This window comes from Suricata suricatta, chromosome 9, assembly GCF_006229205.1.
Source record: "Suricata suricatta isolate VVHF042 chromosome 9, meerkat_22Aug2017_6uvM2_HiC, whole genome shotgun sequence".
Classification (NCBI taxonomy): Eukaryota; Metazoa; Chordata; class Mammalia; order Carnivora; family Herpestidae; genus Suricata; species Suricata suricatta.
The window spans coordinates 125395173-125467261 of NC_043708.1; the positions used below are offsets into that span (position 1 = coordinate 125395173).

Sequence of the window (72089 nt, forward strand, 5' to 3'; positions counted from 1 at the left end):
ATAAACATTTAAAAATTAAAAACAAAAACAAAACAAAACCTAACCCTGTGTGTGAAAGCATATTGTAATCTAGTCATATATGAGCAAGCCTCTCTGGGCCGCAGAAAGATCAAACATTGTTCAACAAGTTTCTACTTCTTTGTTTAAAATTTCCCAGAGGTGCAAACTCCGTTCTTCTGGGGGGAGTTAATTCAGCCACCCTCTTTCTGCCAACAAACAGTTGTTCTTTCAAGAGAAAGACAACTTCTTTATTTTCTCCTTTTGGAAATGGCCAGAGGAGTCCCATATAACGCAAGATTACAAATCTGGCACCAGGAGGTATTGGCAAGACTCAATTAAATATGCTGCTATTTGTCTCAACAAATGTTACCAGGTAAGTGGCAAAGGAGTTTGGCACACCTGTGCCAAGGGACTGCAGAAAAAGCAGCTGCCTTATTGAATATGTTGACTAAGAGGAAGCAAGGCTCTATCATGGGAAATAGATTGTGGAATAATAAAAGGTGTTTTTGTTGCGAAAGCAATTATATAAAATCTATTCCTTAAGAGAAATCCTCAACTTCTTTTCAAAAATACCAGAAAGTTGGAGTAAGTGGAATGAAATGAAGACAGAGAGAAGAAAAAATGCATTTCAAAAGCATGCAAGTGTTCTCTCAGAAACATGAAGCCCTCTGCAATGTCCAGAGTTAGAGGGAGATGATGGAGACAACTTGAAAATAACCACCAGGGAATTGGCTCACTGCCCCATGATCTGCATTTCCGAAGAGCTGGGCCTGAAGACTGAGAGTTTTATGAAATGGTTTTTGTCTTCAAGAATAACATTCATTCAAAAAATGCGCACGTGATGGGCACGTATTGATGGCAACTATGTGAGAGCCGTGGCCACAGGTTACAAATAAGATGGCTTGCTTGTCTTCCAGGATCACAGTCTACCAGGAGAGACAGACATGCAAACAGTACTTAATTAAATAAAATTTAATTAAACATACATCCCTGCTTATGTGGTTTATCTCAGTGTTTTCCTCCTGGCCTGTAAAGATCAGACTCCCAACACAAGTCTATCTGATTAAGTCTTCAGCAAATGTTTCACATTCTCCTGTGTGAAATGTATTATAGGAGGTCTTGGCAATTTTTTTTCTTTATTGTAAGGGTTAGCAAACATTTTCTGTAAAAAGGCCAGATAGTGAGTATTTTAGGATTTGGGGGCCAGATGGTCTCTGTTGCAACTATTAAACTCCAAAGTGAATGCAGACAGAGACTATATATATATATATATATATATATATATATATATATATATATATATAGGTATGGCTATATTCCTATGGTATTTCATTCCCAAAAGTAAATAGAAGCCTGGATTTGGCACATTGGCTATGATCTGCTGACCTTGCTACACTTAGGAATTGTCCTGAGGCTTACTGTGCTAAAATGGAGTTTTTTTACAAGACTGCATCTGCTAGTTTTCCCACTCAGTATCATTATCCACATTCTCCTATTTTCTGAGCCTTGGTCAGAGAAGGGGAAACAGATGAGCAGGAGGTTGCCAATGTTACTGTCCTCCACTACTTGTGTGTATAAGAAATTCGTATTGGCATTAAAATTATCACAAGACCTAGTGAAGTGCATCATATCTCCTACAACACAAGAAAGTCTGCTAGATGGCGAACAGAATAAAGTAATCTGCTGGAGACTTTTGTGGAGAACGTCCTGGTGAGTAATAGAGAAAAGAAGCAAGCCAAACAAGCAAACAATAAAAAAAAGAAGCCTAAAGGAAGAACAGAAAGAAAGAAAGGCAAAGACATACCTTAAGTGAAAATCATTGTTACCTAGTATAGGTCATATATATGGCCCTTGATAAAACACAAGAGTGGGGCACTCTTTCTTAGAAACTAAGGTCTAGGAGCTCTGAGACGATCCTTGCTGCATTGGAGATCCCTGGATATGTTTCCATACCGTGGCTGTTGTAAGTAATGCTGCAATAAAAATAAGGTGTATATATCATTTTGAATTAGTGTATTCATTTTCTTTAGGTATACAACAGAAGTGGAATGCTTGGATCATATGATATTTCTATTTTTAATATTTTGTGGAATCTCCATACTGTTACCCATGGTGGCTGCACCAATCTGCATTTCACTAACAGTGCACATGAGTTCCTTCTCCATATCTTCGCCAATACTTGCTATTTCTTGTCTTCTGGACTCTAGCCATTCTGACAGGTGTAAGGTGATACCTTGTTATGGTTTTGATTTATATTTCCCTGATGATGAGTGACGTCGAGCACCCTTTCATGTGTCTGTTGGCCATCTGGATGTCTTCTTTGGCAAAATGCTTATATAACCCTCTACCCAATTTTATTCAGATTATTTGTTGAAGAAATCCAAGTGTCCATCAATTGATGAATGGATAAAGGAGATGTGGTATATATACACAATGGAATATTATGCAGCCATGTAAAAGAATGAGATCTTGCCATTTGCAACAACAGGGATGGGCCTAGGGAGTATAGTGCTAAGTGAAATAAGTCAGGCAGACAGAGAAGGAAATACCACATGATTTAATTCATAGGTGGAATTTAAGAAACATCACAAAGAAAGTGACAACTCAAACAATGGACTTAAATAGAGAACATAAACTGGCAGTTGCTGGAGGGGAGGAGGGTAGCCAGATGGGTGAAATAGATAAAGGGATTAGGTACACTGATGGCTATGAACACTGAGTTGAATCACTATCCTGTATATCTGAAATGAATATAACACTGTCAACTAATTAATTGATTTAAAAATAATTTTAAAAATACCTTGATTATGGTCAGAACCACCAGGATGTATCCCCCGCTTCAAAAATGTGTCTTTCATTGCTCTGGGTTCTACCTTCCTTTCAAGACTGAAGTATGGAACACTTACTGTGTAGTGCTGGTCACGGCCAGCACAATTAGAGGCTTATGATGACAGGAAGTGGGGAAGTGGTGAGTCAGCCTCAGAAGTCACAGAAGCAAGCTTGGACCAAATACTTTGACAAGAAGTGGCAGGTACAATTCTCACGGCAATCCCAATGAAGAGGCAGGGAGGGACCAATAAAGACAACAGAAGAAATGAGCTCTCTGGGTTCATTCAGTAGAGTGAAGTTCATTCATTCAAAGGAAGTTGACATGTCATAAGAAAGATAACCTTTCCATCACCACAGAGCAGTGTTTGGGCTCAAAATAGAAGCACACTTTTATATGTTTTATTAGAATAAAGTCACATTTCCTCCTCCTCAACTTCACTCTGCCCTTTACAGGAAAGAAAGCACTGAAATTTGCAAGGAACCTCAGATCAAAAGTATCAGGTTAAATAGCACCCTTTATGGAAGCAGTGGAACACAACTGCGATTACACACACACACACTCACACACACACACACACACACACACACACACACACACACACACACACACACACATCATCCTCCATGTTACTCAGACACCTCCAGCATCAGGCCCCTGGTTTTCAAAGTGCTTGGAGAAAAATAGGAATCCAGGAACCCAGAATATCTACTACAAAGAACATACTTTGAACTAGCCTTGCAAATCTACCCTCTTCCTCTACCATCAGGCGTGGTGGCTCTCTGACTGGATCATATTTTATTAATAGGTCTCCCTCACGTGGACAGCCCCCCTCCTCTCTGAGGTAGAAGTATTGACAGCAAGAAATGTATTTCTCCATGAACATGTCCTTCATGTCTCAGAAGCTTAACAGGTGTGGTTCCTCATCAAATCGATTGTTAATTGTGGTAAAGACTTGGGGTAGAGGCACTGGGAGGCCTCCAAAAGAACTAAGTCATTGGAAAAATCAATTTCCACAGCTGCAACTTTGTAAAAACTCTCCAGTGAATAAGCATTCAGCTCCATTGTATTCAAGGTGAGCATTCTTTTCTTGCGGCATATCTCCTTGAGTTTCTCTGGCCTTCAAGGATAGAGCCTCTTCAACTTTGAGAATCGCCACAATCTTTAATTTTTTTCAGCCTAATGAAAAACCCAAACCCAAACCCGAGGGCTACTCAATTTCGATAGGTGAACAATTCTAGATGTTTCTTATCCTGTCCCATCCCCACCCTCCAGCCAGGCCCAACGCCCAGCGCTACAAATGAATATGTGAAGATCCTTTTCTTGGGTAGGTCTGATACCTCTTTATTTTTATCTTATTTTGAAAAAGAACGCAAGGAAAATTGCTGTCTCTCATTTTCAAATAATGCTACAAGGTTTCTGTGCATCCTTCCACCGGGAGCCAATCACGGCCTGTTAACAACAAGAAAACCAGTGATCTGGGGATGTTTAATGCCGCATGGGCTCTGGAAAAAGGAGGACTCTTTCATTTCGCATACTTTGTCTCCGCCCTGGAGCTGCCTGACATAATGGACTTTTACAAGGAGCTCTGAAGCAATTGGCAATTAAGTGGTTTGAAGGGGTGCTTCTGGGCTGCTGTGAAAGGCTTCAGGTGTGAAACGCTTGTTTTCAAGAGCGCTGAACAAAATGTATGGTTGCTTTCAGCGCCCCCTGTGTCCTTCCCGAGGAAGGGGGGGAGCCGGGGGAAGCAAGGACACTCAAGAGCAATTTGCTATTCAGCATCTGAATGCTGGACGCTCTCTCCCCCCCACAATCCTTGTGCGGCTGGTGAGGGGGGCAGATTGAGACGGCGCAAACAGCTCTCCGCACAATGGTAGATCAAGAGAGAGGCAGGGAAAATGAGGCCAGGGAGAATGGATGCCTGAATGAAGGGAAGGCGGCTTGATTGTTAATTGTGGGTAAATGTGTTGCAAGAGTGAAAAGGGTTCATGGGCTACTTTAAAGCTATACCCAAGCAATAAGTATAGAGAGTGGGGAAATAAGGAGATGGTCTTGACCCTTTTAAGGACTATAGTAGTACATCTGGCCCACTTGAAAAAGTAAATTGAGAACTGTTCAAAACGGTAGGCAAATGCATATGTGTGTTCGAATCCCATTGCCTGCAAGGGGGAAAAAAATCTGGCAAGTCCTGTTCACACGCAAGGTGCACTTTCAAATAGAGCCGATTCTTTTTGAGTATTAGTCAATAGGACAAAGATAATATGCAATAAGGGTGCTGTCAACTAGATAAATATTTAAAATATGACTTTTCCTCAAGAATACAGCCTTCTGTTCTAGGATAAAATATATTTGCACTGAAGCTAGCACAAGGGTAAAGGAAACTTCAAACAGTCTTCATGAAGGATATTGTTCCCTTAGTTCTGTTTCATGTCACTTTTCCTAGTCTGACCTTTACTTCCAACATATTGATTTTTTCCTAACCCAGCCTTGCTTTGCAGAAAAAAGGGGTATTGAGTCTTTGAGCTGCTTACATATCACTATTGTACATGCATCCTTAAAGGTGAAGGAGCCCCTTTCAGCAGATGACGAGCTGACTGACAATGTGATTAGGATTGTCTGAGTACTTTTCATTTTAAATGTAGGAGGCCACATGTATCAATCTGGGAAAAGAGACCGGAGCCGGCTCGAATCGGGTTGTCTTTTAAATGTTTCTCAAAGAGTTCTGGCTTTTCTCTGAGCAACAGCTTCTCAAATAAAGTATATACTGCATAAAACTTTGCCAATGAAGATGGGAGCTCTCTAATTTTCTGATGCTTTCTTTCCTAAACATGCAGATTTTATCTAAAACTAAATAATATCAAAGTTCTCCAGTCTGGGCTCTTCCCCTTCCTCCCCGTGATGTTCTGGTTTCCAGTGGGGGCATTTATAAAATATAATGATCTAAGCACATGCCGTGCTATTGAGGCTGAGTTTTTCACTCAACCCATTACGCCGTATAGTCAAAAATACAAAAGGACAGTAAGCAATTAAATATCGGTTCTCCCTGGCTCACCTCACCCCAAGAACGCTTTTGAAATCCTTTGAGATGTTTCAGAATTTTGGAAGTTACTTGGCAACTGCTACCCAGTCCTTTTTGTGACCAGATAAGAGACATGAGAAGAGGAAGGTAATGATTCCTCTTTCCTTTGTCCCGTTCCATTCCAGAATGGTGCTATGACCATGTCAGCACCAGGGCCACCTTGTACAGGGAATGGATTATAAATGGCACCCTTACGGTTGTGCAATGAATATTTTTATCTGAGGCCTTGTGAGAAGCCCAAGTCAAGGATTCAACACAGCATCCCTCCATCCAATGTATCATCCCAAATAAGTTAGATGAATTGCATGTTTGTATCTAAGTTTTAAAACCCATATGCTGCTGTGGCATGGTCTTGTCTAGTGTTGGAGAAGAAGAAAAAGCTAAAACCTTTCGCACCAATTCCAGACTTCAGCACAGAAGATGACTCATTTGAACCAAAAGTCTGTTAGCTCCCACCTACACCATGGGTCCAATCCCTTGTGAGATCATGAGGTCATATTTATCTACAGCCCAAACCACCTCCAAAAATCTACAATGTGGACTAACACAAACTTGACTCCAATGTCCCTTTCCCAGTAGAGAATAAGGCATCTTCCTTTTCCATGAAATACATGAGGTTATCAATGTTCTGAAGGTACCTCATCTATTAGTGTGATGTCTCCTTGGACCCATTTGCCTCAATGATTTAGCACATGTCCAAATGCTGCACAAAATCTCTAGAATCAGCATGTTTTCAGCCTCATCCCTAGGACCCATTTCTTCACCTATGAGTTGGTTTCATATCAATTGAGTTAGCATTGGCTTTTCTTCAAGGAGATAAAGTGTATGTGATATACTGAAATTAGACTGGCATCCTGCCCCAAACAGAGGTCTCTACGGTGAATGAGATAAACTCACAATCACCATCCTCAGAACTCCCCAGTAAACTCCAAAGCGAGAGTTAGATCAGGTTCACTTTGGCTCCCTCACAAATGTGCTATTGGTCTTGAGCAAGGATTTTTTTCTAAATTTGGTTTATTTATTTTGAGAAAGAGAGAGACAAAGTTGGGGGAAAGGGCGGAGAGAGAGAGAGAGAGAGAGAGAGAGAGAATGCCAAGCAGGCTCCATGCCATCAGCACAGAGCCTGATGTGGGTTTAAAACTCATGAACTGCAAGATGATGACCTGAGCCAAAATCAAGAGTCAGTCACTTAACCAACAGAGCCATTGAGGAGCCTCTTGAGCTAGAATTCCCTCTTCTTAAGTTTCAGTATTCTCCTCTATAAAACGGAAACAATAGAACCTGACACATATAAAGGATAAAGATAAAATGAGATGGTCAACTTACACAACAGTGTCTCACACATACTAAAATATCAATTGTTACCTATCAATAGTATTATTATTGAATCAAGCTATTAATATCTGTGTCTGCCTCTATCTAATTGTCATCAGAAACACAGGGCTGAGAATCATCAACAAACTCCCCTCCTCAGGTGGCACAAAGTGTCCTGATGCATTGAATCAACAGAGTGCCAAGTTCAAAAGGCAGTGCTGTCTTCCATCTTTCACAAAACTGATCGATCACGCTCCACAGCCAGCAATGTCTCCGGTTTCCCAAGGGGTGTCATCACTGTTGCTAGTTCACAGTGGGTAGGACTCTGTGCTGCTTTCTCTCTTTTTGGCCATGGAAATTCTTAAAAGATTGAGAAACATCTTCATAGTCCATGGCCATCAGTTAGAGATACCTTTTCATTATATAAATGCTCTTTCATTTTGTAAGCAATCTGCTTTATATTTAAGTTCTGCTATTCCTTTTATGTACACATTTAGTATTGAATATGAATAACTCTTTATGTTGTTTCAGCCCACTCTCAATTCCTTCTACTCTAGCAGGAAAATATCGTCAGCCTTCCCACTCACACCATGTACAGTTGTTTGGTCTGTTTCCCAAATGGATGATTTCTCAATTCATTATTTTTTCTTCCATTGTAGAAGATCATTCTTAATTTTTCTCTCCTAGGATACCTCAAAATGTGTTTATGAAAGTGTCTTGAGCAAGACTAGTCTCAATAGTTAATGCAGGGGATTTTTAAAGATGTATTGCATTGTCTGATAAGTTTGGAAAATAGAGATTCAACAAAATTAGTAGGTTTTTCTCCTTCAGTGACTTTCAGAGTCTTAATTTGGCTAACAGTAAATGTGTTCTACAGGAATATAATATATATATTGCAACATTTCCCAAATTATTTCAACATGGAGTACTTTCTTTCCCTCACTGTCTCAGAGGTCTAGTATGTCATTAAACACACTTCTAAAAATTATGTTTTTTTTGTTTTTTTAATTTTTTTAATGTTTTTTATTTATTTTTGAGAGACAGAGAGAGACAGCATGAACAGGGGAGAGTCAGAGAGAGAGGGAGACACAGAATCTGAAGCAGACTCCAGCCTCTGAGCTAGCTGTCAGCACAGATCCCAACATGGGGCTCAAACCCATGAACCATGAGATAATGACCTGAGCCAAAGCTGGATGCTTAACTGACTAAGCCACCCAAGTGCCCCTAAAATTTATGTTTTAATATCATCCATTACATGGCATCTGTCTTGTTTAGCCTCTCCCCTCATTTTTCTTCTTCTTTTTAAAGTTTGTTTATTTATTTATTTTGAGAGACAGAGAGAGAAACAGAGAGAGACAGAGAGAGCAGGAGAGAGAGAATCCCAAGCAGGGTCCATGCTGTCAGTGCAGATCCTGATGTGAGCTTGAACTCAAGAACTATTAGACCTTGACTTGAACTGAAATGAAGAGTTGGATGCTTAACCAACTGAGCTACCCAGGTGCCCCTCTCTCCTCCTTCTTCTGAGAAAGGTCCACTCTTTTTCCATCCCAAATACACTTCTCTCTATTACTCTTTAAACCTTTCAAGCACTTTTTCTCTTGGTGATCTATGATAATATGATTTTTTATTTGTCTTTTTTCTGAGAGATAGAGAGTACACGAGCAATGGAGGGGCAGAGAGAGAGAGAGAGAGAGAGAGAGAGAGAGAGAATCCTAAGCAGGCTCCATGCCAACCACAGACCCCAATGTGAGGCTTGATCCTATGACCATGATATTATAACCTGAGGCAGAATCACGAGTCAGACACTTAACTGACTAAGACACCTGGGTGTGCCTAAATGACTTCTTAATAAGAACATCTTAACATCCTCAACACAACACCTTTCTCACCAATGTTGCCTTTTGGTCAGATAATACAATTTATTTCGATGATTTTCATTAAAAATCATTGATCGTTTTATCAAAATCATTTTATTGATCAAAATATTGCAGGTTTCCTTTGCGAGAAAGTATTTCTAATTACATCAAATCGTTTTTACTATTGCCCAGAGAACCACATTTTCATCATCTGAGAATCAATTTGAAATCTGGAAAAGATGGGAAAGCAATTTTGTATGCAAAAATAGTGAATATGCCAGGCAATACTGGATGTTAAAGAACTTCTAAGCAGGTTTCCTATGAATGAGTTTAGAACTCCATGAGTTCCCACAGTTGTGTGCAAAGGTGTGTGTGTGTGTGTGTGTGTGTGTGTGTGTGTGTACCTTGTTCATTTTCCTGAGTAGTAGATCAGTATCTTTCAATAGATTCCTAAAGACATCCAGGAACCCAAGAGTTAAATCATCTAATTCAAATCTCTTATTTTACAGAGGAAGAGAAGTCAGTTCCAAAATAACTTATCTGAGGACACAGCAAGTGAGTTTTAGAAGTAGAATCTAGATCTTTGTTGTGCCCTTTAATTCCTCTGTATTGTAAGTCAGTGAACTAACAGAACACAGAAAGAGCAATAACGTTGGTGGCACATAGGCCCACCTTGTTCCGGGTGGGAAAGACCAATCCACAAGGACTTCCACTCCAAGGACACCAGAAGTCATAAGGCTGATCTTTTTCTTTTCTCCCTTTTAATTTGTCTTCTTATTTTTCCCTCTCCCCCAAACTTGGGGAAGATAGGTTTTAATCTACTTATGGTAAATGATAGATGTTGTGGAAGCATCCTTAATAGTCCCTAATAGTCCCTCCCTCATTGTCAATGAGCTATTGAAAGCACCATGTTTCTCTCATGGGAGATAAAGCATAGGCCAAATAGTCTTGGGAAACATTATAAGTGTTGCAAGGAGGAAATTGAGTTTGCCTCAAGCAAACCCAAACCAGTGAAGAAATTATGAAAGACAAGTACTAACTTCATGAGGGAAAAGCAAAGTTCATTTTGTTTATAAGTGTGTTCCAATGCTCAGCATGGGGGTTGGCACATAAGTAGCTATTCTATGAGTAAATGATGATGAATGAATATTGGCAATTTCTATCGGCAATTTCTAAATCCAATCATCTCCCCACACATTGTAGTGAGGAATTCTCCACTCTTTCATCTTCCTCAAGGATAGGAAAAATGTGCCCAAGGCAGTTAAGATACAAATCTGAAGTGAATTTTGGCTTTGTGACTTGTGAATGATTATTGAACACAGGTAAAAAAAAAAAAATGCAAGAACTGAGAGTGTTAGCTTCAATCATCTTTCACTCATTCACTCCATTAGTCTGGACCCCCTCATTTCAAGTAAGATTTAAGGGAGTTTGCCGACATGATTAGAAACCTGATTAGTCAGCACTTGAAATGTGTAGCTGGAGAGCTCTGATGAAGAAAGGAAGCTTATGGGGAAAGCAAACAGAAGAGATTTTCATCCAGGGTGTTGCAGAACAAGGCTATAGTGCAGTCTGGGAAATCTGCATTCCACCATGTCTTCAGGTGGAATAAATGTCACCTTCCTCATTGGTCCTACTTTAGACCCATTTGTCCATATTTACCTCCTCATACTTTTTTCCTCTCCTTCACTCCATCACCAGCACCTTGCAAAGTGCTGGCACTTAATAATGTCTCAGTAAAAGATGGCTTATAGAAAGGCTGGGCCAGAAATGTTAGGATCCCAGTGAAACTGTAGCCCTTGCATTTGGAGAAGTTTCTATGAACCAAAAAGGGAGGCTCAAGTCCCCAAAATGTAGAGCGTAAACCCAGCCACTTTTTGACAGCTGTTCTAGATTCAACCTTTTTTGAGACAAAATTAAAGACTTCATCTTTTTTTATTTATTTTTCATGTCCCGCCTTCCATGCTAGACCTTAATCCCCTCTAACATACTCTAGGGGAAACCAAAACTATAAATTCATTCTGGAAATTCTATTTGTTTAGGAATATTGTACACAACACCAAGCCCAAAATAGTGCCCTGAGTTGAAGCAGAAACCTCTGTGCAGAGAATTCCTCCAAGGATGTTAAGGCGCTTTCCAGGTAGATTCCTTATTTCAATGGCACACCTGTTTTTCTACCATAAAATAGCTCGTGTGTCTTTTATTTGTCTTTGTGTAGGTAATTACTAGAGTTTACAAATACTCCTTAAAATATAATTACTGTAGATTTGCCAAGAAGTCCCCCAAGCTCTATGCAACAGTTTTTGAATTGTATTACAGATGTGGAACTGTGTTGGTTTTAAAGAATTATCACTTGCCCCCACTGAAACTCAGTGACAAAACGGGAAATGTTATAAATTATGTAAAAACAAATCTTCTGAATTTACAATTTCTTTTTTCCACTTTCAACCCTCAAGCCCAAATCTTTCTATCAGTATTTCCTCATAGAAACCTGGAACCAACCATGGCCCAATTAGATCAGGCAAATGCAACTCAGTCCTTGCTACCCAGCTGATGGGTCTTGTTGTCTGTGTCAAGCTGCCATTTACCCATCCTGTCAGTGACATCTCATTTCTCTCATTATGATCTTTGGAAGTTCTATGCCCTTCCTATCTATCAAATCACCTACCTATCAAATCAAAGTAGACCGTTATTCATTACTGTTTTCACATGCATCATACAACAGGTCATGTATCCAAGAGTCAGTTTCCTCACATGTTAAATGGGCATTACAAGAATATCTTCTACATTGGTGGGGGTGGAGGGAGAGCTTCTGGAAGTAATTGATATAAAGTGCTTAGGATAAAATAGACACTCATTACCTGTAAGCTATTTGTATTATTAAGGTCCCATCATATTGATAATTTCAACATGTCCTCCCCAGCACTCAGAACTCAGCAAAAGCAAATTTCCCATTTTAATATTCATGTAAGTAGAGTTTTCCATTTACATGCTGAATATGAGATTATGAAATGGAAAGCCATTCGGAAGAGCGCATTACCAGAACCAACATTTTGAAACACCAACTCAACTATCAAAGTACTTTCACACTTGAGTTTCAGTAAAAAGGAGGAAGATGCCACCACTCCCCCAGGCCTTTGAGCTCCAGCATTAAGACTTTGAAGCCCAGTACAAAGGCGCGGCAGAGGGTGAGCGCATATACCTTCACACGTGTGGCCACACAGGAACAGACACTTTACATATCACTTACTGCTGCATATTCTTATCCCTCAAGGCAGTTAAATGTGTCAGGGAATTCTTTTTTATTATCCTTTTATTTAAATGCATAATCAGAATAGTTACCAGGGAAGAGCTGGTGAGAGAGAAAAAAAAATAGTTCTAGAGAGTAGAGTCTTCTATTGATCTAAGAGCTGCTTCATAAGCTCTGAAAGTTTTATCCTCAGTGCAAAAGTGCCCGAGTCTATTATTTGCAAATTAATAAGCTGTAAAAAGCAATGTGATCCTGGAAAAAAAATATAGTTGTACAGTTTCAAATCCTATATCCAATTCTGAGAATTCAATTCAAGAAACTTAAGAGGCATAAAACAGTTTCCAAAACTTTCTTCACATGTTGCCCTTGACCCCCTGCCCTTTCTCTTTACCTTACTCTCTGATCTCCAACCTAATGACTCCAATTTCTATCTTTCAATCTCAATCTCTCCCCCAAACTCTGATTTTTATGTCTAACTGCATCACAGGTAGAGGGCCCTGAAATACCTCAACCTATGTCTCCACTTACATGTCCTTAAATGACCAGATGCACCCAATTCCCAATGCTGGAAAACTTGTTTGTCTTAGAGATGTTCACTTTTCTTCCCTATGTATCCTACACTGACTCAACACTCACTTTTCCCTAGCAACCTTTCGACTAGGTGTAGTCAGAGGACACAATTGTTTGAATCCTAGGAAAGTCCTTGCATTCTAGCTATCGGCTTCTCTTTGTCCTTTCTCCTGCTAGAATGAAGATGTGATGGCTGGAGTTGCAGCAGTGTGTTCATGAGGCAATAAGCAAGAGAAGAAGGCCACTATCCCTGGAGTTATACTGGGCTTTATGTCATTTAGCCACTGAAACAACACCAAGGCCACCATCTAACTCTGGTCTTAATATGGGACAGGTTGACTTCTATTTATTTAAGTTTCCCAGATCCTACATTTACATAGTTACAGGTAATCTTAATTCTCCAATAACAACATCAACAGCAAAATTTTTCCTGACTTATTTTGAAAGGGTCCTGATACAGTTATTCTTGTTTTCTCCCTCTCCTTCTATAGTTTTTCCAAAGTCTGACTTCCTCCACCCTATTAACCAACTGTTGCAGTGTTTCCTTCTGCCCTCCTAAACTCTTTGGTGCAATCCCAAAGGAAAATGAGCATGAGATGGTAACAGAAAATAGGTAGAGAAAACTGGATTATACTGTACATTTCCCAAAAAATGCTGCCTGCAACTTGAAGCAGTGAGATACCAAATTTCTGCCCACCAGATGTCCAGAATGTTAAAGGCCCATAATATTCATTATTTTTAGGGAGATAGGAAATAAATCTGTGCACACATAAGAAGTGAGAACTCAAGGACTAGAATTGGGCATCAGTACTTAGCAGGCCATTGTCCCTGTGCCAATGCAACACCCCCAGTTCTGGTCATTGAAAATACTACATGGACTTCTTCCTCTTCTTGTATCCAGTGATTTCTCCAACTACCAATAGTGAGAGGACAATGAGGACCGTTAGATGAGTAAGGAATAGAAGGAAGGAGAATGAAAGCTACTGCATGTTGGTCATAGCTTTGGAGGCTCCTACTCTGTAAAATGTAACTCCTTTAGTTTTAGATTATGACAGGTTCTGGTGGTACTGGGGGTGGAGGCAGGGGCTACCTGGATGGCAGAGGCAAGAAAAATCCTTTACTCAGGAAGTAGGTATATTGAACCAACAAACAAAATCTTGCACAATATGTTAACAACTCATGCAGCTATACTGGTGGCTAATAGTTAAATACAATCTTGGTGTCCTCACCTTTTTGGAAGCCTTTATGTTCCTGCTCTTCTTCAGAATATATTGAGTGAAAAAGTGAAAAAAGAATCAGGATAACTAGTCAAGGGATAATAAGGCCAAAAAAGGTAGAAAAAAAGAAAACCAATAATGTTGATGTCAATTGTCAATCATTACCTCAACCCTTGCAATCTTCTCAGAGAATATACCCTATGAACTTCCTCAGTTTCCCAAAGGACCTTATGCACAACTGACCCAAGAAGAGCCAATCTCAAGGCCAAGTTGAACCAATCACATTTGCTCTGTCAAGAATTGAAGCTAAGAGACAACATGAGTTGAATAAAAGTTAGCATTTGCCACCAAGAGCCAACCTTTGAAGATCACTTTCTACATGCCAGATCTTCATAGAAATGATCTCATTTATTTATTGTTTTATGTTTGTTTCTTATTGAGACAGAGAGAAATAGAGCATGAGTAGGGGAGGGGCAGAGAGAGAGGGAGACACAGAATCAAAGCAGGATCCAGGCTCTGAGCTGTCAGCACAGAGCCAGATGTGGGGCTCGAACCCACAAGTGGTGAGATCATGACCTGAGCTGAAGTGGGATGCTTAACCAACTGAGCCAACCAGGCACCCCAGAAATGATCTCATTTAAACCTAGGAATTAGGTATGATTAGCATCCCCTTTTCACAAGTACGCAAAGTGAGCCTTATAGAAGTTAAGGAACTTTGCTCAAGGTCACACAGCTGCTACATGACCGAAGGGACTGAAACACAGGCAGGTTCCCTCTAGATCCTGTGCTCTTAACCACTAAACCATCCTGGACAGAAGAGGTGCTTGAGTTAGGAAAATAGACATGGCCACCCAAAGCTCCATGCCAAACACTAGTAGCAGGAACAGACAAGCCTGTCTATAAAGAAAAACAAGAAAATGGAGCAGAGACTGGGAAACACAGGCCCAAAAGGTGCCGCAGCCTCGCAGGAGAGAAGGGAGAGGCCCAGTGCACTGCACTCCAGTCCTAATGGGGCCAAAACTGGAATTATAATCTATTCAAGGTAGTTTACAGAGATTTTGCAATCTAATTCCCTCTGCTCAAGCCAGCATGACTGGTTTCATTTTCGGAATGACACGAGATCCAAGAGTGACTAACTTCAGAAAATGGCCGGATCTCCAGAACACTGTCTCTGATAGATTTTGACAGAAGCCCCATTGTATCTCCAACTCTTCCCAGGAAACCCACATATGCTGTCAGAGCGCCATCTTTCCAGGATGGCTTGAGACAAAATGAAAGAAAAAAAATTTAGGAGAAAGACTGACTAGAGGGAGGATGGAAGGGGAAATGGAGGAGGAAAAAAAGATAGGAGGAAGGAAGGAAGGAAGGAAGGAAGGCAGGCAGGCATCTGAAGTGTTTTTCTTATTCTGAATGCCAAATATGATATATAATCATAACTATTGCAACAAAAGTTTGAGGAAGAAAGGATGGAGGGAAGGAGGGAGGGAAGGAGGGAGGGAAGGAGGGAGGGAAGGAGGGAGGGAAGGAAACAAGGAAGGAAAGAAAGAAGAAAGAAAAGGAAGGAGAAAATGAAGGGAGAAAAGGAAGGAAAAAGGAAGGAAGGAAAGAAGGAAGGGGCAAGGAAGAAAGACAGGCAGGCAAGTATCAGAAGCGCTTTACTTTGAATGCCAAATGTGAGATGAACACAAAGCTGTTTGCCACAGAAGCTCAATTCTGTTCCCGGAGCTTCTGCCATTAGTTTCTAGAGAGGCCTAGAGCCTCTGCTTCACAGCAGGTCCGTGCTTAATTAGCCCTTTTGGACCCACTGCAGTTCAGCTGGATGGGCGTCCTGTTACCACTTATAGTCACCTGGAAATGGCTTTCAGAGCTGGGCCAGAGATCCCTCACCCAGGGAGCCCGGAATTGGGCTGATCAGCAGCCTTGTTCAGTCATAATGAGTATTTCTGGAAGTGCCACCTGGGGGCCCTGAACCTGCACCGCACCAGTGGCAAACCAATCAGAAGAGGATTTATTGTTGGAAAATGAGTCACCCAGCTGTGCAGCCCCCGGACCTGGGTGACAAGAGACTTTAGAGGCACCAATCCTCCACCACCTGTGATGGGAGAGTGCTGGAGAAGAAAAGGCACAAAAAGGAGAGGAGAGGACTTGCCTTCAGCTCCTGGCTCTGACCCTCACAGCCTAAGGCTGCTGAGGACCTGAAGGTAAGATGACCCCTAGCATTTCTGGCAGGTTTTTGCCTTCCCTCCCTGGCCATCTCCACATGCTGTGCACCAGCTTTCCTCTCCTAAGCTGGTGCTCCCATCAAGAGAACATGGAATGGTGTGCAACTAGAAGGACCTTGCAACATATTTTGCTTAATGGCCTTGACTTACAGAGGAGCAGAAGGAGGCCAGAGAAGCTCAATGGCTAAGTTTAGGCTAGTGGGTGGTCACCAGATGAACTTGAAGGAAGAAGGTCTCTTAAACTTTAGTCTCTCACATATTCTTCCATCATCACAGCATTGGGGTCACAAGGAGATGGATGTATGTGACAGCTTGTCAGGGACACAGGCTGGAGTAAAATTACCTTCTGTAGATTTTGGGAGGAGGGGAACTAACATACCTAACTGTCTATCTATCTATTTACCTATCTATCTGTCTATCTATCTATCTATCTATCTATCTATCTATCTATCTATCTAGTATCTATATCTATCTATCTCTATATTTTCTATCTATCCATATATCTACATATAGATAGAGACAGAGAGAAATTCATAATTGGAATTCTTTGGTACTGCTGTTCTTTTGTGCATCAATATTGTTACCACCTCCAGTGCTTGTGAGCTGTGTGAACGTGGCTGAATTATGAAACCTCTCTGAGCTTCAGTCCCACGACTGTAAAACAAACACCAGAAGAGTCGCTACCCTCCCAAAGTCACAGTGCCTGACACGGAGTAAGCTTTCAGTAAATGGCTGCTACATTGTTACCCTTGTTAATATCATTTCCAAAACAAAGTTGCCTATAAAGTAATTCTGACCTTATTACTTGCATATTTAAAATGTGTCAAAGCCCCCTTCCCTTCAGACTCAAGTCTGGGTGCCTGAAGTAGACATCTGCGGTTCTTCATGACTCAGTTTTCATGCCCATTGGCAACCTCATATTTCGGCAGTCTTGAGGGGACTCTCACTGCCTCACCCACCTCCTGCTCCTAGCCGGTCTCTGCTTCACTCCGGTGCCCTCACATGTAGGTCCTTCTGTCCAAACTTCTTTTCCTCTCTTTCTTTCCTCAGTGAATGCCTATTTACCTCTTAAAACTCTGCTTGCTTGTCACCAGCTTCCAACTTGAGGATGCCTCTACACCCTTTCTAGGCTATGCCCCCAAGATATGGCCCTGTCACACACATATACGCTGTGAGAACTGTGGCTTACCTGCCAGCCACCTGCTTAAGCTAGGACTGGAATGTGACATTTATCTGTTTCCCCAGTCCACAGCACAGCTCACTCCTCAATAAACATCTGTAGACTGAATAACTCAAATCTAATAATAGAAATAAGAATATTATATTATGCAATAACATATGCATTGAGCACAAAGCTTTGTACAGTTAAGCACTTGACAAACATATGTTAAATGAATGAATGAGTAAATAAGTGAATAATGAGAGAATATTTAGTACCTGTAACATTGAAACATTTTCATCTACTGCAAGCCAGCATTTCAAATTAAAAAAAAAAATACTACTCAACTGCAAAATTAGAGATGTGGTCAACAATTAAAAGTTTTTAACTCTTGGAGCACCTGGGTGGCTCAGTCAGTTGAGGGTCTAATTTCAGCTAAGGTCATGATCTCATGGTTCATGGGTTCGAGCCTCAAATCAGGCTCTGTGCTGACAGCTCAGCCTGGTGCTTGCTTCAGGTTCTGTGCCTCCCTCTCTCTCTGCTCCTTTCCCCACATGCACTCTGTCTCTCTTTCTCTCAATAAAAATTAAAAACAAATCTTCAACCCTGAGCCCAACAATGTCACTGGGGCAAGCTTGATGAGTCCCCGAGTTAATGAAACAATGATTGAGTTAATTTAGTTTAGGGGGGGAAAGCAAATGATTTGGTACTTTAGGAAAGGGAAACAGTATGGATTTTTACTTCTGGTGGCAATTATAGTCAGTTGGAAGGAAATCAGGGATTTGGTTAATCCTACATGTGGCAAAGACTGGCTAGAAAGCTCGTGTCTCTTTCCTGGGCAACAGGTTTGAACTACATATTCCAGACTCCTCGGGGGTTAGAAGGAGACAATGTGGCAGAGTTCTGGCCAATGAAATGAGAGCAGACGTGATGTTCATCAATTCCAGGCCTGATGTCACTTACCTGAGATCCCCCATCATGAATTTTCCTCTTCCATGGCGTTCTTGGGAGCCATGAGTTTACAATGGCAGAATTACAAGATGGAAAGAGATTTGGTTTCTGAATCACTTACATGAGGAAGATTTCCTGCCTCTCCGTCAACAACATTGGACTCTGATATGAGAAAGCAGTTATCATTTACAGCATATTAGTCTCTGGAGCCTTCAAAAATATATTTTTTGGTATGGCTCATGCTAGTATAGTACATGATATCTTGAAACACAGAGCTGCCAAATTAAAAAAAATCAATTTTATTTCATTGGTTAGACAGTCAAGAATATAATTGGCTCAATGGCTAGAAATCCATGTTAGGTCTGAAACTTTAGGTGCTGTAACTTGGAAGGCAGATCATATGTTTACTGAGTTTATGACACTAACAGAAGAAGGTGGAAAACATAATGTTAATGCTACTTGTTGTTTGATATGGCCACGTTTGGCAAGATATTTGATGGGAAAAGTGAACTCTGGAAAGTGGGGATACTTTGCAAGCCTAAGTGAAGAGGAATAGGATCCAAATATAAGGTGACTTGTGGGTTCAGAAAGACCAATAGTTTCTAGACCCTGAAGACTAAATTCTGGGATTAAGAAAGACTGAGAAGGACAGGGTCCCAGGAAGATTTCCTAGGTGAGTGTCTCAGCCATGAAGGACAGATCTGATGAAGAGTATGTCCTTCCTACTCAGGGCATCCACCAATAAATCAAGAAAGACATTTGAAAGCTAGTGTAAAAAAAGAGAACACACATGAGACACAATTTAGAAGGAACATGAGATGTGGTTGCTGGTGTGTAGAACACATACATCAGCACCTACTAAGTTTCTGCAGAAAACATGTTGCCAAAGAAAGTACAAGTCTGGCTTAGGAAAACTGGAGCTGTTTGACAGAGCTTTAAACCAACACTTAGGCCGGAAGTAGGCTAAAAACATTTTATGTTCCTCAATACCCATTTCAGATATGGCCTAAGAGAAGAGACCAGGAGAAAATTCTCTTAGGGTAGATCATAGACCACAGAGATCAGTACACAACAGAGCTACTCACAGATAGGAGGGTGAGGCCTAGGCAAGGAAGCCCCCTACCCCAAGGTGGAGGGTTCTCCCAATGTCTTCCCAGTGGGATTTCAGAGGTGCTCTAGACTAGTCATTGCTAACTATCCTTTCCCTGCTCTGCATTTTATAATGGGTGTATGGAGGAAGGGAGCAGGTCACATTTCTGTTAAATTCCCATGTCTCCAGACCATGTGAGTCTTTTCCAGACATGACTGAGAAGGCTGTGTACCACAGGGCTATCCTGAACTTTGAGCAGGATGCAGAACTGGGTGAGACTTGGATTGTCTCTCTTGGCATGAGGGTGAGCATGATCTAAGTAGGGAAGGAAGAGATAATGCTTACCAAAAATGCAGGCGAGAGAAAGTGATGCTTCAAGAAGCTTTGTGTAAAACGATGTTCACCTACCACTGACATCCCGCTTCTTCTTTACATGAACACTGCACTCTAGACAATCCGGGCTCTTTAGTGACCCCTAGAAATGCTTACCTTCCTCTGAGCAATGATCACTGCACTTCTTAAAATCCACACTAGCAGGCATCTAGCTTCCCATGTGAATTCTGTTCATCTCTCAAAGCCAAATCACCTGCAGTGATATCTTAGAAGCATTCCCAATGTCCCCTCCTCTTCTTTGCCTTTGTTAAGGCTTCATAGCAAGACCTGTCTTTCTAAATTGTTCCAGAGAACACTTTCTCCACCTTGTATAATCTCCTTCGTTATGTACTAGTATCCTCCAAATGGAGCAGTGTTACTTTTGTTTCTGGTACCCACGCAATGCCCGACACAGTGAATTACACAGTGAACTGTGTTGTGAAGGAAATCAATTCCTTGAATTGGACTCATTGTACAGATGCAACGTGGATCACTCGTGCTCTCCTGTCAACACATGGTCCTGGGTCTCCCTCCCTGCCATCATCCTAAACTGCACTCCTAAATAGTTTGTATTTAGCCTTCCAGGGCCATGTTTCGAAAAAAGTCAGTTTCAACCTCACAAACTTGCAGGACCCAAAATGGCCTCTTAAATGGGTGAGCAGACAATTAACTGTATCATAATGCGGATGCCTGATACCAAGAATTACACTGGGTGAAGTATCCCCATCTCTAATGAACACAAAACTACCTTCAGGGAAGAGAGACCTCAGCCTTCTCCTTCACCACCCAAATCTTGTTTTTATGCAATAAACTGATCAGCGCTCAACAGAAAGAAGGAAAGGCAGATGACAGGGCCTATTAAAACTTGCACCACCTTGCTTGACACAACAAGGCTAAAGAGTTATGAAATGACGTGCGCAAAGAACCTGCTTAAGGAAAGGGTCCAAAATTCTGAAAAATGACTTGTTGCCCACTAGAAAGGTCCTATAATTCATGAGCATATTTCAGCAGCTAATGCAGTCGGTGATACTCTATAATCCTTACACATTCCAGAAACCCAGCTCTCTGGAGGTCACACCTAAGGGATACACTTCAGAAAAGTTACATAAACAACTGTGAACCTTAGGCAGGGAAAATGTACACTTTGAACATGTTGAAACTCTCCATATTAAGTCAGTTTAGCACTTTGATTAAAGAGTTTAATCAATCACCATCCTAAGCTGTTTATTAATCACTTTATCAAGGAGTTGATGCATTGCCGGTTTTAATAGAATCCATTTATTTTGATTTCTACCTACTTCATCTTTCCAAAGGGCTTTGCGAATCAGCTGTGATAAAAAAGGAGAGGGAGAGGGAGAAGGAGAGAAAAAGAGCTGGTGGGAGAGGGTGGTAGCATTGAAAACCTGGCAAGAAATCTCTAACTGCACCTCAACGTACTTTATTATCAACGCCCTACAAGGACTTAGCCAATTTATTACGGGTAAAAAAAACGCTCTGGGAAGTGAATGTTTGGGTGAACCACACGGTTTAGCTCAGATAAACACAGGCCATTCGTTTGCTTTCACACCTGACACCCTCATGATATACGATCCTAATAAGATTAATCTCCACCCCCACCCCCACCCCACCCCCGCTTCCGGCCCCTCTTTGTTCCAACCTATTTGAGATCTTCCACTTTTCTCCGCGGACATTTTCCCCACCTTGGGTTACAATTTGTGGTTGGAGCTAAAGTCCTTGTTTCCTCACTACAAGGAAAACAAGATTTGTGGGAAGAAAACATTTGTTATGTGGCTTAAATTTTACTCAGAGGCTTTTCTGTTCCTTACGCCTTTAACATGAAAGGAGGCAGTCTTGGGAGGAGTCCATGCAGCCAGGCACCTCAGGTCTGAGCCCTGGATCCTCCCAACGGAGTAGGTCTTACAGCGTGCAGAATCCCGAATCCCGCTCCTATTTTCAGATAGCTGTTCTTCTCCAGCAAGGCCAGGAATTTAGGAGGGATCATGATTATCTGCATTGCTTTTTATTCTGTTCTTCTCGGTTTAATTCATAAAGGTGACAAACAGAGCACAGATGAACATTTTAACTATATATTTTCTTTATCTTCAGCTTCAAGATTCCTTAAATAGCTTCCTTCTCTGTAATTTTTCACCAAGGGGAAAATAATGTCATGGGGAACATTACCTTTGACATTAGTATCAGAGACGGGGAGAAATAAGCTGACACTTAGCATCTGTATGTATTAGTGCCTGTGTTTCATATTTCCTATATACTGTCCTGAGCCATTTTGAGAAGAGCCCTAAGCATTCCTGGGTTTTGATCTGTGGCCCTGACACACACGTGGCTATTGAGCACTGGAAAATGGACAGGTTCAAATCGAGATGAGATGTGATAGAGAATAAAGAATGCTGATGTGATATAAAACTCCACACATCACTCTCTCATAGAGACACTTCTTACTGAGGAGACCACATAAACTGTAAAAACATTTTTATACCATCTTTCACTACCATAAGAAACTATGGGAACATTGTGTTCTCCCAAAATTTATGGAGCAGATGTTAGGTGGCAGGTGTGCACAGATCCGACAGCTGCTCTTGAGGGGCTACCTTCCAGCTGAGGAGAAAGACCCAAGGAAGGAGGAGAAAGGAAGTGCCATGTGACACATAAAAGGATAAAGCAATGTGCAAGGCATTATGGGCCAGAGAATGGGAAGCCACGCCTTCTGGAGGTGGAGAGTACAGAGCTAGAGAGAGGTCAGGGGTTTTCTAGTGGAGAGTATGCCTAAGCAAGAAGTCAAATACCCATTTTAAGAATGCTTTTCTGTTTTGTTTGTTTTGTTTTTGTTTATCTTGTAAACCTGGAGAGAGAGCTGGGAGCTGGATGGAGAGCAGCGTGGAAGGGGAGCCACCCCGAGTGGAAGCACAGCTCGGGCAGAGACATGCAGGTAGGAAGGAGGCATGGAGTCTACAAGGATTGTGAGCATCAAGTAAAGGGAATGGCGGAGAACAGAGCTGGAGAGTCAGAAGGGACTTTCTCGTGGGAAGTTCTGAGTCCAAATGCCATGTGTAGGATTTGTCCCTTTAGCCTGTAGTTCAGGTGAAGCTATTGATAAATAAAGAGATGTGGTCAGAGCTGCATTTAAGACCATCACTCTGATGGGGGATACATGGGGGGTGGATAGGAGGTGGACAGACTGGACAGAGAGACTCATGGCAGCAGGCCATGGGAGGAATGATAAAGAATTATAAAGAGGCTCCAGATTCAAGGCATAGCCAAAAAGTGAGATCAGCAGAAACCAACCCTTGACTGGATGTGGGAATCCATGCAGGAAAAGCCAGACAGGACTCCTGAGGTCTTGGGCAGATAAAGGGAAAAGAGGCTTAGGGGAAGGAATGGAAGCTCAATTCTCCAGTCTGTGGACAGCCAGATTGGCTGAGCCAATTAGTAGAATGGATAGTTGTCTCCAGGTGCAGCACCAGTCTTGAACTGCAAGTGGAGATGGGGGAGTCAGTCGTACACCGGAGGTTTCTGAGGTCCCGAGGTATAAGGGAGTATTGCTCCACGCAAGAGCACCCCTCAGAGAAGGTAGATTAACAGTGTCCAGGGTAGCAGAGTTCTGGCCGGAGGACAACTAAGGTTTGGGCAGGAAGGAAGTCATTAGGTATTAGAAGGCAAGTCATAGAGCATTGGGGAGGGGTATAGTGGAGAGTTTAAAGGAAGTTCATTGGTGAAGGGGGAGAAAAGAATTTGACAGCAGCTGGAAAGGGGCCCAGGGCCTGGGGAGATCTTTTAAAATGCATGTATTTTTAGTCAGGCTAAGGGTTAAGAGAATCTTTAGGAAAAAGAGTAGGAGCCAGGAGGTGGTTTTTCCACAGACTTTGTCCTAGAAGAGAGAGAAAGGGTCAAGGTCCAAGGCACAGGTTTGACATTGGGCTTTAAACAGACCAACTCCCTACTGCTGCCTCCGAGACAGAACAAAGAGAAACAAAGGAGGATAGACTATAGATGTGTTGGTAGGTAGGACAGGAGTTCAAAAACGGTTGACCCACGAGGTGTGATTGTCCTCCTTGAAGTTGAAGACCTGGTGATACTAGGAAGGGTCTATACTGATCAATATGGGGAAGGGGCAGTAATTGATCCAAAACAAGTTGAAGAATTGGTGGGAAGTTTTGAGAGACTGGTGGAGTGGCTGTTCACAACCTTAGGCATGTGGCTCTAGGTGCAGCGAGTGCAGAACTTGGCATGGCCTGAGGTTGGCAGTTGGCTGGGAGGCTTGGTTTGAAGGTCAGTGTTGCTGAAGAATAAAAGGCGCTGGTGAACGAATGATTTAGACAGTTATCATGGGGTCCTAGCTGGGCTGGGAGGGAAGAGAAGCCTAACAGTAGCTAATGGATTGAAGAAATTAGAAGGTTAAAGGGTCAGAGCATTCCACGGCTTCTTTAGTCCACTTTCAATTCCTATGGATAGTTATTCCTACTCTAGTTTTCCACGGAGAAACTGAGACAAAGGGCTGCCTCTAAAAGAGAGTGGCATTAAGTTGTGACAATCTTGAGTTTAGGGATCATGGCATTTGCATTTTTGGATACCTTGTAAAACAAACAGGTGTTAAATAAATATGAATGAGGCAAAACCTAGGCCTGTGTCTTTGGCAGCCTCATCTGGGAGTTCACGCAGGTCACCATTACAGATAGAAGTGAAGAGAAATCTACATTGAGGTATGAAAATGCTATGATAATTAATTTTATTGCTGAAATGTCATGTGAATCAATTATTTTATACTAATACCTTAGATTTGACCTCTGCTTCTTCTAGGACTTGGCAAGGGAATTTACCCTGGTGAACCTTTCCAGAACCCACAGAAGGAAGGGGGCAATTTGTTTTTGTGGTCCCACAGTGTATGGAAATTGCTACCACAACTTCAATTACTTGTGCACTGATTAGTGTGGACAGCAGTGATTGGGTCTTACTGATCTTTGTATACCAGTAGCTCCCTCTGGCTCCTATGCACAGAGACATTCAGTAAGTCTTTATCAAACAAATGAATCAAGACTATGAAATGAAATAAATCAGGTGATTTATGAGAGCCATTCTAGCTCAGGGGTCTAGCTCTAGTGGGCTCTGATGGAGCTGTTAAATGGTTCTGTAATGGATCACAAAGGTCACATTGGTGCTCTCCAATCTGACCATCCTAACCTGTGGATCGCTGAGAAATCCCAAACACCCTCAGGGAAGTCCTAGAACAGTGGGATCAGGCTGCTTAATGACTAGAGAATGATGTTAAAACCAAAATGCTTAGGGTTCAATTCTAGTTCTGTCACTTACAACACGGCCTCAGACAAGTAAGCTATATTAGCCTTCGTTTTCTCACTTTTAATTGTGGATAGTAAGAGTATCTGCTTCCCAGAGTTATTGTAATGGTTCGATGTCTGAAATCCTATAAATCTTTCAGAATCGTGCCTAGTAATCATAAGTAGTCAAGAAAGCCAAAAATGATTCTCATTGCTATTTCCAATGCAAGTCTTCTAGAATTGGAAGTCTAGAATTTGCACTCTAGCAAACCTAAAATTGTGGGCGCCTTTAAAGACTGTTTGGGGAGAGGAGATACAGGAAGTAGACAAATCTGTTTGGAGACTGTCTCAGGAGCCTCAAAGACATATGGAAGAGACTTTTATTTGGGGGCACCAGGAACTGGCAGGGGAGAGACAGATGGGAGAGAAGTTGGGGAAAAAGGCAGAGAAGGATAAGAATAGTCAACGATGACTCTTAAGCTGTTGTTACTATGTTTTATATTTCAGGATATGGTGCTGTAAGGAGAAGCTTCTGTATGTGGTGGACTTTCCATCACACAGAATGTTTAAGCAGAAACATTTCCAGGCTCTGTAGACAGACTGTGACTTGACACATAAATTTGGGGACCACTCACCTATTTAAAGCTAGTGTTCCAAAACCTGAGAAGTGGAGAAAAAAGAGAGCTGAAGAGAAATCCTTGGGGAATCCCCAATCATAGGAAGTAGGAAGAGGGTGACAATGAAGAATCAACAGGCAGCAAGGACATGGATGTCTGAAGGGCAGGGATGTTTTTAAACTGAGGCTCAAAGGGCAAGAGTCACATGTTGAAGTCAGTTTTAAAAAGGGTGATTCATTATGGAAACTAACTTGACAATAAACTATTATAAAAAATAAATAAAATATTTTAAAAAATAAAAAAATAAAAGTCACTAATGCACTAAAAAATAAAATAAAATAAAAAGAGTGATTCGTGAGTTTTCTTTCATTCATTGTGTTATAAATACTAACCAAATTCTACATCAAGTCTAATGGTGATTTGATTCCCTCAAGGACCACCCAATTCAAACTTTATGCCTACTACCATAGTGCTAGGTGCAGTGGAGAATGCAAGACGTTTTCTCCTTTGATAGATAAAAAATGTGGCCAAATGAAAAAGAATATGAAATCATCTGCTACCAAGTGCCAGCTAGCATCAGGAGTGCTATCAAAATTCAACAGCAGATTCGTGGAATGTTTCATTTGTTCGTAAACATGGAGTGGTTTCTTGTCAAATGTCAGCTCTGTTCTGGACTCTGTGGGAGGCTGTGGGAATACCACAGTGAGGGTGGACATGGTGTGTGCACTCAGGAAACTTAGAGTGGGGGCAGGAGAGACAGTACACACATTATCTAATTAACTACTTCCAGTGAATTCCATGAAGCAGCAGGTGCTGGTGGTAAGAGTATAGAGGACAAGGATCTAGCTTTGTCTGGAGAACCTAGGCCATTTCTCCTGAGGAAGACATTCAGGCTGAGATTTGAAAAATGCAGTGGTGCAGCGCTAGGAAGAGGAAGTCAAGGAGAAAAAACCTTGATACAAGAAGGAATCTTTCTCCTTTAAAAATAAGAAATTAGGTCAATGTGGCTGATGCACAGGAAGATGGAAAAGACAGACAAAGCAGAAGAGACAGGCGAGGGCCACAGCGGGTAGTTTGGGGCCCCAATTAGGATGCAGGCTTCTGTCTAACAGGAGTGGGGAACCACTGGCCAATTGTGAACAAATATGGCTTTGACTTCAGGGTACATAGTGAATTAAAAGGTTGTTACAATTAGGCTGTTACAATGCACCTGGCAGGAGATGACAGTTGCTGGAAATACACAAATGTGAGAGATATTTAGGGAGTCAAGTCAACAGCGTTTTGACTAAGCAGAGGACCAGAAAATGGAGATAGCAATGTTGAAGCCCGGATTTTTGGTTTAAAATGAAGTTTCTCTCCTCCCCCTCTTCCCTTTTAAAATGTCTCGCATTATGCTTACAGGAAAATCTCCAGTCCCGAACATGGGCCTTCCACCCTTTCTACATGCTAGCTCCTGACTGCCTCTTCAACTTGACTTCCTATCCTTCTCATCCACTCTGCGTATCCACCACGGTGACCTCCCTGCCATCCATGAAGCACAAAAGATAGGTCCCCATCTTCAGTTCTTTGCCCGATTCCTGATGAGTTTCCACTGGTATCTTCTTCCTATTCATTCTCCTTCCATCAGAGCCTTAAGCACAAATCTGAACATGTTGTCTCCTGAATAAGCTCTAGGGATCTTGTGTACAACATGGTACCTACAGCCAACAGTAATTCATTGGACGCTTAGAAACTTTTAAGAGGGTAGAGCTCATGTTGTGTTCTTAACATAATAAAATTAAATCTCTAAAAAAGAATGAAACTCTTTTTTTTAATAGTTTATTGTCAAATTGGTTTCCATATAACACCCAGTGCTTCTCCCTACAAGTGCCCTCTTCCATTACCACCACTCCCTACCCCCTTTCCCCTCCCCCTTCAGCCCTTGGTTCGTTTTCAGTATTCAGTAGTCTCTCCTGCTTTGCATCTCTCTCTCTCCCCAACTCTCTTTCCTCCTTCCCCTCCCTATGGTCCTCTGTTAAGTTTCTCCTGTTAGACCCATGAGTGCAAATATATGGTATCTGTCCTTCGCCCCCTGACTTATTTCGCTTAGCATGACACCCTCGAGGTCCATCCATTTTGCTACAAATGGCCATATTTCCTTCTTTCTCATTGCCATGTAATACTCCATTGTATATATATACCACATCTTCTTGATCCATTCATCAGGTGATGGACATTTAGGCTCTTTCTGTGATATGGCTATTGTAGAAAATGCTGCTATGAACACTGGGGTACATGTGCTCCTATGCATCAGCACTTCTGTATCCCTTGGGTAAATGCCTAGCAGTGCTATTGCTGGGTCATAGGGGAGTTCCAGAGCGACTGCACCAGTTTACATTTCCACCACCAGTGTAGGAGGGTGCCCGAATAGCCAAGGTAATATTGAAGAAGAAAACCAAAGTGGGAGGCATCATAATCCCAGACTTTAGCCTCTACTACAAAGCTGTCATCATCAAGACAGTATGGTATTGGCACAAAAACAGACACACAGGCCAATGGAATAGAATAGAGAACCCAGAACTGGGCCCACAAATGTACGGCCAATTTAAACTCTTTATAGAAATCCATCATTGGTGCCAAATTGACGTGGAATGAAGTCCAAGTCCCTATTTAGGGTTTCTCAAAGCTACTGACTAATAAAAACTATTAGTATACAGGATTATATTAGTGCCTTTAGAGGTTTGGGGGACACACAGAGAGATGCTTGATATAAATTTATGAATATTTTCAAGTTTTGTACTATAAGTTGAAGCTAAGTTGTCATGTTATTATGTAATGTGTCCATTTTATTTAAATACAGGACATTTAAAAATGTGTTTAATGTTTATTTATTTTTGAGAGAAATCAAGCAGGACAGGGGCAGAGAGACAGGGAGACAGAATCTGCAACAGGCTCCATGAGGTCAGCTCAGAGCCTAATGTGGGGGTCAAACTCACGAACCATTTTTACATGTACGGTTCAATGGTGTTGAGTACATTTATGTTGTGTATCCATCTCCAGAACTCTTTACATCTTGCAAAACTGAAACTCTGTCCCCACTAAACAATGATTCCCCATCTCTCCCCCACAACCCCTGGTTTCCACTTTCTGTCTCCCATGAATTTGACAACTCAAGGTACTTCAAATAAATGGAATTGTATGGTATTTGTCTTTCTGTTACTATCTTACTTCACTTAGCATAACGTCTTCAAGGTTCATCCATATTGTAGTATGTGTTCAATTTTCCTTCCTTTTTAAAGCTGAATCATTTTTTATGATATATATAAACTACATTTTGATTTTCCATTAGGCCATCAATGGACATTTGGATTGTTTCCACCTTGTGACTCTGTGAATATTGCGGCTATGAGCATGAGTGTATAAATGTCTGTTTGAGTCACTTCTTTCAATGTTTTTGGATGTATATCCAGAAATGAACTTGCTGGGTTATATGGTAATACTACTTTTAATTAAAATAAAACCTGCCATATTGTTTTTCATAGTGGCCACACCATTTTACTTTCCCACCACCAGGGCACAAGCATGCCAATTTCTCCACGTCCTCTCCAATGCTTGTTATTTTTTGTGGGTTTTGCTTATTTTTTTAGAGTGGCCACCCTAATGAATATGAGTTGATATCTCTTTGTGTGTTTGATTTTTATTCCCCTAATGCTTAGTGGTGGAAAGCATCTCTTCTTGTATGGGAACACTTTTATGTTGCCCATTGAAGTGATGTTCTAAGAATTCCCAGCATCCTTCCATTTTCCCTGAGATTGAGATGTATGATCTGAGCAGACATGCAAAGCTCTCCAGCTTTGAGGCATAATCTACCTTTTCTGTTCCTTCACAGGTACCATGTTTTCTGGGATATCAGATAGAGTCCCTTTCTTATTGTGTGTTCCACATTTCCCCTCCCCTTGCACTTTGTACATAGCTTTCTTGGCCTGGAATGATTTTCTCCTTCTTTTCCACTTGTCAAAGTCTTATTCTATCTTCATGGCTAATTATAAATCCTCTCCACCCCCACACTGGTCCTGATCCAACTTCTATAAAGAGAAAAATCACCCTCATTTCTATTTTCCATAGCACTTTTTCTATTTTACTGGTATCAGGCCTGCGTCATGGTCCTCGCGAGACTCTGAGCTCTTTGAAGACTGGCTTCATCACGTTTGCAACCTCAGCAGTGAGCCCCGGGCCTGATGCATGTTTGGAGCTCCCAGATATGTCTTCCTCCTGTGAATAGAGGGAGAGAGCTTTGCAGACAGGAAGAGCATGAGTCTGACTCCATATTAGAAAGTAGAATTTACATTTTCACAGAAGTAATGGGGCTTTGCAAAAGTTTAAGAAACTGCACACAGCTGGACATTTGAATTCTTTGGAGGCTAGAAGTCTCACCAATGGGACCAGGCTTCACATAAGAAATTTTCAATAGCTCGATCAAAGCCGGGGAGTGAAGAGCGGAGGGAACAGTGGCTTACAGAAAGAGCTTACAGCTTGCCTCGCAGTGTCTTAGAAGAGTCGATAAAACTTTAAAATCAATATGCTGATGAGGTGCCAGCTAGAAACCATCACGGAATAGGCTGATGTTGTCATAGGGATCTAAGAATAACCATAGAGCACAAGTCCGCGTCCTATGCCTGATCCCTGTCCCTAGGTATCTGTATAGTATAAAATCTTTGGAAACTCAGCAGTTCAGCGGTTGTGGATGGGAAAGAAAACAAAATCCTGTTTTTACAAGTTTTATTTAAAAATAAAGGATAATTGTGGGAAAATTTTTTTTCTCCATAATATTTTATTGTCAAATTGTTTTCCATACAACACCCAGTGCTCTTCCCCTTAAGTGCCCTCCACCATCACCACCACCTCTTTTTAAAACCACAAAAAAGGCTTAGCCATATCAGAAACGATATAGAAGTGACCCCAATGAGCAGTTAAGTGTGCTCCGTTTGTGTTCCGTGAACACATTCTGGCATGACTGAGACCATGAATATACATTTTCCTATATTTCTTTATTAATGTAACAATTGTATTGCCTCATGTTGTTGAGAAAACTCTGCAAACATCACTTTTAAAGAGCCGCATAAGTTCTTTTACAATTTATTAAATATTTTTCTATTTTCAGACATTGGAATAGTTTCCAGTATTGAACTGAATACCTGTGTACATGAAACTTCTAGAAATGTTTTATGTTATATCCTTAAATACTGTGAAGTGAAGATGATTAATGCCTACCCAACAACGCTATTTTAAGAATTATGAGAGTATTTGCCAAAAGTACCTACCATGCATTTTTGTGCATCCTGAAATCTGAAGACAAATAATCTAATTTTGTTTTAATATTGATATGATAATAGAAAAGTGAGTAATGATAGGCTTGAAATCAGGGGATCAAAGTGTATTATACCAAGTATACATTACTAAATTGTCAGAAATTTTTATTTCATTACCACAAATCTTTTTTAATGTCCTTCTCTTTCTGAAATAATGTATATATATTATAATTCTAATTATATTAATTATATGTTCATATGCAGATGCACACACATGTGTATTATTGATTATATAAAACTATACTGTTGGGATTTCAGTTTAGATATTTCTGAACCATCCTACACACTGCAAAATAATAATGTAACATGTTACTAATAATCTGGAAAAAAAAAACAAATCCAAATGGCAATCGGCTGGTTTATGAAACACAGAAAAAAATTAATAATTCAAATACAAAGTGTTCTGATGACTCAGATTTAACATATTTAATAAAGTATCTTTAAAGATCATTATTTTTAACAAATAATTTTATTGTTTTATAAAATAACTTATTCAAACCTCTCTCTGAATGTCGATGTATCTTCCTGCCAGTGTCTGTAAAAGGGGTGTTTTTTAAAGGGATTTTAACCCTTTTATTCATGGTTTGGAGGACCTACATTTTTAAATTTCTTCATTCTCCATTGACTCTCTCAATCCATCATTATTTTCCTCTGTACTACACGATGGATGAAGCATGGAAATCATCTATTAGGCAGCTAGCACACCAGGGATAGAAAATGTCTGGTAGAAAAGAATATTGTCTGTTTAATTGAAATTTAGCAGCAACTAAAACACAACATCCAAGAAAGCCTTAACATTGACTGCTGATCCCCAACACTCAGCAGTAAGGGGCAGTTCGGAAAATCGAGTCACTCAGAAATTGTTTAGCCAAAGAAAGTGTCTTGAGAGGCTTCTGCTTCTGGGTTGAGGTTATGAGAATGGGAATTACCTTTACTGGAAATAAATCACATTGTTTTCTTCACAGGTGGCTCAATTTAGCTGTTTAATCTGAGAGAAATGACAGATTTAAGAGCAGAGGGAAAAACTCTTGGTTCATCAGGTTTGGAAGAGTTTGAAAGATATTTTATCTCTGTTTCAGTGTTTCCATCTGATAATCAGTTGTGTAGACTATAATTTCAGAGTAATTTGAAGCATGGAAAATAGAAAGGCTTACAAATAGGTGTGCTTTGGAGTGGCATATAGATGGTAGTGGGCTAAGGTATTTGTTTAGAAATAATATGTTTTTTTTCTGTCAGGTTTAATAACTTGCCCAAAATATATGTGTACAGATTTTCTTAGACAGTTTTCCAAAGGAAAAGGTCATGCAATTTCGATGAATGGCCACATAATGTACTCTATTTGGTCAGGACAGGAAACTAGCTGAGGTAGGAAAATAAATAGTTTAGAAAAACATGCATGCTTTCTACCTGAAAGTAATACAAATACAAATCTTTATTTTGCTGAACTTTATTATAGCTCTATAAACTGCAAATGTAAATGGGACATACATAATTCAAAAAGAAATGTAAGAACTGAAATATACTGACTTTAATGCACAAATAACCATAATGCTTAATAAAGAACAGTGAATCCATGCCCATGCTTAGAAAATCGAAGCGCAGTCAGTTCAGCATCCAACTTCCGCTCAGGTCATGGTCTTGCAGTTTGTGTGAGCCCCGCATTGAGCTCTGTGCTGACAACTCAGAGCCTGGAGCCAGCTTCCAATTCTGTGTCTCCCTCTCTCTTGCCCCTCCCCCACTTGCTCACTCTCCCCTGTCTCTCAAAAATAGATAAACCTTTAAAAAAGGAAAATCTAATAACATATTTTACAAACATGCAATGCACAAAATTATCATCACCCCCCAGAGTCATATGTTGTGGGTGCACACGTACTAAGACTTGACCTAGCAGAACACCTAAAAGTGTATTCTTTAAACTGATGTCTCTGACTCTATGACATAAAGTCTAGGAATTGACATACAGGAAAAGGCTGATGGGGGAAATGCACAGTTTGTGAAGACTGAACAGCCAGGAAATATCCTGAGAAAACACTATACTCAAGAAATAAATTTTTAGAGATGCCTGGATGTCTCAGTCTGTAGAGTATGGGACTCTTGATTTCAGGGTTCTGAGTTTGAGCCCCAAGTTGGACATGGAGCCCACGTAATTAAAATAAATAAATAAATAAATAAATAAGTAAATAACATTTTAAAATAAAAGACAAAAAAGAATAGTAAAATTAAAAAAAAAACTATTAACCGTGCTTCTAATACCTAATGACATTAAGGTATATCAGCATTGGGTAAGCTGAACTTCTGGCTGAATGTGCTTAGTCGCTGTTTTACCTTTACATTCAATTTTCACTTTATCAGATTTCATGAGAGCTGAAGGATATGACGTCACACCTGCACCCTGGTCTATCCCCAGTGTCCGTCGACCAGTTTCTACGCTCCTTGGAAAGAGGAGACTGTGCTCACGTGTGTCTGCTTGGCTTTCCTGCACAAGATTCCACAGCCTTTGTACAAAACAGGCATTCAATAGACCATTATGCAAGGTGCCATTGATTTTTTTAAAGTCGGCACTACTAGAAAGCTACCGACGTCTCTCTGCAGGATCTCAAGCAGATTGGCAATGCCTAATCGTTTCTGCACTACCTGAGATAGGCATGCCAGAGACAGGATGAGATGGTAAGGATAGAGCATTGGAGGAATGCTGGGTAAAGGGAAAGTATCAACTATGTATCCGTTTCACTCTCCTTGGTCATGGTGTCAACATTTGCTGTGTTGACTCCAACGCTGTTCTAGGCACGTGGAGATGCAGCATAAAACAAAACTCACAAGAAAAGAGTGTGTGAGGGGGTGGCCTGTGTAATCTAGTGGAGGCATGATAAACCCAATTAATTAATTAATTATTATGCCTATATTGGAAGAAGACGAATGTTTTAAAGGTAAGAGGGATGGGGAGACATTGGTTAGTGAGTTAGGGAATAAAAAGGGCCAGGTCGTGAAGACACCAAATCCAAAAAGCTTTGATGCAAGAGTTGGGTCTGGTGTGTTCAAGAAATAGTACAGGGGCACAGTGGGTGGCTCAATCAGTTGAGAGTCTGACTTTTGATTTCGGCTCAGGTCATGATCTCACAGTTTGTGGGATGGAGCCCTGTGTTGGGTTTCACGCTGACAGCATGGAGCCTGCTTGGGGTTCTCTCTCTCTTCCTCTCTCTCTGCCCTTCTCTGCTCATGCTCTCTCTCTCTTTCTCAAATTAAATAAATAAACATTAAAAAAGAAATAATACATTGATTTTCCCCTTTAATTACTCAGGTAAAAAGAAAGAGTATCAGTCCTGTGTGGGTTTCCAGTTTTTTTTCTTAAGCAAAGCAAGAAAATACAATAGTTGCTTTTGTTGAGACATGTCTGAGTTATTCCACCAGATGAGGACCAAAAAGGGCCCATGATCAGGTACTCTAAAATAAAGTAGGAGTCAGGACTCCTGTAGGCTGAAGGCACAACAGCCCTACTTGTGGGAATTTTCCATGGAAGAGATGCCAAGTCTGAACAGACCAGTAAAGGGTTAACTTCAAGATGGAAGGCTGCAGAAAAATTGTCCTAAAAGAATGGACGTCACAGAGCTAATGGAGAAATATTCATATACAAGATGTAGAGAAGTAAGCTCCTATTCCTCAGAAAATTTTGCATGTGGTAAAGGCAAATGACATGGTAAGGACTTTGTGGATAACCTCCCTTTCAATATGTCTGATTTTTTTTTATTTTTCTACCTCATGGAAAAACTAAAGCAAGGAAAGATGTAAAGAATTGGATGCACTGCTATATAAGAAGAAACTGCGCCTTCTGTCGGGTTCTTGTTTGGATCACTTCCCATCTCTTTGTTCCAATATAGATGCAGTTTCCCTTCAATAGCATTGGGAATGTAGTGAAGGGACAGAAATTTGGAGAAAGCTGAGATAATCTTAGGATGCTTCTCTGAAGATACTCTGCGGCTGCCATCTTGATAAGGAAAATGTGGGCTCACTGGAACTCCTAAATGATGATAACCTTGCAGGCTTGTCCACTGCCTGGCATAAAAGCATGTGACAAACTTTCACTGAGTTAATGGATATTAATAGATTCACATGGACTAAGGTGGAGTAGTCATTTCCACGCAGAAAAGCATTGCAGAAACAAACATAAAGAAGACTGACTCCTGGACAGTTATATAGTTCTGGATTATTCAATAGAATCTTTTGGAGATTAAAAACAACTTTGAACCCAAGCCCTTTTATGCATGGATACACATTTATGTAAATATATTCTATTAAGTACGAAGACTTCATATTTAGCACAATCTTCTTCATCCTTCTTCTACAATAGTAGATCTGTGGACAGAAAGCTATTAGCACTCATCCAAACTCTGGGTACAGAAATGTAGATAATGCATATGACCAGGGGGTTGTGAACCTTAAAACAGGACAGTTTTGAGTTGCAGTGATACGATAGTGGCATGGCCCTCGAAGCCCTGCCCCTTCACCCACAGGAAAGGCAGGTTGAATAGTTTCTGAATTTTGTTGAGTCGGGTGGGTAAGCTCAGGGATTCCTGTATGGCTCACTGTCCAGGATCCCTCAGCAAGGTCAGGAGCCCCCCTCCCCGAGTCCCCAGGGCAATGGACCAGACACTATGTATCAAAAAAATTAACATAATTTTCTGGCCACCAAATAAATCTAGATGAGCCTTAATAAAGCATGACTCTTGTTTAGGTAGAAGTATATACTGTTGATGAGAATTCGCAGAGATATTTTAATTTAATACTACTACATTACTTGTATATATCAGTTTAACTTTACCTATGCTATATTATTTTATCATCATAGTATCACTCTAAGATAGGTAAATAAAGGTTTGCTCATCAGAATAGAAGTATTGCCAGTGATTTTGCTTTTGTTTTCTCTCCTCCCTCCCTCCCTCCCTTCTTTTCTCCCTTCTCCCTTTTTCCCTCTCTCCCTTCCTTGCTTCCTTCCTTCCTTTCCTTCCTCCCTTCCTTTTCTTTTTTTGTCTCTCACTACCCCCAATACCTGTGTAGCCAATTTAAATCAGCTTTGTTAAAATGTGGTATGGTTTCTCTTTTCCTGAAAAGATGTTGTAGTTGGGACTCCCAGAGGAGGTGTTCTAGGATTGACTTGGTCGTGCTGTTGGCCAGGTGCACAGTGCTGAGTTAATTGACAATGCAACATGGAATCTGCTAACCTGTGTCACAGAGTGGCATCAAGTTAATACAATTTATCAACTTTGGTTGTTTGGAATGAAGTAACTTTCAAAGCAGATATTATGGAGAACTAAGTAGCTAATACATCTAGTGTTACTAAAGTAATGATGACCATAAGGATTTTGTATTGATTTGGCTGCTTTCAAATTCACAGAACTGTTTACAGAAAGAAACCTAGAGCTCTGTGCTATAAACTACCAGCTCAGGTAAGAGCCAATCGGCAGGCTTATTATAGTAAAAATAGCCAAAAGGAAACCCATGGAATCCCTTTCTTCATTGGAACGGTAAATCAAAAGTATCACCACCAAGGGAATTATAGGAACCTGTATTATTATCAAAGATTTGGAAATGCAGGCAAATTCCTACCATGTCCCCACTTATCCACCATTGGACTGGTGCAAAAGACCATGGCTCTTGGGGAATAACTATAGGTTTTCATAAAAGTTATAAGGTAACTGGAGCAAATCAACCTGTCTCCTAGAGCCTGACACACAGCTGTTTATCTAGCACATTTTTTCCCTCCTTATCCTGATCTGCAAGGACTACTAGCTGTCTATTTTTCACCTGTTAGGAACCACAGCACTTCCTGTCCAGGTTCACCTGTCTGGGACCTCCACTGTCCTGTTTCAAGGGAATATCGAGTCCCATGCTCTCTGATGTAACCTAGTTCACAGAGGTCATGGCTGTAGGCACATTCCACAAAATTCACACTCGTCTTCACTGATGGCAACCTCCACTGATGATGATTGCTGATTGAACCTAATGAGCAGGTAGAAGCCAGTATTCTAGATAACTGATTCAGACACATACATGCCAGAGGATAAGAAATACTTATCTAATGAAAATTTGTGAGCCTTCCACCGTTGGGAAATTTCTGGACACTCAGTGATTTGGAATACTATACAATTGTCCCTCTAAGTGAAAAACAGTTGCTATACTTCATGCCACATGGTAGGTCTCTTTGGACTATAGAGGCAAGCACACATTAGTGAGTGTGCTAATACCACACATTTATTAAGTAACCTATAAAGTGACCTGCTTTTAAAGAAAAACCCTTAAAGTGAAAGTAGTCTACAAAGGTTAGAGGAACCTACAAAATGGCTGGTTTTGAAGGAAAAACTAAGCACTTCATCATGTACTCTATAATCCAGTTTACCCTGTTAGTTAGTTCATCCTTGAGACTTACGAGAGTCTCCAGTGATCTACTTATTTAAGGCAAATAGACATGTTTTACGGAGCATCTATAAACCACAAGAGAGGAATCACAGTGCAGACCTAGAGATGTTTATTTTAAAAGGAAGAAGTCTCCCTCGAGGTCCATCCATTTTGCTACAAATGGCCAGATTTCATTTTGTCTCATTGCCATGTAGTATTACATTGTATGCATATATATATATATATATATACCACATCTTCTTGATCATACTAAGCAAAATAAGTCAGGCAGGGAAGGACAGATACTGTATGTTGTCACTCATAAGTCTAACAGGAGAAACCTAATAGGAGACCATGGGAATGGGAAATGAAGTGAGGCAAACCATGAGAGATTTTGAATGCTGAGCACAAACTGAGGGCTGAAGAGGGAGGGGGAAGCGGAAGGGGGGGTGATGGTCATAGAGCAGGGCACTTGTGGGGAAGACCACTGGGTGTTAAATGGAAACCAACTTGGTAATAAACTATATCTTTAAAAACCCATAAGAATAAAGATGCCAATCTCAAAAAAAAAAAAAAAGGAGGAGGAGGAGGAAACAGAAAAGAAAGGAAAAGAGAAAGAAAAGAAAAAAAGAAAAGAAGAAAAAGCCATGCCTTTCTGGACAGATAATTTTTTTTTGAGAAGTCCCATATTATGTTCCTGGGTTCTGATAGTATTGGAAAGCCTAATTATGAGACTTCAGTGCTTATACAACCTGACCTTTCTGTCATAAAGCAGATGTTACTGGGTCCACTAAACCATAAAGTTGGTCGTACATGAGTTACTCACCATCAAATTAAAATGGTATATATAAGCAATCTTCTTTGAGCAGATCTTGAAGTCACAGGTAAGTATCTGAGACTCATATATCACCTACACATGTTTCATTGTCTCCTCTTGCTCAATCTATACCTGGGATCCCATTGGGCAATCAGCATTACTGAGGAGAAAAACAAAATTTGACCTTGAGTACACATGTTCCTGCACTATATGTTGGTACCAACTACAAGTATTTTTAGTACCATTGCCCCCTCTTCCTTATCCACAGCGACTAATTTTCAAGACCCCCCCCAGTAGATATCTAAAACTACAGATGGTATAGAACCCTGGATATACTGTCTTTTCCCAGACATACACACAGATACTAAAGTTTAATATACCAATTAGGCACAGTAAAGGATTGTCAATAATTACTGCTAATAAAATAGAACTTAAATTATAACATCCTGTAAAAAAAAAGTTATGTGAATCTGGTCTGTATCTCTTACTCTCTCCCTCTCAAAGTATCTTATGACACTGTAATCACGTCTTGCGATGTTGTGAGGTGATGAAGTGCCTACAAGAGGAGATGAAGGGGGATGAATGATGGAGGCATTGTGATGTAGCATTAGGCTATTATTGACCTTCTGACACGTTGTCAGAAGGAAGATCGTCTGCTCTGGACAGTGGCTGATGGCAGGGAATTGAAACCAGGGAACACAAAACCACGGATAAGGGAGGGAGGACTGTAAGACAGCCACAAATAAGAATGTTCCTGAAAGGTAGTAGTGAAGGAGAATCTTCACAGTACAGAGAATTTTAAACAATGCATTTGGTGGTTCATTTTAGCTGGACTGAAAAATGGCCAAGGATATTGATATATACATTGATTCATCAGCATAACTAAACAGACAAGGACTTGAAGGGAAATAGATTGGTGATAAGGAGGTTTAGGGAAAAGTTTGTAGATGAAACTCTCCAGATAGACATAGAGACTGGATATTTTTGTCTTATGTGAATGTTCACCAAATACATCCATTGTAGTCTCTCACTTGTCCACTCATCAAATGGCAAAGATTATAAATTCTATGGAATTAGGGCCAACCCTTCAAACCAGGAATGCCTTATTAACTATCACAATATTCCACCTCGCATTGCTTCTGAGCAAGAAACACATTTGTCAACAATAACAAAAATAGCTCTAATGGATTTATGGACATACAATTAACTAATTTTACCATATGTGTTAACTAATTAGAATTTAAATAAAAACCTGAAATAAAAAAAAAGAATGAACTAATCTTCCCATGTACCCCATGACTCAGAAACAGTCGGTCTGATAAAATGGTAGAGTAAGCTACTGAAATTTCAAACTTATAGTGTCAGTTGGGAGGGGATATGATGAAAGATTGGGGATACATTTATACAGTATTTTTTTTGAGCAGTAATCAGTATAAGATGTGGTCTAATGTGTGAAACATTAAGTTGCAAAATCACAAAATAGAAATGGAAATAATTTCTCCTTCTATTAACACTAAGTAATCCACTCACAGAAATTTTGTTTTGAATTTTGCTGGCTTACAGGTATCCATTCCCCCAAAGAGGTATGCTTCTACTGGGAAATACAACTTCATTCCGTTGAATTGGAATTTGAGACTGCCACCTGGCCAGTGTGGATTTCTCACATCACTGCATCAATAGGTAACAAAGAGTGTGATTCTACTGGCTTCAGTAGACTGTCAAGGAGAAGTTGGGTTGTTGGGATACAATGGGGGAAGGGAAGTTATTGTCTGGACCCCAGGATATTCTGTGGCATGCCTCTTAGTACGTCCATGTTCAGCAATAAAAGTTCACTGGTAACTACGGCAACCAATTAAATTAAGAACCACAGAGATTCAGTGCTAACTGAGGAGAAACTGGACAGGAAACAAGTAGTGGAAAAAGGATGCTATAAATGCCACCTATAGCTTTGTGACTAATTACAGCAACAAAGACTATAGCAGACTGTTCCTTGCATGATTTTACATATGCATAAAGTATATATTATACAAATATTAACAATGTCCATACAACATTAACATAGATCAACCAATTTTATCTTTCTCCACTCCTCTTATTATTTGATATGACTTTTGTCTCCCCATTTGTATTTAGTTTACAAATTATTCAAATGGGGGATTGGAAGTGCACTGGAAAAAGAATAAACATTTCTCAGATATGAGTTCAGTAACTTTTTTCATGGAGTGGGTACCATGACTATTGGAAACTTGAGCCTCTGCTTTTGAAAGAGAGTGGGGGGGGGGAGTACCTTTGTTTTCACGAGGGACCAGACCAAGACACGAAACCATTATTATTACATGGCAGTGCACACAACTAATAGGAGAGTGCACATGAATACTGAGATTCCCAGAGGGTAAATATGCTTGTTATCGGTCTATGTCCCTTGGCTACAAACCAACTTTTCTATATTCCACTTTGTGATTCTAAAGCTTAGACTGAGGATATGACATTTTGCAAGCTTGCCTGAAACTAACTGCCTCTGTTTCCAAGAACCAGAATTTCTAGAAGGATAATGAAAAGTGAGAGAAGAAGAAAAAAGACTTTTTCAGCAGAGGTAGAGTCATGAACCCTTCAGAGCTTTGAGAACCCTCTTCTTGGGTAAACTTCTAAGTTCTTTGGCTCTGCAGTTATCATTTCTGATATGCTAAATGATTACTTTTTTTTTATTCAACCCTCAAATACCTCCTGACATAAAACCAATTCCCTATATTAAATTACATCTGTTAGAATGCCTAGGGTGGTTTCTCTCTTTCTGATCCAATAACAAATAAAGCATGTTATTATTTGGATTTGGGGATTGTTTACAGAAGTATTCAATCATATTTTTAAGTTGCCTTTAGAAGGTCCTTTCTTAACCCAGTAAATCATTCATAATAAGTGTTTAAGTTCAAAGTCATAGAATCAAATTGGGTAGGTGGTGTAAGGACGGGCATAACAGTGGTAAAATTTAGAACACTTAAAGTAAGAAGATGTTTTTCCAATAGACCCAAATGGAATTTTTTATTGCGTGTGGTTGGAAATGTCAGTTGTTTTCAAGCTCGGTTTTCAGCTAGGGTCTGTGAACTCCTGATAACCCCTGAGACATTTTCAGGGGGTCCAAGAGTTCAAAACTATTTTCATCTTATTATTATTAAGATATTATTTGTTATTTCCACAGTATTAACACTCATACTGGCAGTGCAGAAGACATAGAGATCAAAGTGCTGACACCAGTATTAGAATTAAGGGAAATGACATTAGACTGCATCATATTGTACTTTTTACTACCACACACTCCCTGGTAAAAAAGAACATAAATTTCATTCAAGAAGATCCTTGAAAACGCAGTCAAAATGACAAACTTAATTAAACTTTGCCTCTTTATGTTGCTTTTTAAATATTCTGTTTGACAAAATGGGAAGTGTGCATAAAGTACTTCTTATGAATATCACAAGAAAAGCACTAGTGTTTGAGGTATGAGCTTAACTGGCCACTTTTTTCCCACATGGAACATTATTTTTAATTAAAAGAAATACAGATAGATAAAATATAGTGATTTTAGTGTTAGACTGTTTGGCAGAAAATGCTTCAAAAATTAACTGGGTAGATTAATCCCTTCAAGAAAACCATCGACCAATTGTGTTAACAAAGGCAAACAAGCTCTCGAGCAAATATAAGAATCATGGAAAATGTGTGTCCACCTTTATAAAATGTAGTAGCTTCCCAAAACTTAAAGACATTTCTGATATCAATGGTAATGTTAATGAGCATGTGGGTTTTTGAAAAAATACATATTATATGATAAATCATGTCCACATTTGGAATGCCTACATAATTTAGCAAGGTAGCATTTTACAAATGGTCAATGCAAGATGAAATAAAATCATCTGTGGCTAAAACATCCAATCAACATACAAGATATAGCAAATAAACTTAATGTAACAGAGTTTTGATTTTTAAGATTTCACTTTCAGTTAATCATTTTAAAACTTTCACTTGTTGAGTTTTAGTGTAATATCAAAAAAGAGTATTCACAATGATCTTAAAGGACTATTAAAACACCTCTTCTGCTTCCAACTGAAGGTCAATATAAAAGCTAACTGTTCTTTGTATACTTCAACCAAAAGAATATATTACAACAGATTGATTCATGATAGCCAGTTGTCTTTTATTAAGCCAGACATTAAAAAGATTAGCAAAGATGAAACCACTGATACCCTTTCTGCTATTTGGGGTGGTTTTTTTTTTTTGCCATTAAAATTTTTATGTATGTTAGTAAGGCACCTGCATGGCTCACTTGATTGACCATCCAACTCTTGATTTCAGCTCAGGTAATGATCCCAGAGTCATGAGACTGAACCCCTCATCAGGCTCTGCTCTGAGCATGGAGCCTGCTTAAGATTCTCTTTCTCTCCCTCTCTCTCTCTCTCTCTCTCTCTCTCTCTCTCTCTTGCTTGCTCTCTCTCCCTTTGCCCCTCTCCCCCACTCTCAAGCTTTCTCTTTCTCTCTCAGATAAAAATAAAAAATAAAATAAAATGAATTAAAAAAATGTTATGTAGAGGGGCATGGGTGGCTCAGTCAGTTAAGCGTCCAGCTTCAGCTCAGGCCATGATCTCATGGTTTGTGGGTTTGTGGGGTCGAGCCTTGTGTGGAGCTCTGTGCTGACAGCTCAGAGCCTGGAGCCTCTTTCAGATTCTGTGTCTCCCTCTCTTGCTGCCCCTACTGCACTCCCACTCTCTCTCTTTTTCCATCTCTCTCAAAAATAAATAAACATTTAAAAATGTTATGTATGTAGCCTGTAATGGGTTTGTGACAGTTATCTTTAAAATATCTAATAAGAATTTTAAAATAATAATGAGTTTTAATTTCTAATACAGTAGATATGCATAAACACAATCTTTGGAAACAAAAGCCTTTTAGAAGCCTCAATAAATTTTAAAGGTGAAAGGGACAAGGAGACCCAAAATTTGAGAATTGCTGACATATGTCATTTTCCATGAAAATATAAATATAGATACTTATTTAAATTGATCTCAGTAGTACTATCCATCAATAGGAATCATTTTCTTATTTATTCCCATGTCAAGTTGGGAAGTCAAGATCCTACTTGGAGATGGAGTGATATATAGGACTCAAGCTAAGTCTATGAACTGTGAGGATCTTGATGTTTTCTGACAAGATTTTATTACTCATTGGTATGCATTTTTAAGTGCATGTGGTTTTCTTTCTGAGATTCTCTTTAGAGACTTCGGTTTTATGACCTGTCTTTTTGGCTCACCTCTGCATATGCTTGCATGTGTACGTTACCACCACAAGTGAGAGGATCCTACATAGCAGCGCTGGCTCTCTGTTCCTTGATTTGCCTTTTGAGTTATTTAAAAATCGGGATGACTACATTATAGCCTTACAATGACCCTTTGTTTAAAAGATATATACGCCAGGGAAAATTTCCTTCCCAGTATCATAAAGTCACTCCACAGCCAAGAGTTCAAATAAGTACTTCGTCTATCTTTAAAGAAATTCGACTAATTATTGCAATCCAACCAAACTGTGAATTCACCTCTAAAAATAGCCTTTTCGGTGGCTGTATTAGTTAAGATAAAACAATCCTTGCACATGTATATGTTCAAGGCTAACGAGAAGTGCCATCTGTACAACTGGAATATTTTCACACTCCTCTCTATTATACAAAACAATAAACCCTCTCCAGCTGATTTCTCTCATTGTGAAATGCAAATTGCCTATAAAAGTCCTCAGGGTGCGAGAAGACACTTATCAAACAGACATTACACATGCATTCATAGAAACTCGGCAGCCTCAGACTCTATTTTAGATGCATTAAGGACCAGAAAACATAGGTGCGAACATGTTCTGGGTAGCTATAATAATTATGGCCTGAAGTAGCTATATTGGCTAAGATATGAGGATTACTCTACTGCTCCCACTAACTTTTGATCTACTACGCACCTGCCTCCTACCCAGAGAAGTAAAATCTTCAGAAGAGAAGAAAATAAAACAAAACACACTTACACGTGAGGTTTAAAAGACTACTCAAAATTATTAATCTGGTCTTTATGAGTCAACTACATTTTAAATGCCACATACTCAATATTACACACTGCTTACTCCTTACCAAAGATTTGTGTGTTTGCCTGTGGGATAAATTGACTGTTGGTAACAGGCAATGCAAGTTCCATGGGGTTAATGAACTTGAAGAAGCCACATAAACTTTCCTCTTCAAATTCACTCTTGCCCATGGCACATGAATACCTGAACAGGGGGGTGGGGGGGGAGTTTCACAAAAAACAGCTCAGGTCTCAATTTGCACAAAAGGAGAGAAAAGAGTGCAAAGGCTTTAGAAACAAATTTAAATTGAAAATATGTGGAAGATATCAATGTTCTGAAATAAAATTAACTGAGGATATTCTAAATTTTAAAACATCTTAGAAGCCAATAACTTAATATGTGACTTTATTTCCCATGATGCTTGGTTCTTAGATATCATACCCAATAAAAATATATTCTTGGGTGTATTTTTACTACATAATGAAAGAATATCTTATAATACATAAACAACTATCTTTAAGAAGAAACAAAATAGAAGTGTCTTCACATAAACTGTAAAAAAAGAGGGGGGCCTGGTTTAGAGTAAACCTTTACATTCTGCTTCCTGAGGGAAATATGCATAATTATATCTCATCATGAGATTTCATTTCTTTTTAAAGGGCCATTTCTAAAATTTGAATTTGCATAGCAGTGAGCCAAATATATATTACAAACCTTACACTAAAATTCAAGTCCCTTGTCCTACCAGAGAAGCAATTAAGGACCAATCATTTTTAATGCATCATAAATAATCTTCACACTTGCTGTTAAGTTAATTAATATAATCAGTAAAGCCAAATGCATCAAAATGAAGCTTATTTTGCAAACATGCAAAACGTTCTGCCTCATTGCCCCACCACCAAAATTAAATGACATTTTACTAACAACTTTTTCCAAGTTGAGTCCAAATTCCATCTTTTAAAAAAGATCACCAGAAACAGCACAGTGTATGTTCCAAATGATTAGCCATTGGAAGTGGTAGCGGTGTGCCGAGTTACCTAGCCAGCATTCAAATACACTGGTACCAACCCAAAGTTAGAGGATTTGGTTCTTAGGACTATATTATAAATCATAACATAATTAAGACATTATAATGCATGTTCATGTGTACCTCACTTCTGCCAGTAAGATCTGAGGCTGTTTATGAGCATTCATCGAGCAAAAAAAAAATCTATATATATATCTATATATCAGAACAAAGTTGGAGAAAGTTTCAGCACAGCCAGGCTTATTAAACAACCTCAGACCAACCAACGCATTAGTATTTGGGACTTTAAGAATTTGCACCAATCAGTCTTCCTAATAGTTGTGTCCTCCAGGCTAATTCACTTTGTAATGTTTGTCAAACTGCTAGTGCTTTCAGAGGGAGATGAACAACCTCAAACCTTTTGGTCTCATGATTATCCCCTCCTGCCTTTAAATTTTTTTTAATGTTTTTATTTTTTGAGAGAGAGAGACAGCATGAGAAGGGAAGGGTCAGAGAGAGCGGGAGACACAGAATCTGAAAACAGTCTCCAGGCTCTGAGCTAGCTGTCAGCACAAAGCCTGATGCGAGGCTTGAACCCACCACCCGTGAGATCATGACCTGAGCCGAAGTCAGATGCTTAACCGACTGAGCCACCCAGGCGCCCCTCATCCTGCCTTTAAAGTGCCTGCCACCCTCCTCATTCTCAGGTCTCCTTTCCAATGTCCCAGACCTGCATACTAGTCCCAGTGCTCCATCTCCAGCCTATTTGTTGTAATTGATTTCTTGGGTGTTGTGTCCTTTCCCTGGATATATTCTATTCAGATAATTTGCCCAGAGAAGCCATTATGTTACCCCCAGAACGGTTGGGCTAGTCTGTACTTCAATCTTCAGTTTTATCCATCCATTTGTGCACTGTCTGCAAATTAGTAATGAAGGAACCATTTTACAGTAATCACAAATACTCCCGTCCCCTCCAACTCTGAGACGTGTTGAAACATGCCCTCCAACGAGATCAATTTCTTTTCCATCGAGTAAACACAGAGATGGAATTTCTGAGAACTGCTACCAACATGAAGTGGGATGACTGTCTTTTTTTCCTCTTAATACCCAAATAATAATAATAATAATAATAATAATAATAATAATAATAAGTTATCAAAAGAAACCAAACCAGGAACAAAGCATATAGTGATATCAAGAGCTCAAAAGTTCAAATGATGGAAAGGAGCACAAGATTCTAGCGCAGTTTGAGCAAGATGGGTGTGGTGCCTACCCCAACCTAACTCTCAGAAATGCTACCAAAATAGGTCTTTGACTTTGCAATTTTGGACTTAGGCTAAAATTAAAGAGATTCTGCACTGTGGGCATGTCCTTCCCCGCCATTCCACCTACCTGCAGAGAGGAGACATCGAAGGGATGAGTGAATGGGAGCAAGGGAACAGCCAGGACCAACTCGGGCACGTCCATAGACGCGGGGCTCCACACTGTGCTGAGGGAGGGTCCTGGGTCCTGACTGAAGCCCTGTCCACCTGCACATCCCAGCACAGGAAAAGCAAGAAAATTTGAAAGGGGAAACAGAGCCTCTTTCCAAAAGTAAAGCCAGGACTCCGCTTTAGTTAAAAGGTGTACCCTCCCCACCTCCGTGACCCCATCTTCTGTTTGTAAGGCCGCAGAGACCATGCAAAAAACCAAGGCCAGAAATAAATGTAAAAGGCCTTTATTGGGAGCGCTCTTGGCAAGGTTCACTGGTCTGGACAGAGCCGGGCCAGTGAAGTCGCCCCCAGGGTGGGGTGGAGTGTTTTTATGAGGTTGGCTGGGGGCAGGGGAGTATGGAGTATTGGTGTGTCCATATTGGGTAGTTTTTTGCATGAATTCCTTGTTCAGCATGAGGACATGTCCTTTGTTCATGGCGGGAAGGCTCCGTGAATGGTCTCCTGGGGAAGTTTCCCGGTGGGGCCATATTGAGGCAGGGAGGTGGCTCTTGTTGCCCCGGCGTCTGAAGGTCACGCCCTCTGAGGCCAAACACCGTTGGTTTCTGGAAAATTCGGTAAAAGAAAGTAAACATGACTCAGAGGAGATTAGGTGTGACTTGAGGAGAAATTCACCGAGTATCAGAGCAATCAGAAAGCCAGAGACTCACCCAAAAATATGATGAAAAGAAATACCATGGAAAACGTGCAAGCTTTCTATATACAAAAAAGAAAAGAAAAATTATACTTACCAGACAAGTGAAGAAACCAATCTATTAAAAAAAAAAAAGTTGGCAAAAGGCACCATGGACAAGTCTCCATTGCTGCTTAATGCAATAGAAAGATGACAAAAAAATGTTCAATCAAACTAGAGCTCAAATTTTAAATAATAAAAAAAGATAATAAAAAATAACCTATGAACCAAAAGTCACCAAAGACTAAAATCACACCATTGGTGAATTAATAAATTTAAGAAATAACTGTGCATCACAGACAATGCTGATGATGAGCATAATGGAAAATATAAGGAAACAATGAAAGCAGAAGGTACAAAGAAAGAAGATAATTATGGAAGATGGGAAAAATATTGTCTAGCATAGATTGATCATGGTCCCCAACATAGGAAAACAAAAACAATAAAATGGAACATACAAATTATATAAAGTCATAAGCCAAGGATAATAAATGGGAAGATGCATTCTCTCTTTTTAAAAATTTCATCTAGCTGTTTCAATACAGATCATTCATGTTCTGGTTCCCCATGGACACCATCGCTCTTAAAGTTACCCAGTTTACTTTGTCAATTCTTGTCACGCACCAGCCCTTGGGCCACCAAAGTATGACTCCTGACATAAAATAAGATTCTGTGAACCTATCTGAATGGTACAAAATAATTAGCTTGGAGACAGAGCCTGATTAAATATTGAACTTGAAGGATAAAGAAAGATATATTCAAACACCCAGGCAAAGAAAGCAAATCACTTACAAAAGGGAAAAAAAAGAAAGATCAGAATGGCTTCATACATTTTACACACATATATCCCCCAACATGTGTATACATGTATGTGAATTTATATACATATATTATCTATGTACACATACATGTGTTTATATGCATATATACTCGATGCCAGCTGATAATGGAGCAATTTCTACAAAGTCTTGAAGGAGAGGGGTGCCTGGGTGAATCAGTCGGTTAAGGGTCTGACTCTTGGTTTTGACTCAGGTCATGATCTCACAGTTCATGAGTTTGAGCCCCACATCAGGCTCTGTGCTGATGGTGCAGAGCCTGCTTGGGATTCTCTCTCTCTCCCTCTTTCTCTGCCTCTCCCCTACCCACTCTCTCTGTCTCTTAAATGAACAACAAAAAGCCTTGAACAAGGGAAAGTTTGGCTCCCATATTTTACACCCAAGAACGAATTTGGCTTTCAACTAAGTAATGTAAATATAATTGTCTTTTAAAAGTAAACGTATCAGTCACGTGAACTAGCTACAGAAATAGCACACCATTAACACTTCTTTAAAAAGTTACTTGACAACGAAAACCAAGAAACAAATGAAAAAGCACTGATTATTGTGATTAAAGGACCAAAGCCATTCTCACACCCAGAGATAGTGGAACAGTGCCTAAACTGTGACGGAAGGAAAATTAACCTTTTTTTTTTAATGTTTTATTTATTTTTGATACAGAGAGAGACAGAGCATGAGAGGTGGAGGGGCAGAGAGAGAAGGAGACACAGAACTAGAAGCAGGCTCCAGGCTCTGAGCTGGCTGTCAGCACAGAGTCTGACGCAGGGCTCGAACCCACAAATGTGAGATCTGACCTGAGCCGAAGCCGGAGGCTCAACCGACTGAGCCACCCAGGGGCCCTGGAAAATTAACCTTTAAAAAAGTATATCAGGCTGAATTGCTCCATGAGTATAAGGACATGTGCAGTTATGTACAGGCTCAAGGAAGCAGCCCCAATGAGATTTCAATAACACCAAACCGAACCTACATAGTGATAAAACCCAGCCAAGCACAACATGAAACTGACGATCCTAAGCGAACTTGAACCCATTCCTAGATAGAATTAAGATTAAATAACTGTGAATAGCATGGCTACAGTACAAAATCTAAATGGTATGCATCCTGAAAATAGAGGGACAATTCTATAACTAGTAAAAAGTTGCAGTAAAAGTTACAGTACATTTTTTTTCCTTTTCTTCAAAGCAGGGGGTCAATTGCCTTCATCTAAAATTGAAACATGCTTTCAAAAGATATCTTCAAATCTCTTTATGATTTCTTTATTTCTCTCCTTAGAGATTTCATATAGAAAATAATGAAAAAATGGAATACATATAGACATACAAAGTTCAGCAATTTCTCAAGTTTCTTCTTTTTTAGGTTGTATTTATCATTTATTTTGACAAGGAGAGAGAGGAGGGGAAGGGGACAGAGGGGAAGAAAGAGAATCCCAAGCTGGTTCTCCACTGTCGAAACAGAGACTGATGGGGGCGGCTGGGTGGCTCAGTCTGTTAAGCCTCCGGCTTCAGCTCAGGTCAGATCTCACGGTTCGTGGGTTCGAGCCCCGCGTCGGGCTCTGTGCTGACAGCTAGCTCAGAGCCTGGATCCTGTTTCTGATTCTGTATCTCCCTCTCTCTGGCCCTCCCCTGCTCACACTGTCTCTCAAAAATAAATAAAAAGCATTTAAAATTAAAAAAAAAAAAAAACAGAGACTGATGCAAGGCTCAATTTCACAAACCATGAGAGCATGACCTGAACCAAAATCAGGAGTCAGACGCTTAACTGACTGAACCACCCAAACGCCCCTCTAGTTTCTTCTTCTTCTGTAAAATATTTTACCACAATGTTGTACAAATAGTGTGAACTCATTTTTATAAAATGATTTCTCTCTTTGCGCGGTTGTATTTGAGCATTGACACATAAATATATATGAAATAATATTCATCAAATTACAGCAATTTCTAAAACAGGCTTTGGAGTAATTTTCTTTATTTTTTTTCACTTTTTTGTTACTTTGAAATATTACTTAAATCATTAAAATGAGCTTGAGTTGCATTTTGAAAAAAAGCAATGAAAAAACTTACAAAATAAGAATCAAGGCAAAAGTTTGGGGTTTTTGCATTATGCCTTTTTGCTATTGTTAGAGTTGTTTTTTTTTAACTTGAATTTCAGATACAACATATTCAAATATCCAAATCTTCAAGTTCTTTTTATACAGCTTCAAAGTAATAATATTAGGTAGAGAAAACTTCTAGGCAGCAACCACTATTTTCTCAGACATGATCACACACCAAAAAGGACAGGTTTTAGCTGTCAAAACACTGCAGTGAGTTTCTCATGTGTTTGGTTCTTCCTTGTCTTAAAACACCCTCACCTCTTTGTAGTCTGCTGTCATGATCCCAGCTGGTAACCTCCATCTTCTCAACCAGCTCCCCACTTCTCCGTGACTTCCACACCTAGTGATTCCCTACCATGACCCCTTCTGGGCCAAATGTCTTGCAACAGTTACCCTCATCAGCTAAGCCCTGATTTTGGTTCCAAGCATTGGTTCATCCTAAATGCTTTTGCTTTAACCGCCAAGTATAAAATGTACTGATGCTACCCGCAAGGCGATCCTACAGTCCTGGGCAAGTTAACGCATTAGCAGCAAGTACCAGGTGAACACTTGCTCCTCAGACACATGCTTAGACTTTAGTAGTCATTGAAAATGTATGTATTCTAGGGGTGCCTTGGTGGCTCAGGCAGTCGGGCCTCCAAATTCTGCTTGGGTCGTGATCTTACGGTTCGTGAGTTCCAGCCGCGTGTCGGTCTCTGTGCTGACAGTTTAGAGCCTGGAGGCTGCTTTGGATTCTTTGTTTCTGTTCCTCTCTGCCATTTCCCCATTCACACATTGTCTATCTCCCTTTTTTAAAAATAAATAAACACAAAAGTTTAATTAAAAAAAGAGAAAATGTATGTATTCTAAGCAGAATTGCTTCATGTACTTAGAAAACTCACACACACACACACACACACACACACACACACACACAATGGGGAGCCATTATGGTATTAGAGAGAAACATTTATTTGACTTTTAATTTTCCAAGTGAGTTTCCTAGGACAATAACCTGATGCTTAAATGTTTGAAATGATAAAACCAAACTGGGAGAGGTATGCCACGTAGTAGAATATCAGATTTACTGATACCGGGATTGATTTTGGGCTTTGTCACTGACCTGGAATTTCGGGCAAATCTTCTTCATGTTTCTGAGTCTCAGTTTTCCCATCTGTAAAATGAGGAGTATCACACCTGTGAGATATATCACTAGGGTTCCTGGTATCTGATTCTTCTTTCCTTCCAGAACTTATGGGGCCTGTGCTTCTTTCTTTCTTTGCTTTTCTTTTTTTAATGTTTTTATTTATTTTTGAGAGAGAGACAGACAGAGCATGAGTGGGGGAAAGGCAGAGAAAGTGGGAGACACAGAATCTGAAGCAGGCTTCAGGCTCTGTGCTGACAGCAGAGAACCCGATGTGGGGCTCGAACTTACAAACTGGGTGAAATTGGGTGCTCAACGGACTGAGCCACCCAAGCGCCCCATCTTTCTTTGTTTTCATAGTGAGATGGGCCATGTGATCGATCTGGTTCATTGGCACATGTCACTTTTGTGCTGAGGCCAAGACATTCCCTACCCACAACCTTCTAAGTGTCTTTCTTTCATGTAAAGAATTGAAACCTTTATTAATGGAAGACACAAGATGGAAGAAGCCAGTATCTCAGATTTACCACACAGGTTTTTGCCTAATCTGCGGTGGACTACATTTAAGTGATAAATAAATTTCCTTTCTAAATCTGTGAGAGCTTGAAATTGTTTGTCACACAGTACAAGTATAGCCTGGCCTGATTAATAGATGGTGAGGGAATTATGTCAGATGTTGGAAGGTAAGGGTGATGAGGAAATCAACGTGAACTGATTATCCATGTTAGACAGTAGCAGAATACACAGTACATTGATGGATACCTGTAAAACAGACTCCTTGCCTAAGGATCTTATCGCTCCAGTGGAAGAGATGGGAAGGCACACCTTAGTTGTACATGTTAGTGGTAAATAGCTACATTTGGCAAGATTCTACAAGAAAGAGATGAGCTTAGAAAAGAATTGGCAAGTTTGCAAGCAAGAATAAGAATAGAGCGACCCTAAAAATGTAGGGATTTTTCAGTATTGAAAAGTCATTTGTATTTAGACACTGAACAGTAAGAGATAAAAGTTTTAAAAAGCTTGAGGGACAAAGGCAGATTAAAAAGAAAAAAAATTTTACATCATGTCAAAAGTTCTCAGTTGACTAAAATAACTCAGAGTAGAGATGAGATGGAGGATGTGGTTACAGAAGCCACATGTAACATGGACATGGCAGGTGATGGGATATAGCCACTAAGGGATTTTCTGATGGGATCAGTAGTCTCTATGTCTGGGCAATAAAGGGGCATGTGGTCAATACATAATTTAAAACCAATTTCAAAACCAACCCCAAATCAGCCTGCCTTTTTATCATCTCTGTGTTCCAGCTATTCTATGGAACACCAGGGATATAATTGTCATCTTCCTGAGACAAGCCATGCCTCCATTTTTATACCATTGGTGTGAGGGGAAGTGTAAGAATAAGAAAGCAGATCAATATGTCAAGTTAGAGAACTTTGTCTGTAATCAAATAGACAAGAGCTACTAAGCTTTTCAGTTGTGTTGGTTGAGAAGCTACAGGTCTGAGATAAAGGAGCCTATGATTGTTTGAAACTCAGTTGAAGCTATCTTATTGTATATACACGTATTTTAAATTATTATATTTTTTGGCTCTGTTTTCATTACAAAAACTTCCTCTTTGTTTCTAGTAATTCTTCCTACCTTAGAATCTACTTGAACTGGTAGTAGCAAAATAAAAATTTTAAATTAATGTCCATATGGCATATCTTTAACCCATTCCTTGCGTTTCAACTTTTCTATGTTCTTGTATTTAATATGTTTTTCTTGTAAGATGAATTTATGTGCCCTTTTGTTTTTATCTCTTTTGATTAGAGTTTGTAATCCATTTACATTTAATGTATCACTGTTATATTTGGAGTTATATCTATCAACATACTACTTATTTTCTATTTGACCTCATTATTTTCTTTTCTCTCTTTTTTGGGGGGTATTAATCACATTACTATTATTCTCTTATTTCACCTCTCTTACCTTATTAATTATACATTATTTTATTCCCCTCTAGTAGTTACCCAAATATTACCACATAAATTTTTGACTCATTTGAATCAAATAGAAATTATTTATACCATTATTATTTTATACCATAAAAAACTACAACTGGGAACCTACAAATAAACTGGTAGACTTATTGGGGATGGCACAGGAGCTTTGTCACATACAAGCTGTCCATTCCACTACAGCTAAAAAGTGATGAAAAAGAAGAAACAAGCATTTCCTTCTCCAAGACCTGCTGATTACATCCTGCTGTACTGACAGTAAAAACGACTTATGAATGACCCCTTCAGGCCACTGTTGTAGCTCAGTCCACAGAGGCCTCTGAGCACCACTCCCATGGTAGTGTGCTGCACTTGGCCCACAGGAGAACAGCCACCAGAAAAGTAAGTGGGACCTGTATTATCAGGAATTTTCTTAGGAAGTTCAGAAATAGAAGCCCATTATCTTCATGCATTAGTGTTTGTGTGACTGTGGTACTAAGCTTTCCATATGAAGGATTATTGTTACTGGAATGTATCAACTGCCAAATAAGTGGCAAGTAGAAATAACAAATTAAGGCAAAGGGTTTCAAACTGTATTTTTTAAATTGTATTCTGAATGTGAAATTATCTTTGAGAAAAACTGCATCAAAATGGATCAAATTTTCAGTGTTTCCTACTTTGGTGCACCTTAAGTAAAAAATCTGTTCAAAATATTTGAAACTTCACAAGCCAGTTTTAAACAGATACCAAAGATATTCTTTAAACATAAAGGGAGTTCAGTGCCTTACAATGTTTTCTCCTAATATGATCAGGCATATTAGCTATTTTCTTATTCAGTCAAAAATAATAATACTGGCTAGAAGAAAGACTTCTATCACCTGAACTACCGAACTTATCACCAATGAAAGCCCTAGGAAACTGTAAGACAGCATTTGTATGTACGACCAGTAAAATTAGCATAGGACTACCTTCCTACGATACAGCACAACTTTCTACGATACAGCAATATAACACCATGAAAGATCTTAGTGTTTATCTGTCTACAACTCTGCCAACTTTTGACATAAATGGCCATAGAATAAATATTTTAGGCTTTGTAGTCTCTGCCATGATCCCTAAACTCTACTGTTTTGGTACAAAAGCAAATGAATGAGCATGGCTATAAACCAATAAAACTTTCTTAACAAAAATGAACATTGGGGAGCTTATGGGATGTGCTTCCTTGTTTGCCAATCCCTGATCGAGTTCAGACTCCTCACTGAACATACAACAGAGTTGAGCCCCCAGACCATCACGACTTGTCCAAGACCACCCAATCACCAAGTTTCCCCGGTATCCATTCCTCATTAGAGGAATCTTTTCATGCTTGAACAATGAAATTAATTTCAAGAAAAGCTCTCTCATCGTTAATTTCTTCACTGAAAAACAAAGATAATAATACTAACAGAACATAATTTGCCTCTCATACAATATTTGGCCCAGTGGAAATTCTCAATGAATGTGTAGCAAGTGCTCTTCTCAGAGAAGACTGATGTGGTGTTTATGGAGGGACAAACCAGACGCATGTGATTCATATCATAATCAAAAGATTGAATGTATACCTGTGAATGTGATTGTTCGTGGAAACCTGACAGCGGTACTTGGACCCCCAGTGCCTTCATGAAAAGGGCAGAGAGATTCTGGAACAGTATTTTTGTTTTGTTGACAGCTACTCACTAACTGCCTTACCTTTACATATTTTCACCAGAAAATGTCAAACTGAAATTATATGAGAATAAAAAGAATAAAAATTCAAGGGGCCATTGCACTGACAAATGTAAAAATTCAAAGTTTCCTGGACAAGTTCATTGACAAACCCAATGGCTCCCGATGGAAGCCACTTGTAGGACATCTTTATCCATGATGCCCAAGGTTTCTGGAACTCCACTGTGTGCCAAGGACCATGATAGGAACTTCCTGCCCATGAGCTCACTTAATGCTCACAGCACAGCCGGAGGTCTTCATTCAGGCTTCCAGGCCTTAAACCCTCAACCAGGTTGCAGCAGGGAAGAAAATGACAAGATCTTCATTCTTGGGCATTACCTTCTTACACAACATATATAATTCTGTGGACTGGTAAGTACTATTAAGAAAAATAAAGTCAGGTATGGAGACAGAGAATGATAGGAGGATCTTTGGGAGGATGACCAAGAAAGCCACCTCCTTCAAGCAGAAGTCTGAATGAAGTGGGCCAGCAATCTGGGGGCACTCCTGGAGAAGCGTTGGCCAGGGCGTGGGAGGAACATGTGTGGAGATTCTAGGTTAAGCAATGCTTGGCATGTTTGAGGAATCACAGAAAGGGCAGGATGCTTGAGACCAGTGAGAAAAATGAGGCTCAGACTCTGCCCACACTGGGATAGTGGATTGTCCCTTGTCTGAGCTGCACTGGGGTGGGGCGGGGTGGGGAGTCTCTCCAACTCCTGCAGCAGTTTTCCTGGCCAGAGTCTTTCATCACATTGGTTGTCTCTACATGTGTGGCTCCTCTGTCACAGTATAGTTTCCCCTTGAGGGATACAGCTTTCCTGTGTTCTCATAGAACACCACTCTCCCTCACCCTCAGAACTTTCTTCTCTGGATATTTGTCCGTGGGACTATTTCTCACTGTATCAGTAGGGGTTTCTCATGGTCTGCTTAACTGCCATAGCAAGTACCAGAGACAGTGGTTAAGACAAGATATTTATTTGCTTCCAGAAAGGGAAATCCAAACCAAGGTATTGGCGGGGTTGATTTCTCCTGAGGCCTCCTCCCTTGGCTTGCAGGTGGCCATTTTCTCACTGTGTCCTCACCTGGTCTTTCCGCTGTATGTACACATCCTTGGCCTCTCTCTGTGTGCCCAAATTTCTTCTCATAACACCAGTCAAGTTGAGTTAGGGCCCACCTTAACAGCCACATTTTAACTCAATCAACTCTGTAAAGGCCTTATCTCCAAATATAGTCATATTCAGAGGCACTGGGGATTAGAGCTTCACCAAATGAATTTTGAAGGGACTCAGTTAAGCCTATTATAGGGACTTAATGGTCCATCACCCAAACTTTCCAGAGTAGAGCTTGGCTGCTCTTTTCTGATGATGGGATGCAGCATGGTTGTGTAGAGGATGACCAGAACCTCTGATTTCACATACACCTGGCACAGAGTCCCATCTGCAGTGTGTGTACCAAAGGACAGCCTGCTTCCTTCCAAGGAAGTCAGTCAACCTACACTTTTCCCAAAGGAAATGACCGAGGAGATCTGCTGGTCAGAGCCAATCTGCTGGACTCTACACTCCCTGAGGAGCTTGTGTCTCCTGGCTCTGTAACCTGGACTGAATGTATCACCTAACTCCTAGCAGGTCCTCAGTGCACCTGTGTCAAATGAAAGGAAGCTCTCAACTCTATCAAGAGAGGAAATTGGGAAAGTCAGTGCTCATAATTTATTTCAGCAACCTAAAAGAACTTGTATTTTGTCTCATGTATGTAAACTTGCATCAGTGGTTAAGGTTGAATCAGTGAACAGGCTTTGACCTCCAGTGCTACCTGACTAATTGTTTATGTTCTGATACTCCCTTGCCTCAGTTACAAATGGGGTGATAAGTGATTGAAGTCAGATTGAAGGAGGAAGGTGGAGTGGATTATATTTTGGAGTGTGATCTTGTTGAGTGTTGGTTTTGAGATGTACGGTTGGAAAGAAAACTGCGGTGTGACCTTTCAAAAAAAATAATCAGACCCCAGCTAACACCCTGATGGTAGTCTTACTCTTCTCAGTGAGGAAAGCCACAGTTACCTGAGCAGAAAATAACACATTGTCACAAAGGGGAAAAAATGAATACTTTAGAGAGAAATTTTTAATGAAGGCATGGCGTCCATTTTACAGAATTTAATTCAAACAGCAGGCTATACATCTCCTGACTGGAACATTAGTTCTGTGTCTCAGCTGCCTTATCATTATGTCTCTATTATGCCTCATCCTCAAGTTGCTTCTACCACATTGGAAATAATTTACCCCTGGCCAGGTTTTAAATCAAGGATATTCATCAATGCATGCTGGTTTTCCAGCAACAATGTTATTTTAAATACAGGGGACTGAAAATAAATGAGTTGAAAATGTTAAATGTGGTTCAAGTTCTTGTCACACCACAAGGAAAACATATTCCACACCGAATTAATTTAGGAAGTAAGACATTCTGAAGCATCCTCCAATCAACAGCAGGTTGACGTATTGTGATGGTCTTGATAAATAATGCAGCAGAATGACAACTTCTCTAGCACGTTCTCCAGCGAATAGGAAAAGGAGAGAAGATGATGTTTGAAACCCACAGCTCTTCAGACTTTACCAAAAGGGATACTGTTTGTGACAAGGTCCCAAAGGGACAGCAAGTCAGAGCCAAGCCCTGGAGGGACTCTTGCTGGCCATTCCATGTCTAATGTAGATTCAACTTTACTGATGTTGGCAGCCGGAGCCCAGCCCCTGACTGGAATTCTTCTGTACTTCAGTCCTCCCTTTGTTCCGGTGACACTTCTCCCAACAGTGCTTGACAATGAGTGATGCTCTAAAACCCTGCTCTTTCACACCCTGTGGGTGACCTATAACTTTTCATGGGTAACCTTTGACCTGGGAACTGACAGTTTGATTTATTGTCCGGTGTTATGATTTATGAGTATCTTCTCAGAATAATTAACAGACAACAGGTGGCGGCATAATAATTTTGATTACCCAGCGGTTCATGAAGCCACCACAAAGGTGACTTCATTTTCTGAATAAGAGAAGGACAACAATTAGAAATTAAACAAAGAAATGCTTTTATTCCACAGTTTTTCAGTCCTTTGTCCATCACACAGAAGACTTATTTAGGGGGCCCTGCATTCCTTTTAGACACCAGGAAAAAATAAGGAACTTCTACTCTGTGAATGTAAGAAGACACTTTTCATTGCCGTATGGGTAGAATTATTTTTCTTTCTCCCGTGAAGTCTTGATTAATTGAGCTATGTCAGACCTGTCAGCCAGATCATCTTTTAACAACCCATTTTTGACAATGGCCGAAGCCCAGGGAAGAATCAGTGGTCCAAGAGAGTTTGGGAAAGTATTTAACTTTTTGTGAGGCATTCTAACATAATTCAACCAACTATCCATTCTAAATATCTCTCCCTAAGTATGCAAGCAAAACGCAAACCCCGTGCAAAGCTGATGTTTTATTTTAAAGCACACAAATAAGAATCTATTTTTTAAGAACTATTTTATTATGGGCTCTATTAGCTTTAACTTCCTTCCCCATCTTCAGATTTCTGTATTATTTTTCTCCGGCAGACATCACATCACTTTTATTCAAGTCCAACGTGGCATCCTCGTTAGAGATTTTATATTATAGCCACCTCACTCTCCTAGGAATTGACATTTATTTCCAAATGAATCCGCAGTGCATTTAGGTAAGCACTTACCTTTAAGAATGCCTAATGCCGTTTTTGTAATACTAAATAAAAATCAAGTCAGGTAAGATTTATCCCCCATAGCTCTCCATTTAATCTCTGCCGAAAATGGACCTAAGTGTTACTAATGTAATTGAAGTACACAGACCTCTGAATATGTAACAGTCCTGCCTCCCACCCAAGTGCTAGGTGGTTGAGGACCTCCCGTGCATATGAAATGCGGTTTTGTACGACACCACAATAGTGATATTACAGGCTTATCATTTTAATTGACTTTTTGACATATAAAAATATTCCTACAATCCTGCTTTACATTATAGTTTAATAACAGCTTAACACACATCTATGAAATATTCATTCCCGTTACATTCAAATTTTAAAATATCTGATGGAGAGCCTGGTGAATAGATAAAGAAGAGTCCCTGGAATATTAAAGACACTTAGGTGTGCACATAGTGTCCTCAACTGAGAAGTAAAGTGCAGTTACCACGAGGAGGACAGGCTTTTATTTATATTTTTAGTTCATAAAGATTCCCTCGAACCAAAGTCTGGGAGGTGGTAAAGGTGAGTTGGGGGAGGGTTTTCTCCCCCTTCTGGTGTTGATACAAGCAAGCTAGCTGCATGCGTCTGCTCCATGAGCCTCACTGAACACAACCACGTTGCTAAAGAAAAATGTCAGAAATGCCAGATTTGTGTATTTATGTTTGAAGGAATGACACTGATAAAGCCTTAATGGGCAGCAAATTGATGGCCGCGTCAATGCCCAGTTTGGTGGACGTGTGTCCCGGATCTCCACCCACCCCTCAGCTTTGAAGAGCAAGTTGGGCAGAGTTTACTTTGAAAACATGATACATGTGTGAATCATGAGGTAATTTCGGTACTTTGTTTCCCCATCAATTTTTAAATTAATTATCTGGAAGCAAGCAGCGGTTAATTTTGGCCATAGACTTTTTGATTAGAAGCTCTGACCCCTTTTGCCTTTTTGGCATCTCCCATACAATCCCGATGACACGCAGGGTAACCCTTGACACCTGATTCAACACCAAGTCACACCCCGGCTTGCCGATCTTCCATATTCAGCAATCCTTTTGTTACAAGGGGACAATTTCGCCCACTTCCGCCCTCCTCCGAGAAACCGTCCAAACCAGCCTGCCTCTGCATAAAACTTACTTCCCAGGGAAAAGAACACCCCCCCACCACCACTTTGTGCCATTACTTCTGTTTTACAAACTTTACACCACAGCACCATCCCATATGTTTGTGCAGAGCACAAGAAGGTTTCTTTAGAAAGCGCTGATGCTAATTATAAATTTAATTTGCATTTTAATTAGAATGGTAGCAAATTAAAAGCGTGGCAGCTGGAGAATTTTGAACGCTTTGCAGAGAGATTTGGTGTCAGTATCTCCCCGTGTTTGACTTTGCAGCCTTTTCCTTTTTCTCCCTCACTATCTTTCATTCACACAACCATATTGGCAATGTTTCTCCCCTCACTCCTCACATTTATGTATTTTCCTCCTCCTCCATTCTCCCCCTGCCGCCCCAAGGATCGGGTTGTGAATGATTTCCTCTTTGTGCTGATAAACGGTGTGCGCGTGTCCAGTGCCAGGGTGGACAGTAGTGACAGAGTGGCTCTTTAGGGGGCTTTTGGAAACCCCCTCTTGTATCACTCCATTTTGCTCCCTGTGACTATCATACAGGTAAGAATCTAAAATTTCCTCTCCTTGAATAAAGGGGCCGTCTGTCCCCTGTTGGCCTCTGTTTACCAGAAATTTTTGGTCTGCATAATAGCATCTTTAAATTACTCGAAATCTTGGCCACAGGTCTTTGGCATGTTAATAAAATATTCATCAGGCGTTGCGCCTCGCTCTTCCACGTCTAAGGAAAGGCATTGTTCTGGGTATACCTTTGGGCAAAAGCCCTGCGCTGTCAGCCCTGCAGCCTTTGGAGTGGCATAGACCACAGTCACTGTGTTCTCAGAGCTGTCTTTCACTTGGGATGTGAGCATGTCTGTTTGCAGCACTCACGTGAGCACGTTTAGTCAATTCTGTCGTTTTCCCTATGTTGTGTCTCCATGGTCATTTTCCTCCCTTCTGTTCACTTCCCCCACAGTGTCCTTGCTCAATAATTTTCATTAATTGATTGACAGCTCTGATAGACCCAACTAACCTCTATCTCACTCTCATGTCTGTTTTTAAATAAGTACTTGTACGTCCAATGACCTTGTCGCCTCATCAGCTATCAGAAAATGAGCATGCAGATATGGAAGGAGCTGATTAGCAAAATAAGCAATAGATCTCATTTCTGGCTGAAGTCCACAACGAGCAGTGACAACGAAACTTTGCCATTGTACATTTCTAAGAGCATCTAAAAATAAAGAATAAGCAATAAACAGGCGACGCTGACTCTTGTGAGCATCCGCTCAGATGTATTAGAAACAAGCCCCTGTCCATCATTCTGTCACCCTGGAGGAGGAGGAATGGAAAGGTGTGGGGTGGGTCCCTCAACAACTCAGGAGAAGAAGATGTTTTTCCCATCATCCACATCACTGGCCTCATTAAACCTTGAGAGCCAGCAGTTACGTTTGGGGAAATTATTCATCCTAACAGGAAGACATGGGCAGCTTGTTTCTACTGTACTTGGTGTGTGTGTGTGTGTGTGTGTGTGTGTGTGTGTGTTTACTTTCCCCCCTACATATTCTTCATTGTGAGGTATACTAGATACATCAGCTTTTAAGACCCACTGTTACTGTGTCACTGGCCCCACCACGCCTCTACATAATAAGCAGGAAAATATTCTTCAACATCATCTAAATCCAACATGTCACTAAGTAATAACTAACATAAGATAAAGGAAGAAAAACAGTCTATGTCTGCCATTTGTAAAATACTTCTTTTGGTCTGTTTTAAATATGCTGATTTCTACCTAAACCCATAATCACACCTAAGAATGAGACTGAATGGAGAGTTACTAATTACATAGTAATAAGAAATTGCATTTTGCACACTGTAAAAAAAAAACACATAAAATAATTAAATTCATATATTAATTCCAAACGATGTTCATTTGCTTTTACAACTCACTATACTTAACTCGGCCACCATTTATTTAACACATTTCATTTCAAGGGTTTTGATTATAATTTAAAAGTGACTTACATCAGGGATGTCGATAAATAGTGGAATGTCCTGAAAGAGGAAATATTATATAAATACCATCGATGCTTTATGCCAAGTTTGGGAAGCTGGAAAGAACAACATCAACCAAAAACCTGTTTTATTCATTTATAAGTTTAAGATAACTTCAGAGATGAGAAAAGCTTTCCACAAAAGTAAAAACTTTAAATTTAGATCCCAAGAGAGTTAGAAAAGAAGAAGATAGAATTAACACTTTCTTTAAACAGAAGGGGAATTGACAAGGTGTACCAGAAGTAACATTTTAATGATGGCAAAGGTGCCTGAGATTTTCACAGTTTGGTTTTCTGATAATTTAAGCCTCACTGTAAAGAATGTATCTTATCTCTAAGTTAGACAGCTTTCATTAAAAGTAAATTTGCTTCTTTAATTTGTAATTCTCATTTGTCTGAGAATTCAATCTCAAACATTAAAAAGCAGGGGTATCTGTGTAGTACTGGCATTTTAAAAATGTTAATAAGCATATTGCCATCAAAGAATAATTGTTTAAGATAGTAGATAATGGTATGCAAAACGTTGGCCATGTTACCCTAATTAATACGATTACAAAGTAAAATAGTGAAAATAAAAGTTATTTCCTTGCCACCGTAGCACCCACCACTTGCCTTATTCTAAGCCCAAATGTACCCACCCACGGTGGCTTAAAACTCCATGTGTCAGTTCCATTGGCTTTCAAAGGAAACACGCATTTTCGGTGGCATTTTGAAATGGACAATACACTTTTCCGAGATAAATCTTTTTCATTGCCACTTTAGAAAGGTTTAGTTTTTCTTCGTGTAATTTTTTGCAGCTGTACAAAACACTTTCATTAACCCAAGAATGGATTATTTGGAGTGCTAATTAATTGATTCTTCAAAATGCCAATTGACACACTCCCAGGGAAAACCTGATCTAAGCAACTATGTTAATCAAGCTATTGTACTTACGGTTCTGTCTGAATATCAGACCATCTGAAATGAGGAGAACTTTGCCATTACTCGCCTGGCCCTCTCGTGGGCAGCTAATTAATATGAGCTGAATATGACAGTTGTACTTGTACCTTCACTGTACCGCCTGACAATAACTCTATAAAATTACATTTCAGCGAAAGAATGGAAACAGTGTTAAATACCATTATTTGCCTTCCTTTGATGTCTCAGAGTCATTATGAAAGCAATTACAGCAGTTTCTCTGACTGTATGTCTACGGGGTATTTATTATCTGTATCTGTCTGAATCCTTTGCCAGGTGGAGAATATATGGCATATTAAAGACAAGGGAATTCAGCCACAATTATCAGGATGGGAACAGAAAAAGAAACAAAATCAGAGTTTTGCAGATGATCCTGCCAGAAAACAGTAATTTAATATTAAAGCCTGGTGATCTGGGGAAAACTTGCAGGCTCTTTATATTTATTTAAATTAAAAAAAAAAATTCTCCAGGTTCACAAAGCTCATAAATCTAGGGCAGAATTAATTAAAACCAATAGGGAAATGGAAAACACAAAAACAAAAGGAAAGAAAAAAAAAACAACTCGAGGCGGCAGCAGAAAACACATTTTGCTTCTTAATTATAAGTGGATATTCTCCCTTTCAACCAGCCCTTTCCTAACCAACTGGTACAATTCACAAGACGGAGATGCCCCGTCCCCCAGATAAAATTACCTATGGTGTTTTTCACACATGGAGTGACAGACACCAAGAAAGCCTCAGTTTGCAGGGTCCCCCCCTCACCCAGCCAAGACATTCCCCACGCTGTTGGAATCTGGTATGATTCAGACGCATCCATGTGTATCAGCAGAATTCTAACTCCTCCCTATCAAAGGTGTCTCTGGACTTCAAAGGACACTTCTGATTGACAAGCAAGGTATGGATGCTAACTGCCCCATGGAGGAGTTTTTCTCCAGGGCAGTGTCTGCGGACTGGCCTCTATATGATTCAATTCAAAGAATATTGATTTGCGCGCTCCCTATGTGATCAGCATTCTGTGGATGCAGGGGAGAATGAGAGATGAAGAATGAGGGATGAGGTCTCTGCCTCCATAGGACTGTAGGAGGGGGAGAGGGACCCCCGCTGTTTGAGCCAGGCGTCGGGCATTACAACGCTTCATCTGTGTAACAACCATACGAGGTAGCCTCTAGTATCTCCATTTGGAGATGAACGAACCAGTCTGGGAAGGTGAAACACTTTGTCCAAAGCCACACGGCTGAGTAGCAGGGCGGGACTTTAAACTCAGCTTCCGTCTGGCTCCCAAGTCTGTCTCTCTCCACTAGCTCACACTCTTCCCAATGCCCAAAAGCACATCACGGAGTCGGGTTGGAGGTGCGGGGAGGCGTAACAATGGGTGAAAAGGATACCAAGGGCTGCTAGCTGGGAGTAGCAAAAGCATAGTTGAAAGGGAGAAACGGGACAGAAGAATCTGTGGGTAGTTTTGACCTGCGCTGGGTCTTGCAGATGGGAAAGCACTTTAGTGAGAAAGCGGTGGAGGACTCCAAACTTCCTATCCTCCAGGATTCTGAACTAAGACACAAAAGTGCCCTCTTGCATGATGAAGAGGAAAGAGACTTTTCGATCTGGCAAATACTACATAGAGATATGTGCTTCTGAATATCACTGATTTGAGAAAGAGTAACGTGAGACAGGTTGAGATAGAGTTAACCAAGATGTATTGAAAGGATACTGAAGAGATTAGTTGCTTGGAACTGAGGTCGCTTAGAACCAAGGGCTCATAGGCTTGATGGGCCATCTCTGTCCTGGAGAGCACAGGACACCTTTGGGTGGAGAGGAACAGATGCAAAGTTGCTAGGCAAAGAGAACCAAAAACAATCCATGTCCTGCAACAAAGAGTTTCCTCCCTCTGCTACAGTGAATGATTCTCTTTTTCTCCTTCTCCTCCATCTGCTTCTTCCTTTGCCACAAATACATTGGAGAAGTTAAACCACTGTTTGGAGCAGGCAGGATGCTCTAACTGTGCTGCTGCCAGGAGCCCATGCAGGCTGGTATCCTGCCACATGCTTGCAAATAGAACATTGTTTGGACTGTTGCAAAAACAGTCAATTCCTGAGACCTTTAACAAAGGGCTTAACTGGACGAGGGGCTGAGTATAAACTTGGGATGCTATCACCCGGAGTCAGAGAAAATACAGATATTTATTTACAGAGAAGGCCCTTGGAATCGTTTTATTTTTGTGCCATGTAATTTAGTCTCAAAAAAGTTCATGGTGTTGGCAATCCCAATATATATCAAGATTCCGGATCTGAACCAGGCTTCTCTTTTGTTTCCAGAACAACAGAAAGGGTTTTCTCTTGTTCAGATATGTGAGCCATGGACTATTTTATATATTTGTATGACTATATAAGCAATCAAAGTAGTGAACCATTTGCAAGGAGGGAAGATGGCAAAGAACAGCAGGTTGAGAACAACGTGGGTTCAAAGTTAGATCTTCGATCTCTGCATGTCTCAGTTTTCCTCTGTTAAATAGGAATATCATTCGCCTCCCATGGTTGCTAGGATGCCCTAAGTAAACTAGAACATATAAATAACCTAGCACTGAATCTGGCACATAGCAGGCACCCAATACGTGTTATCACTCTTTCTCTCTCACTCTTTAATTGGCATACCGAATTTTATTTTGAATAGAAGAAGAGATTGGCATAAAAGATGCTAGTAACAATAAAAACTGGGAACTGCTTCAAAAATCTCAGCTCTTAAAGATGACTTTCATGTTTCTTTCATCAAAAACTCAATGCCCTCTGTGACCAATGATGATTTTTATTTTTATAAGGTTTATAGTCATCATTAAATGCTTACTAGGAGAAAAAATCCTTCAACATATATCAGTCAGGATAGGATAGGTTACGCTATGGTAACAAACCATTATTGGAAACAATTACTCAAAACTCTTAAGTGTTTTAAAGCAAGTGTCTTAAAGCAATACCAGTTGGTTTCTGATCTCTGCTGCGTGTCTTACTAGGGCTCTCCCTGCAGCCTCTGCTTCCTGTTGTTCCCCCTTGGACACTGACAGTGTTTCTTGTCCCTGTGGCAGAGAGGAAGAGAGCTGAAGGATCACCCCCAGACAATTAGATGCTCCAGCCTGGAGGTGCTTAGTGTCACATTTTCTCACAGTGAATGGCCCAGAAGTGGTCACAATGCCCCATCCAACCCCAAGGCCCCATGTTCAATCCTACACTTTCCAAAAAGGAGCACTGGGTAAACATGCTGAATCGCATTATTGGTCACTACAATGGTCTTAGAGGATATATGTTTCTGATATGTTCAAAAAAAAAAAAAAGTCATTTGTTGAACTTAAAATTTAACAGAAAGAATGACTGCAAATCAGTCCACTCCTTTATGATGTGTACTACTTCCTTTTAGTTCATTAGGCAACCGGTCATCTGGATTTTCCAGCTGAGTTTGTTTTCTTTGAGATCAGGTTTGCCACTGACCCCTTCAACCCTGACCATGAGCTCAGGTAAAAGCACCTCTCCTGGCCATCGCTAGCACTCCTTTTGCTCCCCTGATCAATACTTCTAGCTACAAAAAGCATCAAACATCTCAAAGACATCCCAAAGGCACAGGTCGCCAAAGGGAATAAAAAGCAAACGGCGCATATATTTATGTTCTCCTTAGGCTGTCCAGACATCCTTGTAGGCCTGAGGCCTACAAGGGACCGGTGGTGATTGGGATGCTTAAAATTATAGAGCTTGAACAACATTTCTTTATGAAATAGCTTTTTGAGCCTCTAGAGACAGGAAGTCTAGTTCAAAGAGTGACAGTTTCCAGTTTCGCAACCTGCATTTTCTCACCAAGTAGGTGAGAAAGAACAAAAAAAAAAAAAGAGAGAGAGAGAGAGAGAGAGACAATGATACTACAGATACTGAAAAATATATACTAATAGCAAAAACTTCCTATTAAGATAGAAAATAATGCAAATGCCTGGTGTTGACGAGGGTGTGGAGGGAGTTGGCATCTTCATTCATTGCAGGTGATAGCGTAAATTGGAAAAATCTTTCTTGAGGACAATTTGGAAATAGGTAGTAAAATCCTAAAAAGAAAAAATATATATATATGTATATATATGCATATATATATACATATATGTATATATATATCCATGCCTTTTCACTCAGCAATTTCACTTTTAGGACTCTGTCTTAAAATAATCAGAGATGTGGCTAAAAGTACATTTACATAGGTTATCATCATATAATTACTTATAACAATGAAATTAACCAGCTATATAATAGGGCTTCAATGAAGTAAATTTGATATGTGAACCATAAGCCATTGAAAACCCTTCTGAGTATATTTCCAAATGAACAGGAAGAACAGACTGGAGAGACACAAAGCATTCTCAAGATATGTGATACAAGACAAGATATAAAATTAAGATAGGACTAATGTGTACTTTTGTTCATTTTTTCTTGTTTCTCTTCTTTTTGCACATGCGCAGTGTTTGAAAAAAGAGAAAGATACAAACAAAACAAACAGTAAGCAATGTTTAATATGACCCTTTAGAGTTAAGCAAGGTATCCCTAAGTATACTTGTTTTCTCATGTGCTCTGTCCAAAAACATATGTGAGATAGGAAAGGATGTCATATTCTCCTCGTGTTCCCAAAGACAATGATTAGGTCCAGAGATTTTACACAATGTCTTGAACTAGTTTTATAACCACAGCTGATCTGTGTAAAAACCTGTGGTTAGAATTGAAGTCTAATGATACAATCTAGGTAAACTAATAGTCTGTACATTAACAACAATGTACATCTAAAAGTCAACTGAAGCAGTAAAATACTTCCATTTTTTAATATTAGGTTATATGTACATTAATTTAAAAACATCAAGTTTTAATTAGCATAAATCATGTGAAGATGTAAAATACATCTTTTTTTTTTCCTGAAGGGTTAAGATGTTGTTAGACCCAGGAGATAGGAACAAATTGTTAATATATCACTTTTTTAGAAGAAACACATTCTGACATTTGTTAATTAAACTTTTCTTAAGGTTTAATGCATTGTCAAGATAGGACATATTTTCAGGAAAGCCTTGTGATCTTACCAAGCATTAAAATAATCCAAAAGCTAGTTTTGACATTCTACCTAATGTAGATGAAAGAGTATTTTAAGCTCATGCAAATGTAAAGAAACAGGAAAATTTGATTCATCTTATTATTGAGGAGGGAACAACATAATAAGAACAAAATCTTGCTTATTTTCTTCTTTAAATTTATACCATACCATATAATTTATTTGGTGTAGATGGGGCCAAGTTTACAGTGTTTAGTGAAGGTCGCCTTTTGCACTTTTCCAATACTGAATAAACATGCCAATTATAAATTATAAATGCTGGCAATATTTAAGAGGTTCCTTGTGTCTTTTATTTTTACCTTAAGAATTTCTCCCTAGAGATCACTCATTTCCTTGGGGTCGTTGTGTTGTTCAATAAAATGAATTGGGACCAATGTAAGGATAAAGCCCATGCACTGGACATTATCAGATCATAGTAAAGGTGTTATCAGAACAAACGCTTCCCACAGTACGTGTAAATATAATTAATGTGAGTGGTTCAGCGGGGAAGTGAATAAAGCGCTATTTGCTCAGGCTTATGAAGAATGTGGGAAGCTTATGCCTGTGGTGATTTTCCAGAAGAAAGCATGGCGGAGTGGACAGAGTGAGCTGTGCAAAACAGCATGGCTTCTCACCCTGTGACCTTCAGTCAGGGTCCCAATCTCCCTGTTTCGCTTTCTTCATCCATAAAACAGGCAATAGCATAGGCTGCACCTGGTCTTTGCAATGAGTAATGTAAAGGGGGAGGCACATTAGAGGTGTTTCATAAATGTTCCTTTCCTTCCCTCTCCCTGGCCCCTTGGCAAAATATTAGACTATCAAGATTCTGACGTCAAATAGTGGCTATATCCATCCAAAGATAAAGCACATCTTAAAACTGGCTACTCTTGGGGTGCCTGGGTGGCTCAGTCCATTGAACATCCGACTTCGGCTCAGGTTATGATCTCACAGCTGTGAGTTCGAGCCCCACATTAGTCTCTGTGCTGACAGCTCAGAGCCTGGAGGCTCCTTCCGATGCTGTGTGTGTGTCTCTCTCTCTCTCTCTGCCTTTCTCCCACTCATGATCTCTCTCTCTCAAAAAACAAATAGAAAAAAAATTTTTTTAACTGCCTACCTCAATATGAAATATTGGTCTGAATTGATCCCCATGAATATAAGTGGAATAAATGTTACAAAATATCTAGACATTTTGTATAATGATGACCTTTTTACAGAGGAGGAGGGAAATGGGGGAAGAACGAACTGATAATTAATATCTATGTAAGTCATCAATTAGAGATCTGGTTTAGGATTGGTCCCTTCAAAAAGTTATAGAAATGAAAGAGGGTTTATTATAGCTCTGTATTCAAATCTGATTCTTCATCAACAGAAAACTTTTAAAAAGTGGTACTGATCTCTAAATCCTAAATGAAATTAAAATACCCCATTAGAATTTTCATTTTGTGATTAGGTGAATGCTGTACAGTATGGTCCACATTACTGAAGGATATGATTTTTTTAAATTTTTAATGTTTATTTTTGAGAGAGAGAGAGAGAGAGAGAGAGAGAGAGAGAGAGAGAGAGAGAGAGACAGGCATGAACAGGGGAGGGACAGAGAGAGAGAGAGGAAGACAGAATCTGAAGCAAGCTCCAGGCTCTGAGCTGTCAGCACAGAATGCAGGGCTTGAATTCACATAACGCAAGATCATTACCTGAGCCAAAGGCGGATGCTACCCAGGCACCCCTGAATGTTGTGAGTTCTAAACCCAGAGTCTGTTGTGGGAAATTGTCTTGCTGTCAGATTCATGACAGTCTAGTCATTTAGCCACCAAAGTAACTCCAGCACCGAAGATAAAGTGATGGAGCAAACTTGAACCTTACCTTCAACTCTCTACATAAACACTAAAATGGTAGCTGCTTTAGACACTACTGGTAGAATAGTAGTCTCTGAAACACTTGCCTAGGTTTTTTGTTAATGATCCTGTATAACAGTTAGCGAGTGTCATTAATTCCCACCTTGAAAGACATGTGGGACTATGGCTGAAATAACTAAGTCCATTTGTTCAAGAACTACTTACTGACTGAAAATTCAAGACATAGGGTATTTATGACTCTGGGTTGGAACCTGGATCTCAAGTACAAAGCAAACACACTGAGAAGAAAGTGAGAACAGAGAGAGTTTTATTGTTGACGGATTGGGAGTTCTAGAGGCAGAGCAGAAGGGTTCAGGCAATTGTAAATGTCCAGAGAAGGGGCAGAGGAGGGGATGTGAGGGGATTCATGACCATCAGACTGTGAGCAATGAAGAGTGGGGGACCTACAGGCCAAGGGATTCTGGGTGAAGGGCAGCACCAGGATAAAGGGCTGAGTAAAAGAAGTCCATGTAGACTCAAGGCAGACATGGTGGATGGGCTGCAAACACAAAATAATGGCATAATTGGAATATTTGGGGGATGAAAATATGGACTGCATGGTAGATTTTATGTAGAAAGAGAGAGAGTCATACAAATCAAGTAAAACGTTAAAATCCATAAATCTCAGTGAAGTCTATATAGGTTTTTGTAGTTCTATTCTTATTACTTTTATATAGAGTTGTGATTTTTTTTTTAATTTTTAAGTTTATTTATTTTGAGATAGGGAGAGAGAGGATAATCAGGGGAGGAGCACATAGAGAAGGAGAGAAAAAGAATCCCAAGCAGACCCTACACCATCAGTGCAGAGCCTGATGTGGGACTTGAACTCACAGAACTGTGAAGTCATGACCTGAGCCTAATTCAAGAGCCGGTCACTTAATTGACTGAGCTACCCAGATGCTCCTGAAATGTTTTTAAAATAAGAACCCAGAGGACAAAGGGAGAATTTTTATGGAACCAAGGAAAAGGTCAGCTTGGCAAAAAGCAGAGCCTGTATTCAACCCCAGAACTGACCAGCAACAAACCTCTCTAGGCTCCTTTACTTTCCCAAGCTGCTTCTTTCTCTCCCAGGATGCAATAAGAAAAAAACACGGGGCTGCTCTGACGGGAGGCCCCCCTCTGACTATCCTGTCAGATGTCCTGACATCTGTGGAACTCAGTGCCTTCAGTCTAAGCCTGAAACAACTCTCAACATTCTTGGATCTTACCCTTTTAGCATCTGGTGAAGATCACCTTTCTCTGCATGATTTTCTAAGTACAAAAAAAAAAATTAAATAGATTAGAATATAGAGGAAACTAATTACATTCAAATATAGTTGTAAAAGTTTAATTCTAAAGTGTGGTTGAGCAAATATGCATTCCTTTCCTGATGCATGAAATAATGAGAGCTAACACTGGGTTCAAAACGTACCCGGAAAATCATGAGAGAGTCTTGAATACTGAGACCAAATTGAGGGCTGAAGAGGGAAGAAAAGAGAAGGGAGGTGATGGTCATGGAGGAGGGCACTTGTGGGGAAAAGCACTGGGTGTTATATGGAAACCAACTTGGCGATAAACTATTAAAAAATAAAATGTTATAGCATAATCATTAAATAACATGTTTTGCAACCAAAAAATAAAAATTACAAAAAACTACCAGGATTTGAAATAATGATTAGCATACCTGTATTTTGAGATATCTGCTGCTATGAAGTGAGGCAAAAAATATCAATGGGTCCTACTGATGACAAAGTTCAGTGGGTGCTAATATTATCATGGTTTATTCTAATCATTCAGAATGGAAAGAAATACTACATTAGTTAGTGCCTGTCTAAAAAGACAGATAGACCTCAGTCAGGTTAAGAATCTCGGTAAGGAGATACATATGTACCAAGCTC

General features: G+C 40.0%; 2 long non-coding RNA genes across 3 annotated transcripts; both read right to left on the reverse strand.

The window, feature by feature from the left end:
* Nucleotides 1-29903: 29903 nt before the first annotated feature.
* On the reverse strand, nt 29904-38939 carry LOC115302599. The gene is made up of 3 exons (XR_003913550.1): nt 38853-38939; nt 38374-38524; nt 29904-30060 (listed from the first exon to the last, which is right to left on the reverse strand). It is a non-coding gene; the product is annotated as an uncharacterized LOC115302599 (long non-coding RNA).
* Nucleotides 38940-47155: 8216 nt separating this feature from the next.
* LOC115302600 lies at nt 47156-51678 on the reverse strand. Of its 2 annotated transcripts, none has more exons than XR_003913552.1 (2): nt 51648-51678; nt 47156-47489 (listed from the first exon to the last, which is right to left on the reverse strand). It is a non-coding gene; the product is annotated as an uncharacterized LOC115302600 (long non-coding RNA). The 2 variants fall into 2 exon arrangements; XR_003913551.1 differs by lacking the exon at nt 51648-51678 and adding an exon at nt 47595-47641.
* Nucleotides 51679-72089: the final 20411 nt, after the last annotated feature.